Source organism: Cibotium barometz, chromosome 7, assembly GCF_041138505.1.
Source record: "Cibotium barometz isolate CiBa-2024 chromosome 7, ASM4113850v1, whole genome shotgun sequence".
In the NCBI taxonomy this organism is placed as follows: domain Eukaryota; kingdom Viridiplantae; phylum Streptophyta; class Polypodiopsida; order Cyatheales; family Cibotiaceae; genus Cibotium; species Cibotium barometz.
Window position 1 is genome coordinate 24,244,914 of NC_141052.1, and position 60,948 is coordinate 24,305,861.

The 60,948-nt window shown below is 42.4% G+C and overlaps 1 protein-coding gene across 1 annotated transcript; it reads left to right on the plus strand.

Moving 5' to 3' along the window:
- Positions 1-11,515: 11,515 nt before the first annotated feature.
- On the plus strand, positions 11,516-56,471 carry LOC147636805 (AT-hook motif nuclear-localized protein 7-like). The gene is made up of 5 exons (XM_086800363.1): positions 11,516-12,221; positions 12,478-12,530; positions 52,280-52,411; positions 55,389-55,550; positions 55,628-56,471. Exons 1-5 carry the CDS (start codon positions 11,675-11,677, stop codon positions 55,934-55,936), a joined length of 1,203 nt encoding a protein of 400 aa, XP_086656489.1. The 5' UTR covers positions 11,516-11,674; the 3' UTR covers positions 55,937-56,471.
- The last annotated feature ends 4,477 nt before the right edge of the window (positions 56,472-60,948 follow it).

Genomic DNA, 60,948 nt, shown 5'->3' on the forward strand with positions numbered 1-60,948 from the left:
TTGATCATGCATCATTATGTTGGAATGTTCTTTGTAATAGCCACCATGACAAACCAAGTAATTGGGCAGATTCCAACATAAAGTGAAGTCAAGCTTTTTGCCACCTCAATTTACTCTCAAAGGTCATTATGCTTGAGACACTTTGACTATGTCCGATCGTGAGACGATACCGCCCAAGTACTTGGGCAGTACTTGGAATCTACCCAAGTACTTGGGCTCTACCCAAGTACTTGGGCGAATTCCAACACAAAGTTAAGTCAAGGTTTTTTCCACCTCAATTTACTCTTAAAGCTCATCGTGCATGGGAAACTTTGACTATGTCCCAACTATGAGATGATACCCCATTACATGGAGAAATTTTGGCAAACTCTACTTCAACTCCGCATGCTTAAAGAAGTACTTGAAGACACAATTCAATAGCGTTACGAATCTAGACTCGAAGAAACTATTCAAGGTGGAGGTAAACATGTTCAAACCTACTTCACTTGATGAAGCTATTTCTTTAGTTTATGATGTAGAATGCAAAAGAGGTTTACACAAACCCCCTCATCAATTTAAAATTTCTTTATTAAATAATCTGCAAACCTCGAGCTTCAACAACAATCAACAAAAATTTTCTCATCAATATGGTGCTCCTCTTGGGCAACGTTCTTTTAACAATTTTAATGCAAATAGAAAGCCTTGGGTAGCACCTAGTAATGCACGCACAAATTCCAATCAAAATGTAAAGGCTATTAATGATCAAAGTAATGTAAATCAAACCAAGCCTATTGGTCACAACACTAATCTTGCAAAGAAACCTTGCCCTACATGCTACAAGTACAACCAACTAAGCCACTTTGCTTCTTGATGTTGGAAGACTTCCAAACCATCTATTGCTTAGCTTCACAACATCGAATAGGTACCTAACAAGGATGATAGTGACTACGCTCCAAATTGGTCCAAAGATACGCTACATGATAATGGCAACACCTCCATCAAGGCGATGTTTTGGTAACCCTATTTCATTTTATTCATTATTTAAAATGAAGGGTAAAATTAATGGTTATGATATTACTATGTTGCATGGTAGTACACATTATTTTATCTATGAGCGTGTTGTTAAGAAATTGCAATTAGAGACACATCCATCACTTTATAAGGTTAAATCTACATTCCAAGGTACACCTCACAATAGAAAAAAAAAATTAGGCAATTAGAAAAAAATTAGGCAATTAGAAAAAAAAATTGTTCCATATAAGGAGAAAAGAGATTCCTTGATTGCACCTCTCCACACTAGTGATATTGTTTTAGGCATGCCCTTTTGTCATCAATTCAATCCTCAAATTGACTATGACACACATAAAATGTGGATCATACACCAAAATGAAACTCTAACTCTTCGTAGAAGTGATGTCGCATGAACATTTTCCATTGTTATCACACACTCAAGCCAAATGTGCATTAAGAAAATGAGACAAAGCTTACATGATTTACTTGAATGAAATTGAAGCGACTGACCATAGTTTGTCACATAGTTAACAACTTTTTCTAGATCAATTCAAAGACTCTTTCACAGATGACCTATATCTCATCTAGAAGACCACATAATTAAGATTCTCCTTGGTATTAAACCACCTTATAAGCCCCCTTATAGATAAAATCAAATTCAACAAAAAGAAATACAACAATAAAAAGAAGAACTATTAGACCGTGAGCTCATACGACCTAGTAATTCTCCTTTTGGTACCCCAATACTCTTGGTTCAGAAAAAGAATCAAACCTATCGTATGTGCATTGATTATAGAGCTTTCAATAATAAGATAATTGTTAAAAACAGGTATCTTATCCCTCGTGTTAATGATTTGTTAGATAAGCTTCGTGGTGCATGTGTATTTAGTAAGATAGATTTGAAATCTGGGTATCATCAAGTTCATATGCATACTTCTAAAATTTATAAGACTGATTTCTTTTACACTCTATTTATAAGACTGATTTCTATCAGGTCTCCATGAATTTCTTGTTATGCCTTTTGGTCTTACCAATGCACCTGCCACATTTAGTAGAATGATGAACCGCATTTTCTTGAAATACCAACACTTCGTCATTTTTTCTTTGATGACATTCTTATTTTGAGCCAAAACGAAGAATAGCACAAACAACATTTAGCATTTGTTTTGAAAATTCTAAAAGAAAATCAATTGTTTGCTTATCGAGAGAAAAGTTCTTTCTTTTTTTAAAAGAAAATCGAATATTTAGGTCACATTGTCTCAGATGAAGGTATTAGAGTAGATCCCAAAAAGATCCACACTATTAAGACTTGGCCTACTCCAAAGAATATTATTGAGGTTTGTTCTTTCCTAGGTCTTTATGATTATTATAGAAAATTTATTCACAAATTTTCTTTGATTGCATTGCCTTTGACTATGCTTCTTCAAAAGCAAACTGTTTTTCGTTAGGGTGAACATCAACAAAAATCCTTTTGACATGCTTAAGCATATTTTGATACATACCCCAACCCATAATTACTTGATTTTTCTAGACCTTTCTTTTTAGTCGTCATTGATGCCAGTGGATCTGGTATTGGTACAATCCTTATGTAGAATGGTCATCCTCTTGCATATGAAAGTTGTAGGCTCAAACCCTCTAAAACTAAATACAACACTTATGATAAAGAACTTCTTGTTGTTGTCCATGCACTTTGTATGTGGAAACATTATTTAATGGGTTTTGAATTTCTCATTAAAATAGACCAACAAAGTATACGACATCTTGTTGTGGGAGGTTAACTTGAACCCATAAATATGATTACAATAAAGAAAATATTGAAAAATAAATAGAACAAAACAATATACTCAATACTCAAGATTGGGTCCAATCTGCAAAGTGGCTTGCTTCAAAAATAGCTTTCATGAACGTACAAGCTAGGCTTCCTCTTAAAAATAGGTGTGAGACTTGAAACTTATAAAAGTGCACATACCATGAAAATTAAAATATGCATTAGGGAGCTTTCAGATGTCCCAATTAACATATATACATTGTCAATAAATATGAATAGCATCCAAATAAATTAATGGTGCTTGTTCTCACAAAATCAAATATTATTTGTTGATATTCAAAATTTATCATCTCAAAGTATATTTCCTGATCATCACTAGCTCCTCTCCATTATCCGGTCCAATGATCTGCACTTGCATCAACTAGCCAATCAATTAATAAATTAATTGATTAAAATAAACATCCATGTAAAATTTTATATCAACAAGATGATGCAACCAATACTTTCCACACATGTACGGATTTACTCGTGTACGCGTAAAGTAAGCTACGAATTGCTTAGGTTAGAAAGGCATCCCAATCTAAACCCATTTAGGAGAACTCGTAACATAAAAACCTGGGAATATAAATATTCCATGAATTCTTTTAAGAATCCATAATTTACACAACATGGGAATATATAAAATATTTCATGAATTCATTCTCATAACACATCTACTTTCCCAACCTTTGATCTCTAATTGTCACATTAAATGGGCATCATTTATTCAAAGTTTTTATCTTCTCATTCAATATCAACCAGGAAAGGAAAATGTTGCTGATGCATTAAGTAGAGGACCTTCCATTGCAAATATTTCTATTCTTAGCATGCATTCCTTTGATAATATACCATGATGGATTCCTTTTCTTTGAAAAGTGTTTATGCATAACTCTTCCATTTAGACAACTGCTTCTAGAAGAATTGCATAATCCTCCTTACATTGGTCATAGTATAATAGATTGGTATAATTACTACTTTAAAAGTATTAATAGATCATTTTTATTGGGCTAACATAAAGAATGATGTTTCCAACTTTGTTTCTTAATGCCTTGTTTTTCAATGAGTCGTGACATCGTGGAAAACATCATACAACTTACTCATGCCATTGCCTATTCTTGATAGTCCTTAGGAAGAATATATATGGATTTTATTACTAGTTTACATATTACTTCTGTGCAAAATGATTTGCTTTGGATAATTCTCGATAGATTTAGTAAGCAAGTATATTTTATTGCATGCAAAAAGACACTAGCTACTTGAACACAAGCTGCACATCTTTTCATTAAACATGTCTTTATACATCATGGTCCACCTAAAGTTGTTGTTTTTTATCATGGATCTTATAATCATTTTTGGATTGCTTTATGTTCAAATCTTGGATCTAAAATTGATTTCACATCTGCTTTCCATCATGAAAGTAATGGCCAAACCGAAGTAACTAATTGTGTTGGTGGCAGGGGACTATGACCGCTTATTCCCATAGCAACCTACTGAGATTCATTGGTTATGCACGCAGCATACACCAGATAATTGCATATTCAATGCAAACAAACACAGCATATAGATTACTAAACACTACCGAGCTATCCACTTGATAAAGCAGTGATGAAACACAATACGCTAACATATAACTATAACGTATGCAGTAGAACTAAAAATATACAGAAACATAACAAGAAGATGAATGTACACGAGAGACAAAAAGGGATGATCTTGCTTATATCAATCCAAAACAAAAATGATACATTTGACAGCTAGCCTTTGCAAGCTCCGGATTCATCCTTTTATAGTGCCTTCTTACAGTATCTACCAGTACTCAGATGATAAGATGCGCCGACTGAGTGTTTAAGGAAGTGTCGTTTCCTGCAATAAATTAGGCAAGCCCTGACAGTTGGCGGTGCTGACATGCGGCAGTTTGGCTACTGTTGCTCCGGCACTGGTTAATGCTGGCCCACGGCTCAGGCTAGCCTACGGCTAACACTTGGCACACCCGGTGGGTCGGATTCCCAATCCAACGACTTGAACCCACAAAATTATCATCTTTTATTTGGGCGAGTTCTAATCAACGTTGGTGATGATATCTAGTTCGGCACTTGTAGAGGCTAGATCCTGAATACTGTGGTAGTAGGCACATCTTAGAGAAGTTGATCCGAAAGGCGAAGGATGACAAATGCTTTCCACGGGATGAATTCTGGAGTTTACTTCCAGAAGCAGACTTTCGGAAGAAAAATTTTGAGGTAGCACCTACTTCTTCCCAGCGTACTTGTCTTAAGTTCCTTGATGTGAGCGAGGATCTAGACGGTGTTGTGGTTGTAAGTTTGTTTATGGCCTTTGTCAGGAATTATCATGGTGATTAGCTGGTCATGCAACTAGTGGTAGTTCTTCTGGAGAGTAATGGAGTAATCCTTTAGCACTTCCAACAACTATAGCCTTCCTATATTGATAGGTGCCTGTGGATTTAGTGCTGGCAGGTTTTGTGGGGGTATCTCCACTCCCGCTCCTTTTGCCGTTTTGCTATCTTGACCACTTACTTTAGAGCGCAAGGTGATGCTCTAAGGTGAGGATGGCTCTGCCTCTTCTAGTGCTATTCCGATGATTGAGCGTGCCGAGAAGGAAAGTGCCGTCATAGAACTTTTCCACAATCTAGAATGGTCATGTCCACTAGAGCTTCAGTTTTCTGGGATGTGGACCCATCCGAGACTGAAATATTAGGACTGGATCTTCTTCTTTGAACATTCAAAATTTGGAGTGACGGTCGACCCATTACTTCCTTCTTTTCTGAATGATTGTGGTGACGTAGAAACTCTTAAGGCGAACTTCATCCAGTGTAAGGAGGTGTTCTAGGCGATGTTGAAGGGACTCTTCCGGGCTTAGCTTTTCTGCAATAGCAATGCGAAGAATTGGCACTAGGAATTCCATTGGTACGACTGCTTCAGTGCCATATACTAATTTGAATGGGGTCATTCCGGTGGAGATCTTATAGGCTATGCGGAATGCCCATAAAGTTGAATAAAGCTTTTCATCCCAGCCATTGTGATTTTGATTGACCAACTTTGTGAGGATTTTCTTGAGGATTTTGTTAGTTGATTCTGCTTGACCATTGGCTTGGGGATAGTATACACTATGGAGCGTTTATGATATGATGAGATGTTGGGTGACCAATTCTTTGATGACATCATTGACAAAGTGCTTGCCTTGGTTACTAATCAACTCGATCGGGCATCCGAAACGAGTGATTATCATCTCGTACAGGAATTTGGCAATTGATTGTACCGTGTTATCCCAGAGAGCACGGGCTTCTACCCATTTGGTGTTGCAATCTTGCTACTAAGATATACTTGTGACCAGTGAAATGGGATGGGGGCTTGAATGGGACAACAAAGCTGAGGCCCCATTTCTGGAATGGTTCTAGGGGAAGGATTGGGTTATGTGGCATCCTGTCTCTGTCTGTTGGCTGGTCGAGACATCGGCATATCTCACACTGTTTGGCCCATTTGCAGGCATCACCAAGTATTGTCATCCACGAGAGTCCTGCTAAGAGAATTTTCCTCCCAGTGATTTCTCCAGCAAATTGTCCTCCAATGATTCCTTGGTGAGCTTCTCTGAGAACAGCTTCCTGCTCATGTGGTGGGATACACCTCCAGAGGATTTGGTCAATCCCCTTCTTGTACATCTGGCCAGCTATGACTTGAAAGTACCGGCTACGGATTGCAATTCGCTTCCGCTGATCTCTAAACACATTATCCTCCATCAGACCTCTGACAACAAATGTTAGCATTGTATCATACCATGTCTGGGGGATGGGAGTGACTGTGTGAGTTGTGAATAGTTCAACATCCGGTAGGTCATCTGCCACTCCGGTTGGGGCTTCTCCATACTCAAGCTGGGATAAATAATCTGCCACTATATGATTGGCACCTGGGGTGTGCACTATTTTGAACTCAAATTCTTTGAGTATTAATATCAATCTAGCTACCTTTCCTGCTAGACTCTGCCTATCTACCAAATACAGCAAGGCGGAGTGATCTACATGAAAGGTAAATTTATTACCCAATAGGTAGTGCCGAAACTTGGTTACTGAGTAGATCATGCCAAGGGCTTCTCTGTGTGTGGTTGAGTAGTTCCGCTCAACTTTACAGAGCCTTCGACTAGCATAGTAGACAGGCGGGAACCATTTCTTCTCGGCCTCTTGCATCAACACACTGCCAATTGCGACATCAGAGGCATCTACAAAGACATGAAAGGGTAGGTCCCAATTTGGAGGTTGGACCACCGGTGCTCCTGACAGCATGAGCTTAAGATTCTGGAATGCAATGTCACATTTCTCCGTCCAATTAAAATTTGCCTACCTTAACTGCTTGGTCAGAGGTTTTTAATCTATACCATTCTTTGATTCAAAGGGGATGCTACATGGGCAAGGTATCTAAGCATTCGGATGTGCCATTTGACTTGTCCCAAAAATCTTCTCAGATCTTTCTCATTTGTTGGAGGTGGGGCTTTCCGAATTACCTCGACCTTGGCTGGGTCAACTACTATTCCTTCTTTGGAAATGATGTGGCCTAGTAGCATTCCGCTTTGGACAACAAAGGCACATTTGGCTGGGTTTAGACTTAATCTAGAGAGGCTCCATTTGGCCAAGCACAATTGTAGATGCATCAAATGTTGAGATGTTTTACCAAAAACACTGAAGTCATCAATGAATACTCGCACAGAGGTCAGGAAATCATCAAAAATTTCCTAAACCATGCCTTGAAATGTGGCAGGAGCATTCTTGAGGCCAAAGGTCATGACGTTTGATGCAAAAGCTCCCCATTCTGTGATGAAAGTTGTTTTGCCGAACTTTTGAGGCCATTTGCACCTGATTATATCCAATGAATCCATCTAGAAATGAATACATTTCATGGCCTACTATAGCATCAAGCATGGAATCTGTGAATGGCGGGGAAAAGGATCTGAGATGGTTGTTGCATTTAGCCTCTGGTAATCTATACAGACCCTCAAATTTTGATTTTTCTTGGGCACTATTACGATTGGGGACAACTGTGTTGCCTAATTGATCGGATATATGAATCTGACTTGTAGCAGCTTATCTATTTTTTCCTTCACCCTTTTGGTATAATTTGGGTTCACCCGATATCTTTGTTACCGAATAGGGATGGCATCTTCCTTTAGATTGATCCGGTGTTGGTAAAAGCTGGGATCAATCCCTTTCATCTCGGTGTAGCTCCAAGAAAAGACATCTTTGAAATAAGTAAGCTACACCTAGACCTCTTCTCGAAACTCAATGTCTAGCTTTGCACTGACCCGGACCATTTTGGGGTCATTATCAGTTCTGAGGTTCATTTCCATGAGTTCATACTCTTTGACTCTCTTGGAGTGCCTTAGATCTTTGTCAAAAGCTTTTTCTGTTACAATGAGTTGCTATAGGCTTGGAGTAGTGCCTTGTAGCCCTACCTGTAGCTTGTATCTAAGCCTTGCTATACAAGCCCTCTTCTTAGTCTCTCTCATTGTGCGTGAACTATACCTCTGTGAGGTGGGTCATGGGCTAGCTCTTCATCCTAAAATCTTTGGACTTATGTAGCTCGTGATATTGGCCATTCGATTATAGCTTTGGCCATTTACAAGCAGCAACAACATGCCCACATTACCTTTGGTGGCTTTTATTGTCAGTACTTCTATTCCCCTCGATGCTTCACAATGATGCTTGCCATCTCATCCCCTCTATTAAAAAACAAACAAGCTTTCACATTTTTGAATATTTTTTTATTAACATAGTTATACATTTCCAATGCCTTTGGTGATATAGAACATGATACAGAGCACTCCTTGGTGATATAGAACATGATACAGAGCACTCCTTGGTGATATAAAATACCTCAATGCCATATGGATTTGCAAGTGATCTCTAATTCACATGTATTCAAACTTTTGGTCATTTTTTTGAATATAATTAATGAGTTCAAATCCTCTTTGTCTTAATGGTATTTTTTGAGATAGGGTATAAAAGCCTCTACATTGACCTTCTTGCTATGGTGAATGTGTTGATTGACTTAATCTTTGTTGGTTTGACCATTTTATACTAATATTTTAAGATCATTCTTGATGTGAGCTTTTGGTGCCTTGTGAGCCTTATGATTTGGGGTTCTTTATGTCTAATAACTCATGCTTACATGCTTTTGATCTAGGTTTCTCTATGATATAATTGACTTTATGTGAAAATTTGGTTTATTTTGATCATGACTCTAGTATGTCACATCAACCGTTCAAAATTGTAAAAAGCATGCCATGTATTGGCTCCTCCCCTTTAGTTTTTTTAGAATTTAAAAAACACACTTTTTTGGGCTAGATCTTTGTACTAGTGAGGTATTGCATAATTAATTATGATGCATCACTTTTATATAAAAAGATAAGCAATATGAATAATATTAATGCCTCTCGAAATATAAGTTAGGTGTTGAACTCACATTAGCATGATTAGCATTCGCATGATTAAAAAGATAATCATCTCTTGCATTAGTCATTTTTTAACCTATCGGTATTGCCCAAGCACAAGTTTCAAAGATCTCGATTTCAATGTGGAAAGTGTGAACCTTTGTACTTGAATGATGAAAAATGAGAATAAATATGTAATCACTACTCTAGTTATAAAAAGAAAATGCACATTAATTTGGAATTCTTCTCTCATTATTTATTGGTATACACATGCTTGCTTATGAATAAAAACAAAATGCACACTAATGTGGAAGTCTCCTCTCATCAATACACATTGATCTCTCATAAACCTTACACATGCTTGCTTATGAATAAATACAGAAGGCTTGAATGCTTTTGTGCCTACATGATTTTCTATTGTTGTAAGCACATTAGACTTACATCTTATATTATTGTAAGCACATTAGACTTGCATCTTATATTGTTAACATTAGTTGTAACCTTGTAAATCCTAAATAAAAAGTTTCAATGTGTTCTTTGTACTCTCATGTTACCATGGTAAGAAATCATGAAACATAAGTTTTAAAAAAAGAAAGATGAGTTCCTTCATCACATTGGCTAAAGTACTAAAACAATGTCAACAAAGAAAGAGACTAAAAACAAAGTGATGAGCCATGCTCTAGGTTGCGATAGCAAAATTAAGATAAAACACTCTCTTACATAAGTACCAAAGGAAGCTCTTGATCTTATAACTATTGATTACTTTTAAAGTTTCCATTTAAGCACGCTAAGAGATGGGCTAGCTCAGGAAACTTTGTTCACATGGCAAAGAGGAAATTCCAAACACATAACTTTTTATGTATCCAAGGGGATGCCTTGATTAGTAAAATTGATGTGTAGATTGAGTGATTCTCTATATTTAATGATTGAAATTGAAGAAATGCATACATATAGATAAACATTAAATTTCACACAAAAAGGATAAGTATGGGAAATTTCCTTTATTGAAGGTACCTTGGGGAGTGTGATTTTTAGACATTATCAAAGCCTTGGATTGATACGTTATTTAAAATGCTTTCGGTTGATACATTATTTAAAAAGTGTAATATTTTCTTTAAAATCCATTTTACATAACATAGCTTGTTTCTAACCCCCCCACTCCCCGACATCCTTTTCCCAAATAGGGGACATATCATAATGTAGCATTATTTCAATCAAGCCAGATTTACATCAACATCGCTTGAATTGCTTTTGGAACATGCAGACATCAAGAAACAACACTCGTATGGTAATACTTAAACCTTAATTCATGACATCACCTTCTAAGGAAATTGTGAGCAATATTGATAAACAATGTGACTTAAGGAATGGCACGGGTATATTGATTCAATCATGACCTCACTTCAGTAAAAGTGTAAGACAATGATTGGCATTATAAAGACTACCATTTATGAATCTAAATTGCAAGAAGTCACCTCATAGGTTGTTAACTAAACTCACCCCAAACTTTGTGGAGGACGATGATGTGGCGAACTTTATTGGAATCACCATGGTAACACTAGAATCTTGTTTATTAATCTTGTCCCATTTACACATGATCTCATCTTTTATCCACTTGTTGATGGTTAGAGACACATACACGAACAATGCATATCAAGATACTACTCTAATATGAGGAATAGATATCTCCGAATATTATTTAATACCAATTATATTTGAAGAAGAGATCTTGGAATACTATCAATACTTGAACATAACATCTCAAAGTACTACCAGTACAGTATTTGGATAATTGTAATGCTCGAACATGACATCACTATTAATATACTATTTGGATACCGATAATTCTACTTGAACATGACATCTCTATAGTATATTGTTTGTAAATTGGTAGTACTTGATCTATGGATGTATTGGAACTTGATATCTTGAGATAATATTTTCTGTATGAGGATACAAGGATAGTATTAGGGGGTTTACACACTTGTTAGGCACCAGTCTTTTGAGTTGACATGTCTAAGTGTCTCTCTCTCTCTCTCTCTCTCTCTCTCTCTCTCAGTTTATAAAAGGTTCCTCGGCCCACCCACCTTTTCGACTGGCGCCCCAAGATAATGGGAAAGAGAGGTGTGGAAAGCCCCTTTGGATATACACCAAGTATATATTTGAAGAGGGGTTAGGGTACTTGGGTTCCCCCCAAAAAAAAAGGGGAAAAAAAGAGTGTGTTGAGGGCTAAGGGTACAAGGGTAATACCGGTGGTTATATAAAGGACAACAACATTCTCCACCCATCATCCAAAGCACACAACAAACAACTGCCTCGCCCTTCCTGTCCGACGAGCACAAATATCGCGCCCACCCACACACCCATCCATACATATTCTTGGCCTCCTGTCTCATGACCGCCGCTGCATTCCCCTGTTGATCTTCAATTTCCAAAAGCCTATGCATGGAGGCGAGGGAACCCCCCCGCCCCCCCGGGCTGCAGATTCAGATGCAGACGCAGGCCCGGTCTGCCGCCCCACAGCCGGGCTCCTTCGGCGCCTACTACCACCATCTTCGAGGCGGAGCAGGAGCCTTCTCTCAGCAGCAACCGCCACCACCACCGCTGCAACAACAACAACAACAACAACGGCAACAGACTGGCAGCAGAAACCCCCTCATGCCATCCATCATCCACACTCCTGCCGCATTGCGGCATCCCTCCTCTAACCCTAACCCTAGCATCTCTGCTAGTTACCTTCCCGAGACCCCCCCACACATGATCCCGCATCAGTTGCACGCGGCCTCAAGCCCCCCTTCCGGCATGGGCATGGGCACGGGCATGAGCACGGCCGTGGTGCTCTCTCGATCTGATCCCGTGAAGAGGAAGAGAGGAAGGCCGAGGAAGTATGCCACGGATGCCAACGGCGCTCCCTTGGCGTTGAGCGCTGCCTCCCCACGGGAGAAGAAAGGAGGACGAGGCTCTGGCAAGAAAGCGCAGCTGTCTTCCCTGGGTTGGTCTTTCTTCACATCAGCCTGCATTTCTTGTTGCTTTTTTTTAACAGCTATCTGTCTTGCGTTTTTGACTCCAATGAGACGATTTGGTAGAATCAATGTGCCTACCAATCCTACTTTGGATTAAAAAAAAAAAACATATTGAGTCCAACGTTGCATTGTGCTGAGCATTGTGTATGTATGCCTTCTGTGTTCTTATCACGAAGCAGTTCTTGCTTGGTTTGCAATGTGACCAGAGGTGCAATCATTTTACAGGTGCAACCGGTCAAGGTTTCACGCCTCATGTTCTGACAATAGGTGCTGGAGAGGTATGGATTTATTAAGCAAATAGCTACCATATTAACAAGGAAAAAATGTTCTGATGCATAAAGTTTACTCACGTGCACGTTTGCATGCCTGCTTGTATTCAAAATGAAATTTTGATTTGTGAGTGAAGTGCACAAGAATCGTTTATTTAATTGTCCTTTCATTGAGATTCAATATGTTTCTTTGGAGATTCAACTGTTAGCGCATCGTTACGTGTACTGATACAAGATAGTGTGTTCCTTTTAAAGTGTTGAATGCATGTGTTCACCTATGCTTTGTGGGATTTGTGCATGTTGATTCAATAGTGATATCTGTAATAGGGAGCATGCATATGAACAATTGAATTGAAGAATTTTGTGTGCAAGCTATATTGACAAGTACATGATCATGACAAAGATGGATTGATGAGTGTATCTTGTAAAGTGTTTTCAGGCTGTGCCAAAGCATCTGGCACCAAAACCATCACTTCGTAACATGAATTTCTTAGGGCTGTGTAAATAGTTGAATAAATAGTTGTACCATGAAGTTAAAATGTAATTTAAAGCATAGTGAATGCATGAACCTACACCTACCTTGGGCACTAATGATGTGAGTGGGGACCCCATAGCTCAAAGTCTATCCTTTTATTTTGAGAGGGGTTTTCACCATGGGCTATTTACCCCGTCACTTTATTCAATGTGTCGTCCTAGCTTCAGCTAGTGGGGGTCGAACCCACGACCTCTGGGTTGGGACCTAGATTCATTCAGCTACATGGTAGGGGACAGCACATGATGGAGTTGAAGATTTGAAACTTCGTGAGTAAATTTGTGAAATAACGTGAACTTCCCTTCGGAATTTGTAATTTAAAGCAATACATTCTCAATGTGGTGCACATGCAAGATTAATCAAAACGGCTATCATAGAAGAAATTGACTGAATACTATTTGACTAACACGGAGTGGTGTCCCTAATAAAGTTGTTAGGCTTTTACCTACAAGTATTGTGAAGCGTATGACACCAAGTGTCACCATGTCCTAACCTGAATTACTCTTGGACTTGGACTTGGACTTGCAGTTGGATTTGGATTTGGATTTATTGGACTTGGATTTGGATACTAGATTTAATACTAGCCTGGTGAGAGATACTTGTGGGTCATCCCCGTGGTGTGCTGGGCATGAGAGATCTTGTGTCTCGACATCAACATCGACTTGGGTATCCTACATCGGCATATCTGTTTGTTTTGTATTCATTGTGTAACTCGCGGCGGGTGCCCGGGGGACTAGGGCCTTTGACACACTTGTTGATACCATCAATGCATATTAAAACATTAAAACATGGCCACAGTCTTAACACATATCCATCATCACCTTGCATAAAACATAAAGCTGGACAAAACATCCACAAATGCTGAAAATGGAGCTTGCACGTGTGACACCGCATAGAGGCCGGAATGGGCCGACCCCCCCCTTGGAGTATTTTATTACCCAAGGAGAATAATATCATGTACAAGCTTTGAGGGCCTTACTCTCCCCACGGGAGATGCCGGATTATCCATATACAAATGCCATAACACAGCCCAACACGAGGCAACCAAGCCGGAACATAGGCTGTAGAAATGCCGAGCCAACAATATAATCCATATACCTCCGTGTGGGTACTGATTCTTCCCCAAAAACCACGGGTCTTCATGCAATAGAGAGGGTACAGCAAGTACAACTCTCCATTCAGCCGGTACAGCAAGTACAATGGTTGGTACAGTCGGTACAGTGGCTGGAACAGCAGGTATAGTGGTTGGTACAGTCGGTACGGTGGCTGGTACAGCAAGTACAGAAGTTGGTACAGTCGGTATAATGGGTGGTACAGCAAGTACAGAAGTTGGTACAACCAGACAAGGGTTGGTACAGCAGGTACAGTGGTTGGTACAGCCGGTATGGTGGTTGGTACAGCAGGTACAGCAAGTACAGAAGCTTCAGTATTTCTTCGCGATGGAAGCCTCCAAAACAGTCCCCAACAGTCGGTATTCTTCATGGGCAGCCTTCAAGTGAGAGAGAAAGAGAGTAGCCATCATTAGGGCAACCTGTAACGGTGGTAGAGGCTAGTGTGGAGCAAGAGAGCCTCTATTAATGAAGAGAGAGGGCTCCAATTTATAGATTTGGGCCTCCCATGAGCTAAAATGGCAAGAGAAGGCTACAATGACAAGTGGAGAGCCACACAACAGCTGAAGTGACAAGTGTGAGGCCACTTGTCTCACTTTGGTCCACCTCCTTGCCACATGTCCCAATCTAAGAGATGGGTCCTTCCATAAACTTTATCTCTAAAAATATCCCAACTGGTAGACATTCTGTCATAGGCACTTTGCCAACTCTTGGTATCTGCTCAATTCCAGATGTAATGACGCGAACATAATTTCCATCAGAGTCGGGCCAAAACTAGCAACTCTCCTAAATTTTAGGAGCGTGTCCTTTGTATTCTAGGATAATCCCCCATTCCCAAAGCTTGTACTTTCCAAATATTTAAACATCCTGGAGTCCACCAGACCCCTTTCAGACTGGGAAATGTCCAGGCTGGTGACATCCTCCCCAGCTTCTTAAAAGTTGTCCGCAACTTTAAGCTTCAAGCCATATATGCAAGATATAATCATGTCCCATTGATTGGGCGAGACGAGACAGTCTCAAAAATCCAATATAAGTGAAGAATCCATGTCCCAAAGAAATGGGCGAGACTAAATAAGTCTCCATAAGACCAATATCAAAATCATGTCCCAAGATAAATGGGTGAGACAAAAACAGTCCCATAAGTCCAAATATCATAATCATGTTCCAAGTAAATGGGCGAGACAAATCAGTCCCATAAGTCGAGATATCATAATCCATGTCCCAAGTAAATGGGCGAGGCAAAACAGTCCCATAAGTCCAGATATCATAATCCATGTCCCAAGTAAATGGGCGAGGCAAAACAGTCCCATAAGTCCAGATATCATAATCCATGTCCCAAGTAAATGGGTGAGACAAATCAGTCCCATAAGCCAGATATCATAATCCATGTCCCAAGTAAATGGGCGAGACAAAATAAGTCTCCTGTCAACAAGACATCGGTCCACATGACCCTTGGCATAGACATAAGTCCCATCATGTCCACTTTACCACTTGCACTCCGTGTTGGTACTATGACCACACACCTTGGATGAGAGGTGGGCTCAAGTAACAAGATAAAACAATCACTCGCAGGCATAGATAACCTGGTGTTCCATAAGCATTTCTGCTACACATAGTTTATAGGCATTTCGGCCACCAATAGTTTGTAGGCATTTCGGCCACCAACTCACACTACCCTCTCAAGTGCCCATGTTCCCTTCCATTTGCTCTCTATTGTTCCACCCACACATGGTAGAAACAATCTTCAAGAGAGCACGTAGGACAAGAGAACACTACACAGGATATGTTGTGCTTGTCACTACCTGTGAAGTGCCCACGTTCCCTTCCATCTGCTCTCTATTGTTCCACCCTCACATGGTAGAAACAATCTTCAAGAGAGCATGTAGGACAAGAGAACAGTACACAAGGTATGTGAACCATGAGTTCCATAAGTCCAATGCATCCCAAATAAAGGGAGCCAAAAAGAATAATCCATAAACCACCTATCATCATTCTTGTACTTGAAAATATTCCGCCTGCCATCATAACACACCATGTGTGCATGGCCGGAATCCACACAGGCACCGCCCGAAGATCCACAAATGTCCTGCCATGTCCTTGGACTCATATGCATCCACTCATATGATCCATACACATGCCCAGGTATAATACATACATGCATCCGCATGTTTCTAGGCCTGACACGCATCCGCATGTCCCTAGAATATAGGGGTTTGATACTTTGAGTTTGCAAAGTTGGTCATGAAGCCAAAAGAAATATCTCGTCACCATATCCTTAACATATCCTGAGATATATCTCCATATAGCTTGCCTGTAAGCTTGATAATATAATCCACAATATCCATATGGAAAGAGTGCTAAATGTGTGCACATAAAGCCAACTCCATACTTCCAAGATAAATTTTGTGCATTCATAAATCCTTAGACCAAGCTGTCTATTGCTCATGCTCTTGCTTCATAGGCTCTGAAGTGGCTGGCCATGCTTAATAGCAATGATGGTAAGTGTGGTCCCCACTTGAGATCTTTTCTCTTCCTTATTGATAGAAAGAAGCCTCTGCTTCCAAGAAAGCCTATGCTTTGATACCAATGTAACTCGCGGCGGGTGCCCGCGGGACTAGGGCCTTTGACACACTTGTTGATACCATCAATGCATATTAAAACATTAAAACATGGCCACAGCCTTAACACATATCCATCATCACCTTGCATAAAACATAAAGTTGGACAAAACATCCACAAATGCTGAAAATGGAGCTTGCACGTGTGACACCGCATAGAGGCCGGAATGGGCCGACCCCCCCTTGGAGTATTTTATTACCCAAGGAGAATAATATCATGTACAAGCTTTGAGGGCCTTACTCTCCCCACGGGAGATGCCGGATTATCCATATACAAATGCCATAACACAGCCCAACACGAGGCAACCAAGCCGGAACATAGGCTGTAGAAATGCCGAGCCAACAATATAATCCATATACCTCCGTGTGCGTGTGGGTACTGATTTTTCCCCAAAAACCACGGGTCTTCATGCAATAGAGAGGGTACAGCAAGTACAACTCTCCATTCAGCCGGCACAGCAAGTACAATGGCTGGTACAGCCGGTACAGTGGCTGGAACAGCAGGTACAGTGGCTGGTACAGCCGGTACGGTGGTTGGTACAGCAGGTATAACAAGTACAGAAGTTGGTACAGTCGGTATAATGGGTGGTACAGCAAGTACAGAAGCTGGACAACCAGACAAGGGTTGGTACAGCAGGTATAGTGGTTGGTACAGCCGGTATGGTGGTTGGTACAGCAGGTACAGCAAGTACAGAAGCTTCAGTATTTCTTCGCGATGGAAGCCTCCAAAACAGTCCCCAACAGTCGGTATTCTTCATGGGCAGCCTTCAAGTGAGAGAGAAAGAGAGTAGCCATCATTAGGGCAACCTGTAACGGTGGTAGAGGCTAGTGTGGAGCAAGAGAGCCTCCATTAATGAAGAGAGAGGGCTCCAATTTATAGATTTGGGCCTCCCATGAGCTAAAATGGCAAGAGAAGGCTACAATGACAAGTGGAGAGCCACACAATAGCTGAAGTGACAAGTGTGAGGCCACTTGTCTCACTTTGGTCCACCTCCTTGCCACATGTCCCAATCTAAGAGATGGGTCCTTCCATAAACTTTATCTCTAAAAATATCCCAACTGGTAGACATTCTGTCATAGGCACTTTGCCAACTCTTGGTATCTGCTCAATTCCAGATGTAATGACGCGAACATAATTTCCATCAGAGTCGGGCCAAAAATAGCAACTCTCCTAAATTTTAGGAGCGTGTCCTTTGTATTCTAGGATAATCCCCCATTCCCAAAGCTTGTACTTTAAACATCCTGGAGTCCACCAGACCCCTTTCAGATTGGGAAATGTCCAGGCTGGTGACACATTGATTGTATTGATCCTGGCCAGTGTGCCCGTGGATTGTTCCTAAATAAATTCTTGAAAGGGGGCGGAGCCTATTCCCCGCTCAATGTGGTGTACTGTGCAAAATCCCTATTCCCTTTTATCTCTCCCCTCTCTCTCTATATCTCTATCTCTTGGACACGTGGTTGAGTCTGTCACACGGCATGTCCCGTTGGGCTTACAGAAGCTATGCAATGTAACATTGGTATGGACAATCCTTCACGAGACTAAACCAAAATAGACGTGTTCCAGGTAAGGCATTTACGGGTTTCTCTCTCCCCTCTCTCTCTATATCTCTATCTCTTGGACACGTGGTTGAGTCTGTCACGGCATGTCCCGCTGGGCTTACAGAAGCTATGCAATGCAACATTGGTATGGACAATCCTTCACGAGACTAAACCAAAATAGACGTGTTCCAGGTAAGTACACGAGGTACCAGACTCACTAGAACACCAATCCTCCAGGCATTTACGGGCATGTACATAGGCACAAGTTCTAGTAAAAAGCCAAATCCACAGTATCACATGACTGGCATCAATCTCTTGCATAACAACCATGGACGCTAGTCCAATGTACACACATAATGATAAAGCAAGGGTGGACTATTTGGGTGGCCAAATGGTGACAACATGAGTAGGGACTAGGTGCCTAGGTGAACATGGGTTGCTTGCGCAGCCACATGTTGGGCACTAGGTCATCGTGGTGGAGAGAGCTTCGTAACAAGCCTACCACACCCAAGAAGAGCATGACTTTGTGTGGTCTCACGAAACTAGTCCTTGTTCAACAAGATAGAGTGGGAAGAACACGAGCTCAATTGGGTCCACATCGTCAACTATGTAAGTGTCACGTGCATCCCGCACTTGGATGCCACAGACATATCTAAACAAGAAGGTGCAGGACTTGGAGTGGAAAATTGGTCCCATGTGAGCCCAGTCCAGGACGAGTCAGCCAGGGTTTCACTCTATGCGTTTGAGGTCAGGTGTGCATTGTCCTACACATGAGGCAATGTCAGTAGTGAAGGAACTCCAAAGGGCACCACTCTAATGGGTCTAAATTACAAAGTGACGGACTGGAAAAGTAGGTGACGTAAGGACTGAGGACTTCAATCTCCTGGCTAACTAGGGCTAGAGAAGGGTATAAAAGCCCAGCCAAGAAAATGATGGAGTTATCTCATTATTCACAAGGGATGGATGGTTCCAAGGGCCAGGACAACCAAGTGGATAGCTCCAATCAAGGTGAACATTGTAGGTTAAGATTCAGTCTTTATTTTTTGATTGTGCATCATTCTAATAAAGCAAATACACCATTCGTGGTGGGGGCTCTACAGAGGGTATTTGGGACCCAACATTGTGTCCTCTTCTCCCTCCCTCTCTCTCTCTCTCTCTCTCTCTCTCTCTCTCTATTTTCTGCACCTCTATTTTAGTTTTGTGTGTCGTATTTGTCGTGAAAGTTTGTTGAATTCTGAGCATTGAAGTTACCGCACACAACATGGATCGTCTACCCACACTCCCGGAGGACCAATTTCTCTCACAAGAAGTTGTTTCTCCAAACTCTGATTTGGACGACATAAGAAATGGGACTTCTTACTCGGTGGAGAGTCCCGTTCAAGGTCTTACTTTGGGAGACGATCAACCCATGTACATCCACTCATCCTCACCACCTTTGCCATCAGGATCGTCGTCTCTGACTTTATCAGATTTTGTTTGCAGAGGGGAATACATTGCTTCTGCCAGTGTGTCAGTGTGGGACCTTGGCATCCATCATCTTCTCTCATGGTTCCCTTTTTGGCTTGAGAGGGGGTGTGAGAAAACAGTATTTTTCCCAGCCCTAAAAAGAGTTTTTTTTTTGGTTTATTTTATGTTTTATCTAGGGTTTTTTGTCTTGGCTGCTGGCCTACACCTTTAAAGCTGACTGACCAGCAACCCCCCCTTAGTATATATAGCCTTGCCTATCATTCATCATTCATGTACCACTTCATTGTCATATCCGGTACCATCTGGCCACTACCCGGGACAGCAGCCCCCTCTGCTACAGGCCACCGTGGGACAGCAGCCCTCTCTGCTATCAGCGTTTTTCTTCTGCTATCATCAGCGTTTCACATCCTTTATATCAGCGTTTTATATCTGCCTGTCATCTGGTGTCATCAGCGTTTACTTCAGCCTGTCATCAGGCTTACCTTAGTGTTTACATCTGGGCTGACATCAACCTTACTTCAGCGCTTACATCTGGGCTGACATCAGCGTTTATCTTCAGCCTTACATCAGCCTTACTTCAGTGCTTACATCAGGGCTCACATCAGTGCTTACATCAGCATATCAGCGTTTTATATCTGCCTATCATCTGCTGTCATCAGCGTTTCATCATCAGCAGACATCAGCACCTCATCTGCTGTCATCTGCGTTACACATCAGCACTTACTTCAGCCTGTCATCAGGCTTACCTCAGCGTTTACATGTGAGCTGACATCAGCCTTACTTCAGCCTGTCTTCAGTGCTTACATCTGGGTTGACATCAGCATTTATCTTCAGCCTTACATCAGGCTTACTTCTGCACTTACATCAGGGCTCACATCAGTGCTTACATCAGCATCTCTCCACCTAGATAAAGGCAAATAGATATGGGTCTCTCTCACACAAAGCAAGGGAAGATGAAGAAGCTAATGCCTGAATCCAATCCACCCCTTAGGTACGCAGCACCCTTGTCACCAGAGCTTGCATCCTTCAGGTACGCAGCACCAGTGTCGCCAAAGATCGCACCACTGGGGACGGCAGCCCTCACTGCTCTTCATCACCATTGAGGTACCGCAGCGCTCTTGTCGCCAGAGTCTGCATCGTCATCGACATCATCACCTCATCTTCTGCTTCCACTACCACCTTGGAGTGCCTTTGCATCCACCGACGTGAGCCTTTGACACCGACCACCTCTGGGAGTGCTTTACCTCACATCGACACGAGCCGTTGTCATCGACCGTGCTTCAGCTCTGACATCATCTCTGCTTCTGCATTGGTCTTTCTTCTCAGAGTCACCTCATATCAGAGGGCTCGTACATATTTGCAGTCACCATTATATATATTCACTCACAGATTTCATGTTGTGTGGTTTTGCTTTGATCTCTCGTATATTTGGTCCTTTCGTTCTTTTGCCCTCACATAATTTTAGGCATTCAGTGGTTTCACAAGTTCTAGCTAGATATCAAGTGGGACATGTACACTTTCGAGATTAATCGGAATGTGTCTAAGGTCCCAATGACCATTAAGTGTGAGCCAAGAATCTCAAACTTTCCTCTCATAAGCAATCTACAGGCTAAAAGAGAAATCAAGAAAGGTGCATAGTGTTTGATGATTTATATCTAGACTACCAGACGGTGGCCAGGGCTTCAAAGAAGTACCAGGTTCTCCATGACAAGTTTCAGAAGATTTTTTTTCGGGACAATCTTTCTCCCAAGCTCCCTCTGTCTAGACTGGAGGATCACAGAATAGACCTTCTCTTAGACTTGGATTCTCCGAGCAAGTTTTCATATTGCCGTTCCAAGGCCATGGAATCGGAGTTGGACCGCCAACTCCAAGAACTGTTTCAATCTGGCTTCTTACGTCCCAGTGTGTCAGCATTTGTAGCTCCGATCTTGTTTGTCAAGAAGGATAGGTCTTCTTGATTGTGCGTGGATTATCGTGCACTCAATAAGTTGACTATCAAGAGTAAGTTCCCGATGTCTCGAATAGAGTATATTTTCGAGAGGCTGAATGGAGCTAAGGTGTTCTCGAAATTGGACTTGAAGAGTGGGTACCACCAGGTGAGGATTGTTGAGGGGTTCATCCCCAAGACCGCCTTCTATACGGAACGGGCCCATTATGAATTTGTGGTCATGCCTTTTCGCTTGACGAATGCCCCAGCCACATTCAACCGCATGATGATGCGCGTGTTCAGGGATTTAATAGGAAAGTGTGTTCATATTTCTGGACGACATAGTAGTATTTTTAGCTACCTTTGAGCAGCATGACATTGATGTGGAGAAAGTCTTGAAGTTGTTGGAAAGCAACGAGCTCTACGTCAATGAGAAGAAGTCGGAATTTTATTTGTTTGAGGTTCACTATCTTGGATACATTATCAGTGTCGAGGGCATCCGGCTTGATCGGCCAAGGTGGTCGAGGTTGTCAATTGGGAAGTGCCATAGATTAGTTATGACATCAGATCCTTTGTGGGTATATGCCAGGCATACTCCACCTACATAGACAAGTTTTCTAACCTCTCGGCGGATCTCACCGATCTGGATCTGCTAAAGAGTGTCAAGACTAGAAGGCAATGGATTCGAAATGACTCCACGGGCATTGGAGGCATTCAAGAATCTCAAAGTGGCTTTGTCAGAAGCGCCTTGTCTAGCGCTTGCCTTGTGGAACGAGTCGTTCCAAGTGATCATCGATGGGAGTAACATCACAATTGGAGGTGTATTATAACATAATGGTCACCAGCCTAGACATTTTCCAGTATGAAAGGGGTATGGTGGACTCTAGGATGTCTAAATATTTGGAAAGTACAAGCTTTGGGAATGGGGGATTATCCTAGAATACAAAGGACCACACTCCTAAAATTTAGGAGAGTTGCTATTTTTGGCCCGACTCCGATGGAAATTCTGTTTGCGTCATTACATCTGGAATTGAGCAGATACCAAGAGTTGGCAAAGTGCCTATGATAGAATGTCTACCAGTTGGGATATTTTTAGAGATAAAGTTTATGGAAGGACCCATCTCTTAGATTGGGACATGTGGCAAGAAAGTGGACCAAAGTGAGACAAGTGGCCTGACACTTGTTAGAAAGTGTTACAAAGTGTTACAAAGTGAGACAAGTGGCCTCACACTTGTCACTTTAGCTATTGTGTGGCTCTCCACTTGTCATTGTAGCCTTCTCTTGCCATTTTAGCTCATGGGAGGCCCAAATCTATAAATTTGAGCCCTCTCTCTTCATTAATGGAGGCTCTCTTGTTACACACTAGCCTCTACCACCGTTACAGGCTGCCCTAATGATGGCTACTCTCTTTCTCTCTCTTTAAGGCTGCCCATGAAGAATACCGGCTATTGGGAACTGTTTTGGAGGCTTCTATCGCGAAGAAATATTGAAGGCAAGGGTATTTAATCATTTATTATGATTTCTAGCCATTGTACTTGTTGTACCAGCCTTTGTACTTGTTGCACCAGCCATTGTATTGGTTGTACCAGTCCTTGTACTTATACTTGTTGTACCATCCATTGTACCGACTGTACTAGCTTTTGTACAAGTCATTGTACCTGCTGTACTAGTCACTATTTATACTGTACCAGCATTTGTACTTACTGTACCAGCCATTGTATCGATTGTACCAGCCACTGGACCTAATGTACCAGCCACTATCGGCTGTATTGGTTGAATGGAGAGCTGTACTTGCTGTACCAACTCTATTGCATGAAGACCGGTGGTTTTTGGGGAAGAATCAGTACCCACACGGAGGTATATGGATTATGTTGTTGGCTCGACATTTCTACAGCCTATGTTCCGGCTTGGTTGCCTCATGTTGGGTTGTGTTATGGCATTTGTATATGGATAATCCGGCATCTCCCGTGGGGAGAGTAAGGCCCTCAAAGCTTGTACATGATATTATTCTCCTTGGGTAATAAAATACTCCAAGGGAGGGGGGTCGGCCTATTCCTGCCTCTATGCGGTATCGCACGTGCAAGCTTCATTTTCAGTATTTGTGGATGTTTTGTCCAGCTTTTATGTTTTATGCGAAGTGATGATGGATATGTGTTAAAGTTGTGGCCATGTTTAAATGTTTTAATATGCATTGATGGTATCAACAAGTGTGTCAAAGGCCCTAGTCCCCGGGCAGTGCCACGAGTTTCATTGGTATCAGAGCATAGGCTTTCTTGGAAGCGGAGGCTTCCTTCTATCAATAAGGAAGAGAAAAGATCTCAAGTGGGGACCACACTTACCATCATTGCTGTTAAGCATGGCCAGCCGCGTCATAGCTTATGAAGCAAGAGCATGAGCAATAGACAGCTTGTTGATCTAAGGATTTATGAATTTACAAAATTTTATCTTGGAAGTGTGAAGTTGCCTTTATGTGCACACGTTTAGCACTCTTTCCATATGGATATTGTGGATTATATTATCAAGCTTACAAGCAAGCTATATGGAGATATATCTCAGGATACCTTAAGGATATTGAAACCGGCCTCTGGTAGAAACCAAAGTGCGGTGGACTAGCAGTCACCCTTCCACTTGTAGTCTAGATATGAAAACAAAATAGATTGGAGCTAGAGTGCCCAAATCTGAAAACAAAGCGACACCTGTTGGCCCCAAAGCTTGGCGCCCCTTGCGGTATTTCTTTATTCAATTTCAGAAGTGTGTAAGGCTGAGTACAACAAAATCAGCCAAGAGAGTACACCTGTACGTCCAATCTGACAGCCCACAATACCTCTTAGCACAGAGGATTCACACACACAGATCTGTGTCTCAAAGCAACACTCTGTGCCTCCCTCTAATCAGCCAAGACCATTTAGCAGGGCAGCCATGAGCATACATCTGGCATATCTCATGCATATGATTCAACTTCTCAGCACAAACAAACATTCACTGTTCAATCTCTGTCTCCACCCTTTTCAATCTGCCATACCCCTCCTCTCACAAGGGGCCAGATAGCTCAAATCTGCAACAGACATAAGGCAACGGAAAGAGAGATAGATGAACAAACTCAGAGCTTACCAAAATCAGCTCGTGGATCTGCACCGGAGGAAGTGGTTGTACCAGTATGTACTTGCACACTTGTTTCAACAACTCTGCTTCACATGTGTGGATGTACCTCTCTGTACCTTCCTCTCTGCATCCACTTCCGTGCTGTATCTGCAACCCTTTGATGCTGCACCGACTGCACCACGAAAAACTCCGCCTGTACCAAGGAGAGCGCCGCCTGCAGCTGTACGGCTCTGTCTTCTGTACCAGAAAGTATGCCGCCTGCAGCTGTACTGATGCGCCTGCTCCGGCTGTACCCGACTGTACCTGATGGTACAGTTTTGTACCTACTGTACAGCAGCCTGTCAGCAGTCGTACAGGTAACTGTACCTGCTGTACGGCTTCTGTCAGAACCCACAATTCAGCTTGTATCTGCTCAGCTTGTCAGCGCCGGCTGTACCAGCACTGAAATCCACAGCAGGGAGAGACAGCCGTACTGTACTTGCAGTCGTACAGGGCTGTACGGGCTGCACACGTGGACTGTACGGCTGGTTTGCATAGAAAAACAGCAGCCAGAACAGTATTCAGCAATCCCACGCTTCTTCTCCTCTCCTCCTCGCCTAAACTTGCACGATCCCCAAAAGCTAGAGAGAGAGTCAAGAGAGAGAGGCATGCACTCCAAAAGTGGAGTTGCCCCCTCTCCATATTAATCCTAGGGCCCCAACTTTAATAATAATTAAAGTTCCCTAGGGGCCACTAAGGCCTAGGGGCAACCATTCATAAAACATTAAAATACTAATGTTCTAGTTCCCCCCTTCACACCTAGGGATGACCACACATCATTATCTCTGTCCGGGCACCCCACATGTGAATCATTTGATATTTTGACTCAGCAACCACCATGTCCACACCTGTGCTGTTCCATTTTCACAGGGCCATGACATACCCCCCTCTTGAAAAATGGCAAGCGTCCTCGATTGCATTCTGGTGATACAGCAAAATATCCAAAGTGAAATATACAATATGGCAAGATCAGCGTCCCAATCTCTCTAAGCCATGCACATGTATCAACGTTCACTGCAAACCAATGGCGTAGTAGTAGTCCAAGTTGTATACCACTGTGAACCATACACAACCACAATATCCCATGTGACTAGTACACATATATCATAGAAGTCCCATAAACAGATGTACTGTCAGCCTCAGTACCTTCGGGTGAGATAAAAACTGCACCAAGCGACCTCTAGATGTCATCTGAGCCTGTCTGTATTAAGGAAGTGGAGGTGCTACCCCCCCTCTTGAGCATCAGGTAATGCTCCAGACCCATGCTCTGCTAAACCTGAATGAGCCATAACAAGAGTCGGCTCTAACTCAAAGGCATCGAGATAAAGTTGCAAAACCTGAGGTGAATCTGTTAAGTCGCCTTCCTCCATCCACTTCGCATCCATCGGTGAATAGTTCTTGAACTTCACAAGGTAGCGACGGGAAACTTTACCTCGTACCTTCCTTTCTTTATGTGCCAGTATCTGCTCTGGAATCAGAACCTCATCAAGTTCCTCAACTTCCGGCTGAGCCTCATCTGATACATCCTCAGGCACATCCCCACGGAAAGGTCGAAGGAGACTCACGTGAAAAGCATTGTGAATCTTCCAGTGATCTGGTAGCTTCAAGCGATAGGCTACATCACCAATCTTTTCCAATACCTGAAAAGGCCCATAATAACGCATGCTCAACTTAGGGAATAAGCGCTCTTTACCCTTCATCTTCTTGAGTCTAGCCTTTTCAAAGCGCAAAAGAACCCAATCACCCAATGCAAACTCTAAATCACGTCTGTGACGGTCTGCGGCTTTCTTTTGCTTCTGCTGAGTTTTCTGGAGTGCCAACTTAACTCTCTGATAAGCTTCATCCAAACTCTCCACATACTGATCAGCCTCAAAGATCTTATCCTTTGTATGCAAAATGGGTGGTACCTGTAACCTTCTTCCCTCCTTCCACAATCTCAAAAGGCGTCTTGCCTGTCGAGGTATGTACAGTGTTGTTATATGCAAACTCCACCAAAGGAAGATACTTTTCCCATTGTTGCTTATGCTCTGACACATAACACTTGAGAAGATCCAACACTGTAGAGTTAGCCTCTTCTGACTGACCATCTGTTTGTGGATGAAATGACGATGAAAACTTGAGAGTTGTACCCATGTTGTCAAACAACCCTCTCCAGAACAAACTCGTCATCCGTGGATCACGGTCACTAATGATAGACGTAGGCAAGCCATGATACTTGAAGATGTTCGCCATGAACAACTTCACCATATGATCCACTTTGATCGTCTTATGCACGGGAATGAAATGAGCCTGCTTACTGAACCTGCATATGATAGTCCAAATGCCATCATTGCCCGTTTGTGTCCGTGGAAGATCAAATATAAAATCCATGGCAATGCTCTCCCAAGGTCTATCGGGAATAGGTTAAGGCTGTAATAACCCTGGTGTCTTTTGATGGTCAAACTTTACCTTCTGATATACGATGCATTGCCTTACAAAGGCATCAACATCTCTTCTCAAGGTTGGCCAATAAAAGAAAGTCTCCACTGCTTTTACCGTGGCGTCAATACCTCTATGACCTGCATACGGTGGAGCATGACTTTCAATCATAACCTTGAGTCGCAATGGCATGGTAACACACAGTCTGCCATGCATCAATAAAAACCCATCTCTGAGAGTGTAGTGCTCATGCCGCTGACCCTCAGACATCTGATCATACACCTTGCCAAAGTTCTCATCATGGGCATATTGCTCTTTCATTTCATCAAGCTCATGATGATGAGCAAGTGAAACTGTAGAGACCTGTGGCTTGCGTGACAAAGCATCTTTTTGCCTTCCACATGCACAATCTGGAAGTGAAACATAGACAAAAAGTTTGCCCAACTCATATGCTTCTTTGAAAGCTTTGTTTGCGTGAGGAAATAACGCAAGGTCTGATGATCTGTCTGCACAGTGAAATGAGCTGCAAGCAAGTAGTGTTTCCATGTAGAAAGAGCGTGAATTACAGCCAACGTCTCTTTCTCATAAACCTGTAAATGCTTCTCGGCATCTTGCAATATTCTACTCTCATAGGCTATCACATGTCCCTCTTGCATGAGAACTGCACCAATGCTACTTCCGCATGCATCACACTCGACAACAAAAGCCTTTCGGAGGTCCGGTAACACCAATACTGGATCCGAAGTAAGCTTTTCTTTGAGCTTTTTGAATGCTGTAGTTTTCCGATCAGCCCATCTAAACGGAGTTGCCTTCTTTGTCAAGGCATGAAGAGACGAAGCAATTTCAGCAAAGTACCGTATGTAACGCCTGTAATAGGAACACAATCCTAGAAAGCTGCGTACATCATACACACGGTCCTCAAATCTGGCCAATTAAGAATTGCTTCCACCTTTGCTGGATCCATACGGACTCCATGCTTAGACACAATATGCCCCAAGAAATGTATCTCTTGCAAAAAGAACTCACTCTTTTTGCCATTAACAACCAGCCTATGGTTTCTGAGTTCTGCAAACACAATGGCCAAATGCCTTCTATGCTCGTCCTCCGTTTGTGAATGCACAATCATATCATCAAAGAATGTGCCCACAAACGCTCTATGAGGCCTGAAAATCCTGTCCATCATTCTGTTAAATGTGGCAGGCGCATTTGTCAAACCAAAGGGCATAACCAAGAACTCATACAACCCGAACGTGGTTCGGAATGCTGTCTTATGCACATCCTCGGGTCTAATACGTATCTGATGATACCCGCTTTTCAAGTCAATGCGACTAAAGACTGTGGAGCCCTGTAAGCAATCCAAAATGTCATCGATCCTCAGTATGGGGAATCGATTCTTGATGGTATTCTTGTTCAGCGCCCTGTAGTCAATACACATGCGCCAAGAACCATCCTTCTTTTGCACTAAGAGTACAGGTGAGCAAAAGGGTGATGAGCTAGGTTGTATCAACCCTTTATTCAAAAGCTCTTGCACCTGACTCATAATCTCTTCCTGTTGGGCTGCACTAACACGGTACGGCGGTCTATTTGGTGGAGTACTACCAGGAATTAGATCAATATTATGATCTTCTGGCCTCTCAGGAGGAAGTTCTCCTGGCAATGACTCCGAAAAACAATCTTGGAACCCACATAAGAAATCAGTCCTGTCCTTATCTAACATAGACAAATTAGACTTAGACTCATCATCTTGTGCATCCTTTACACAAATCAAGTACGCAAAAAGATGCTTTTTCATTACTGATGAAATTGCCGAAGCAGATACAATAGGAACAGATTCCCCTTTGAGTTTTACATCCAATACACATTCTTTCCCTCTATGAGTCAGAGTGATTTTCCTATTATATGTATCCACCACCGCATGTACTCTGTGGCACCATGGCATCCCCAACAAAACATCACAGCCATCCACAGGCATAATGAAGAACTCTTCGCTGTCCACATAACCCTGCAAATGAAGCCGAAGCTTCCCAATGATAGGAGTAACGGGTTCTGCATACCCTGGACAAGCCATGTTAGCCTCATGTAACGACCCCATCTCCTCTGCACGAATCCCCAATCGGCCAGCCAAATTTGGTGAAATGAAGTTGGCTCTAGCACCTGTGTCAAAGAATATCAAGGCATTCTGATCTCTCACTTTGCCCCATGCCGTGCACAACTCTGTCTCTTCACCACCTTGCTGTTCCCCCACAAGATCAGGAACTAACCCAGCAAAAGGCTTTGGTTTCTTTGACTTGGGCTCTCCTTTATTGTCAGAGTCCTTTTGGGACTTTCTCTTGGGACAATTAAATGACATGTGTCCCTCTTCAGTACAGTAAAAACATTTACGAGCATCTCTCAAAGCCTGTCTTTCCTCAGAAGTTCTCTTGGGCATTGGCAACTTCTTATACTTCGTCTCTGAAGACCCTTTAGCATCACGAGAAGCATGCCCAAATTTTTCAGCTTTCTTGCTCATGTTCTTACTTCCTTTAAACCCAGATGATCCTCCAGTGAGTAACGCATTAGCTGTCATAGCATTTTCAATCATCTGTGACATGTTCGTTACTCTCGTCTTGATACAATAAGCTCGCACTTCTTTGGGCAGCCCACAACAATACTTCTCTACCTGCTCAGACAATGGCACTGCACGGTAAGAAGTCACTGGGAGTAAAGCTTCCCAAAACTTCTTGTTATAATCCTCCAAATTCTCACACTTTGAAGCATCCAACTTGTGCCATGCAGTCATAACATCCACCTCAAATGTAGATGTGAGCCATACGGAAGAGAAAACCTGTTTAAATTGTATCCAAGTAGTGGGTGCTATGCCCTGCAAAAGAAGAGTAGACCACCACTGCAAAGCATTGCCCTTGAGAAAAGTGGCAGCTTTCCTCACCTTAGAGGACTCTGTGTAATTCCCACCAGAAAAAGCAGCATCAAACTGGTGTAAAAAGGTAAGTGCTTTCAATTTATCTTTGGCTCCACTGAATGTATCAAACTTCACCGCAGCTCCCCCTTCCTTATAATCTTTCGCCTTTCCCATAGGCATTAGATTATCATATGGAAGTGGCTTCGCAAGATTGCTGCCCCCAACATTCATGCCCATCATTGGGTCAACATTACCCATTCCCACACCTGGCATGCCATACATTCTAGCCATGTTTCCAAACATTCCGTTATGCATACGTGGCTGCATACCACCAAACATATTGCCTTGCATTCCAGGTTGCATGCCTCCAAACATACTTCCTTGCATACCGGACTGCATACCACCATACATATTCCCCTGCATACCAGGCTGAAAATTAGCTCCAAAAGGCCCGTGCATACCCATGCCTCCCTGAGGATAACCCCCAGTCATAGATTGGAACATCGAGCCACCACCAAAATAACCTGGATGCATATTCTGCTGAGGAATTGATGGCTGTCCAAAGAAGGAACTCTGTGAGTTTGCACCATAAGCATGCTGCATGTTCGGAAACTGGCCAAAAGATGGATCCTTTGGGATGGCACCACTATGACCCTGAGGAAGGTTCTTAGAACGAACCTCCTCCTTCTTTTTCTCGGGCTCTGTACGGGATCTCATAAATTCAGCAAACCTCTCACTCTGAGTGAGCTGCATAAATACATCCATAACACCAGCCAAACGATCTTTAAACCGAGCATCATCATCCTCTTTACCAAGTACATCTTCTGGCTGTGTTACATCCTCATAATGCTCAACATTTGTAGCCTGTTCTCCTGCAAGATTATCCTCAGATACATCTCTCTCAGTTGAGGTCTCTTGCTCTTCCTCTTCATGATAAAAGTACTCATCCTCTGTATCAGACATGTTGCTGAATTTTTCAGCAATGGCTTTCGTCAAGGCAACCACGAGCTCACCCCCTTAGAAAGTTGATGATTGGTCCCGGCAAACGGAACCTTGAAACCGGCCTCTGGTAGAAACCAAAGTGCGGTGGACTAGCAGTCACCCTTCCACTTGTAGTCTAGATATGAAAACAAAATAGATTGGAGCTAGAGTGCCCAAATCTGAAAACAAAGCGACACCTGTTGGCCCCAAAACTTGGCGCCCCTTGCGGTATTTCTTTATTCAATTTCAAAAGTATGTAAGGCTGAGTACAACAAAATCATCCAAGAGAGTACACCTGTATGTCCAATCTGACAGCCCACAATACCTCTTAGCACAGAGGATTCACACACACAGATCTGTGTCTCAAAGCAACACTCTGTGCCTCCCTCTGATCAGCCAAGACCATTTAGCAGGGCAGCCATGAGCATACATCTGGCATATCTCATGCATATGATTCAACTTCTCAGCACAAACATACATTCACTGTTCAATCTCTGTCTCCACCCTTTTCAATCTGCCATACCCCTCCTCTCACAAGGGGCCAGATAGCTCAAATCTGCAACAGACATAAGGCAACGGAAAGAGAGATAGATGAACAAACTCAGAGCTTACCAAAATCAGCTCGTGGATCTGCACCGGAGGAAGTGGTTGTACCAGTCTGTACTTGCACACTTGTTTCAACAACTTTGCTTCACACGTGTGGATGTACCTCTCTGTACCTTCCTCTCTGCATCCACTTCCGTGCTGTATCTGCAACCCTTTGATGCTGCACCGACTGCACCACGAAAAACTCCGCCTGTACCAAGGAGAGCGCCGCCTGCAGCTGTACGGCTCTGTCTTCTGTACCAGAAAGTATGCCGCCTGCAGCTGTACTGATGCGCCTGCTCCGGCTGTACCCGACTGTACCTGATGGTACAGTTTTGTACCTACTGTACAGCCGCCTGTCAGCAGTCGTACAGGTAACTGTACCTGCTGTACGGCTTCTGTCAGAACCCACAGTTCAGCCTGTATCTGCTCAGCTTGTCAGCGCCGGTTGTACCAGCACTGAAATCCATAGCAGGGAGAGACAGCCGTACTGTACTTGCAATCGTACAGGGCTGTACGGGCTGCACACGTGGACTGTACGGGCTGGTTTGCACAGAAAAACAGCAGCCAGAACAGTATTCAGGCTGCTTCTCCTCTCCTCCACGCCTAGACTTGCACAATCCCCAAAAGCTAGAGAGAGAGTCAAGAGAGAGAGGCATGCACTCCAAAAGTGGAGTTGCCCCCTCTCCATATTAATCCTAGGGCCCCAACCTTAATAATAATTAAAGTTCCCTAGGGGCCACTAAGGCCTAGGGGCAACCATTCATAAAACATTAAAATACTAATGTTCTAGTTCCCCCCTTCACACCTAGGGATGACCACACATCATTATCTCTGTCCGGGCACCCCACATGTGAATCATTTGATATTTTGACTCAGCGACCACCATGTCCACACTTGTGCTGTTCCATTTTCACAGGGCCATGACAGATATGGTGACGAGATATTTCTTTTGGCTTCATGACCAACCCGGCAAAGAAAAGCTAAGTATACTTCGAGTTTGCAAAGTTGGTGCTTTTGCTATTTACTATGAAGTGTTTTTGATGTTCACTAACCCTTGTATAGCCATGCAAGGAGAAAGGTGGTGTTGTTTGCCTTGACATGGTTTCAAGGAAACATTGTTTATGGCTCCCTTTATTGGGATGGATTATATCTATGGAGATTTCTTTCTTGGACGAGATTTATATAGATATTGGGCTTCACAAGCAATTTCTATGGACGAATCTGTCCGAGTTTATAGAGAAGACATCTTTGGATATCTCATGGATATGATGCTTTTATGGATAAAGTCGACCTCTACTCCAAGGTGTGTGGTAACTAGTTAGCACGGAGTATGTGGTAAGGGGTATGGTATACAGGTCTATGGATTCCTGGACTTCTTTTCTAGGGATTTGGATCTATCCTAGGTTTATGGATTATTCTTTATAGCTCCCTTTATTTGGGATGCATTGGACTTGTGGAACTCATGGTTCACATACCTTGTGTAGTGTTCTCTTGTCCTACGTGCTCTCCTGAAGATTGTTTCTACCATGTGAGGGTGGAACGATAGAGAGCAGATGGAAGGGAACATGGGCACTTCAGAGGGTAGTGTCAAGCACAACATACCCTGTGTAGTGTTCTCTTGTCCTATGTGTTCTCTTGTCCTATGTGTTCTCTTGAAGATTGTTTCTACCTTGTATGGGTGGAACAGTAGAGAGCAGATGGAAGGGAACATGGGCACTTAAGAGGGTAGAGTGAGTTGGTGGCCGAAATGTCTATAAACTATGTGCAGTAGAAATGCTTATGGAACACCAGGCTATTTATGCCTGCGAGTGATTGTTTTATCTTGTTACTTGAGCCCACCTCTCATTCAAGGTGTGTGGTCAGAGTACCAACACGGAGTGCAAGTGGTAAAGTGGACATGATACCTGGTTGGCAAGGGACTTATGTGTACGCCAAGGGTCATGTGGATTGGCACATGTTTGTGTGCTTTGAGCTTGGATTATGATATCTCGACTTATGGGACTGTTTTGTCTCGCCCGTTTATTTGGGACATGGATTTATTTATCTTTATGCCATATTAGAATCACTATCTCCCCATACAGCGGCCAAGAGGTTCATTGTTCATCTCACCATGCATGTGGATTCATGTTGGGATTGTGAGAGGGCAATTCAATGAACACTCCACCATACATGTGGATTCGTATTGCGATTGTGGAGTGAATGTTTCATTTTTTCCACACCATGCTTGTCGATCAGAGTTGGGATTGTATGGGAGAACATGGAAACTGTTGGGGGATTGGGAGAAAGGATTGCCAGAACTATGGAGAACCAGCTTTTCTGTCACCATGGTTTGTACTCTTGAATGGCACCAGTTTGTGTGCATAGCACATGTTTCTGTGCGAGCACTAGTTTCTTGTGCATGGCACTTATTTAAGTGTCTTAGCACCTGGTTGGTGATTTTCATTGGCATATGATTATCTCATTGATATTGGTAATTGAGACACAATTGGCTCTTGTACCTGTGTCTAGCATATCTTCCATGGAATTCTCGCCCATTTATTTTGGGACATGATTTTGATATTGGTATTATGGAGACTTATTTTGTCTCATCCATTTCTTTGGGACATGGATTTTTCAGTTATATTGGATTTATGAGACTGTCTCGTCTCGCCCACTCGATGGGACATAATTATATCTTGAATATATGGCTTGAAGCTTAAAGTTGTGGACAACTTTTAAGAAGCTTGGGAGGATGTCACCGGCTTGGACATTTCCCAGTATGAAAGGGGTCCGGTGGACTGTAGGATGTCTAAATATTTGGAAAGTACAAGCTTTGGGAATGGGGGATTATCCTAGAATACAAAGAACCACACTCCTAAAATTTAGGAGAGTTGCTATTTTTAGCCCGACTCCGATGGAAATTTTGTTTGCGTCATTACATCCGGAATTGAGTAGATACCAAGAGTTAGCAAAGTACCTATGACAGAATGTCTACCAGTTGGGATATTTTTAGAGATAAAGTTTATGGAAGGACCCATCTCTTAGATTGGGACATGTGGCAAGATAGTGGAGCAAAGTGAGACAAGTGGCCTGACACTTGTTAGAAAGTGGATCAAAGTGAGACAAGTGGCCTCACACTTGTCACTTCAGCTATTGTGTGGCTCTCTACTTGTCATTGTAGCCTTCTCTTGCCATTTTAGCTCATGGGAGGTCCAAATCTAGAAATTGGAGTCCTCTCTCTTCATTAATGGAGGCTCTCTTGTTACACACTAGCCTCTACCACCGTTACAGGCTGCCCTAATGATGGCTACTCTCTTTCTCTCTCTCTCTTGGGCTGCCCATGAAGAATACCGGTTGTTGGGGACTGTTTTGGAGGCTTCTATTGCGAAGAAATACTGAAGGCAAGGGTATTTAATCATTTATTATGATTTCTAGCCATTGTACTTGTTGTACCAGCCTTTGTACCTACTGTATCAGCCATTGTATTGGTTGTACCAGTCCTTGTACTTGTTGTACTTAATGTACCATCCATTGTACCAGTTATACTAGCTTTTGTACTTGTTGTACCAGCCATTGTACCTACTGTACTAGTCAATGTACATGTTGTATTAGCATTTGTACTTGTTGTACTTGCTGTACTAGCATTTGTACTTATTGTACTTGTTGTACCAGCCACAGTACCGGATGTACAACCATTGTATCTGTTGCACTAGTCATTGTACCGGCTGTACCAGCCATGTACCTGTTGTACCGGCTGAATGGAGAGTTGTACTTGTTGTACCAACTCTATTGCATGAAGACCCGTGGTTTTTGGGGAAGAATCAGTACCCACACGGAGGTATATGGATTATGTTGTTGGCTCAGCATTTCTACAGCCTATGTTCCGGCTTGGTTGCCTCATGTTGGGCTGTGTTATGGCATTTGTATATGGATAATCTGGCATCTCCCGTGGGGAGAGTAAGGCCCTCAAAGCTTGTACATGATATTATTCTCCTTGGGTAATAAAATACTCCAAGGGGGGGGGGAGGGGGGGGGGGGGGGGGCGGCCCATTCTAGCCTCTATGCGGTGTCACACGTGCAAGCTTCATTTTCAGTATTTGTGGATGTTTTGTCTAGTTTTTATGTTTTATGCAAAGTGATGATGGATATGTGTTAAAGTTGTGGCCATGTTTAAATGTTTTAATATGCATTGATGGTATCAACAAGTGTGTCAAAGGCCCTAGTCCCACGGGCACCGCCACGAGTTTCAGAATGGCCATCCAGTAGCTTACATGTCTTGTAAGTTACTGCCTGCAAAAAAGAATTACTTGGTCTACAATCGGGAACTCCTAGCAGTTATTTAGGTCTTGAAACATTGGAAACATTTTCTCTATGGCCGAGAATTTGAGGTTCGTATTGACCATAAGGCATTACGTTGGATTCAGACAATGCCTAGTGCACAGTGCAGTGATTGACAGCACCGTTGGAGCCAGATTTTTCAGCAATTTGGTGGTATGATCGAGTACCTTCGAGGAAAGGCCAACCAAGTGGCCTACTCAGCCTCGTTAGTATAGGACTAGATGACAAGGTTTCATTCTCGAAACCATGTATGGAGCAATGTATGGGTTGTTGGGAATCTTCTTGACTTCCCTCATGAATGCGGAAGTACATTTGTGTTGCAACTCCAAAAGTGCCTCACACAAAAGAACTCCACATAGAGCTGTCCACTTATTTGATGCACTTATGGACTGCTCTCTATGATATATCCATAAGTCCACGGAGTCTTGTTGAGCATTGATTGATGAGTGGTGAAGTATACCAATGACCATGGCTTACATAGTACCAATGACCATGGCTGTCCATAGAGTAAATTTACAACAATGGCATCCTTCATATCATCATCCAAATCCATGCAAATAGCTGTCCAAAAACACCAACAGCTGTACTTATTTCATGAAGACTCAAGCATAAGGTAATAGGTGACCCACACCAAGTCCCCATCAAGAAGGTTGACTCCCAAAAATGCCCGATTCAAAAGGAAACCCATTCACTTCAAATGGCAATGCATATATGGTACCCACCTAGGTCATATGGAAATCCATCCGCTTCAAGTGGCAATGCATGTTGTCCACCCGGATCATATGGAAATGAATCCACATCAAGCATCTTTCGATGTATACCAGGATCAAATGGGTGAGAAACATCATGGTTGGAAGTGTCATCACCAACCAATGATCCACCATCAAAGTCCACCCGTGAATCACTTCCATAAACCAAAGCACCCATGAATCACTTCCATAAACCAAAGCATCATCATTATCATTAGCCAAAGCATTTTCCTCATAAATGTTATCATAAGGATCACAATCAACCACATTATTGCTTTCATCCACACCATCATTTTGTGAATCCACATCATGTGCCACATCTTCATGGTCGGCAACCAGAAATCCCTCATGCAATGCAACACCATGAAGATCTTCGTAAGAGTTGTCTCCTTCATCAAGAAGAGTCTCATTTTTTATCCATACAATTCTCTCCAGGAAGAGATCCATGCATTGCTCTTTATCTTTCCCATCAACACTTGCATCTTCTTGGCTGTCCACTGGTTCATTTTCAGCCATTCATACATGCATTGAAGCCACTTGACATAGATAATTAGCATCGCCTTCATCACTTGAAGTATTCCCATAGCAACGGCTTCCAATAAGAGATGTGGACTGAAGTGAACTCCTGGTAGAAATCCCATGTATAGACGGGGTAGGTTTGTAGAGAAGAGCTCCACTAACAAAATGATCTCATTAAGAGCAATGTCATTGTAAATATCCATGATGCATTGGACCACTTGCATGAACTCCTTGCCTAATTTTTGTACAAATCCACCTATGAACTCCTTCTCCTCAATGTTAGGCACAAAGAAGGAAAGATATCAATATTCCTCATCATACTTAGGCAATGAATCCACACGTAATAATGTGTAACATGCGGAAGCTTCGGGGGAGATCGGTAACTTCAATGCTCAGAAATCAGCACACTTTTCGCGACAGGATTAACGCACAAATTGAATGAAGATGTGCAGAAAATAGAGAGAGAGAGGGAGAGAGGAGAGGACAGAGTATTGGGTCCCAAATACCCTCTGTAGGGCCCCCACCACGGATGGTGTATTTGCTTTATTAGAATGATGTAAATCTGAAAAGAAAATACAGAAATCTTGACCTTTCTTGGCTGAGGAATCTCTGTCCTTGACCTGCAGTCCTTCACCCCTTTGCTTTAGCAACTCCTTGGCTTTTTTGGCCCTTGTTTGCCTTGGCTCTTGGCGAATTATGAGATAACACAAATGGTTTATGGCTCTCCTATTTATACTACTTCTAATAAGTAGTCGGCTAGCATTATATCTAGGCGGCCAGCTATATTTTGTCCCACGATTGGATATTCAGCTTTAAATGCTGAATTAATTCAAGTAAAATCTGCGCTTTTCTTCCCTTGAGGGCTGGACACTAGGCGCCTGAAAACAGAGGGCTGAGCACTGTTTCGCATGCAATTTGGGGGTTGGGCAGCTTGTATGGGCTGCCCCATACTTGCCCTACAGCCATCAGAATACTTGATGTGCAGTCGGCTGCCCCTTGCATGCCCCTAGAGCTGTCCTACATTCCCTCCATGGTTGGTGGGTTCAGCCAGAGCCTTCCTAGCCCACATGGGGGTGGTTTCACACTATCCCCATGCCCACACAAAGACTTGGGGTAGCCCTATGGGCTGACCCCTTTTTCTAAAAGCAAACCCTAACTACCCAATGATCTGGCATCCAGTACCATACCAGATACACAGAATCACTGACATCATTCCAGAGGGAGACTCAGAGCACAGACTAGCACTGTTTCATGTGCAGGATAGTGCACACCTGACCTTGGACTCCTGTGCAAGACAATGCACACCTAACCTCGGACTACGGGGATGGATCCCTGGTTGACTCGTCCCGGACTGGGCTCACATGGGACCAATTCACCATCCCAGGTCCTGCACCTTCTGTACGGATATGTCTACGTGGCATCCAAGTGGGGGATGCACGTGACATAATGGCATGCATTTTTCCCTAAAGCTCCATTGCTCTTGAGTAGCCACAAAGTTTTGTACCACTTCATAGGCTAAATTTCCCCAATCCCATTTGTATTGTCTAGCTTTGCCTCCAAAAGAGAGCAAAGCTTGAACCATCAACACATGGATGGATAACCTCAGCTTCTATAAATGGATAACCTCGGCTTTTCCCATCAAAAGAGAGCAAAGCTTCTACAAATGATTCACCATGCTTGAACCATAAGCTTCCAATAGAAGTAGAAATCATACGATCCACAAATTCATCCTTTGTCAAGGACTTGATAACTTGGAGTGTATGACCTCATCATACAACCGTGCATACCTATCTTTGTCATCTTCATTGGAAATTATGGCTATTTCCTTTTGTTTTGACTCCATCAAATCTTGCCTATTCTTTTCTTCCTTTCCATAGGGCTTTGACAATGGTGATTCAATATGAGAAACATCTTGTGGGTTCTCTTGAAGTGTTGTCTTCCTTCATAGTTAAGACAGATCATTAGGCACTTAAATGGTTGCAAACCATATCTAGTGTTCGTGTGGAGTGACAGACAAGCTAGGTGGAGTCAGATTTTCCAATAATTTGGAGATATGATTGAATATATCCCTGGCAAGAATAACCTCGTTGTTGATGTTCTAAGTCACAAAGGTACCATTTAGACTATGTAGAAGTCCACTGTGCTCGAAATATAGGAAAAGGATTTAGACAATATGAAGGCACAATACGAGGATTCTTTGGAATTTGAGACTTAGTATAGATTGGTCCTTTAGTCAGAACCAGGTCACTATACCATCCAAGATGCTTGGTTGTTTTACAAGAATGGACTATGCATACTAAGGGAAAAGCGACATGCACTTCTTCATGATGCCCATGACTCTCTTGTCGGAGGTCACCATGGTATCAATAGTACATTGGAGAAGTAAGAGCGTTCAGTTTATTGGCCAAAAATGGGAAGGGATGTCTATCAACATGTCTAATCATGTCGGATATGTCAAAAGGTTAAGGTTCCTCATACAAAGCAGGCAGGGTTGCTAGAGTCTTTGCCAGGACCTTTTTAGGATATCAAAATGGTATTTGTAGGACCCCTTATTGTAGCATTTGGATCTGATAGTTACTGGAATCCAAGGGGTCTCCTGTTTTATGGACGAACAATATTGTGGGTTGTCCAAGATGGAGGAAATTCCTCACAGTGAGCCCTATTGAAGATGTAAGCTAGGATAGGAGCCGAGGTTATCCGTCCATGCAGAGTTCCTCATGATGCTTAGCTCTACCTTTGTGTAGGGCATTTGTGAGAATGGATGTGGACAGAGGGTGGCCGATGGAGGCTTGGGATGTGTGATGTATCGGGTAAAGGCTAATCTAGGTCATCATATAGCTAGTGTGTGTGTGCTTCCCACCTAGCAGGATCAGTGGTGGTGTCACATGCACCTTGCACTATGGTGCTATGTGACACACTGGCTCAGCATTCAGTATAATATTTTACATCATTAGTACCCTTTTGTAGGAATATTTGTCATATGCTGTGGCCCCATTGCAAGCCCCAGTCCTGGACATGTCAGGCATGACCTAGGTCTTTCTCAGCCTTATAGAGTCTCCATGTGTTTGTCCTCTTAACCCACTTGGAGAATTCATCATACAGAAGCATGTAATGTCAGCCTTAGATTAGGTATTGCATTAGAAAAGCATTATAAGAAAGCATTTGCACTTGGTCCTGCCCATACGGCTCCCCACCTTGGGGGATGCTTTGTGTAGTGTTCACACACCATACAACCCCCTAAACATTAGGTCGGCAACCTAACCAAGCATGGCAGCTCCTTATGACCAGTCAGCAGCATATATACAGTTCGGGCAGCAGCCATGGACCCACACGTATGAAGCGCTCAGCGTTAAATGCGACATAAAGCAGGCCAATAGGGTTTATGTCAGCCCTTGTATTCATATATAATGGGCAAGCATAAGGCATAAATCATCAATCATTCAAGCGAGTCTTCAAGCATTCAGAGAAGATGTGTGCCTAGAAGCCTCCGGCTCTCGTGCATACAAAGCATTCAGCACTTCAGTGCTTCAGCCCAAGGCATTCAGTGAAGATCTTTCTTCAGCATTCAGCCAGGATATGTGTATCCCTCAGCGGATTTGGATTTGCATAAGCATCTTGGTTAAGCATATGTTCACCTAATGTCCGGTCTACTATGTCCTTGCGTTAGCCTGTTCTCAGTCAGTCTTGTAAGTAGTTCTTGAAAGATAATAAAGCAAATACTCCTGTATGTGCCGTGCCTGCCGCCCGCCGCGGGGGGGGGGGGGGGGGGGGGGGGGGGGTAAACTGGGACCCAATACTATGTCGACTCTGTCAGAATATGCAGCGGAGATGAAGACAAAATCTGAAAACTCAAGAGCAAGTGCACGGCAGAAAAACACAGCAATAGAGAAGGAGAGAGAGAGGCGTGTAACTCTGCTATATATACAAGAAAACCCGGAATGCCCAATACAAAGTGTGGGGGGCCATGTGGCCATTTTATATGGCCCCATCAACCAGTCGGCCTGCTCAAAAGACAGCTGACAGGACCATAAATGTCCATGACTTGCCCAGTCCTCCAGTCGGCCAGCACACAGGACAAGTCGGGGACCAGTAGAATCAGTTGGCCAGTGTCTGGACCAGCCAAGAGCCATAGGACAGCCTCCCACACCTGGTAAAAATAGGGAAAAATATGGAGAGTGGGGAAAAATGAGAAAACACCTAAATCGGGCGGGCACACTCACAACAGAGGCCTTGGTGTAAACATACAGACAGGAGATGACTGCTAACAAACTCTTCCTTACACTTATCTCTACTCTCTTTATTTAAAGTGAATGGATTGCACAGACTCATGGGTCTAAAGAAGGCTTTGTTGTGTGTTACATCGGTCGACCTAATGCATGCAACATTGGTATTAGAGTATTTAGGCTCAGCCATCTAAGCTATCCTAGGAAGGTGCACAAAATCCATAGCAAAATACAACAAAGGTAGCAGTATTTTGTTCTGCAGTAGGCAAAGCATTATTAGGTGGTCTATAGTAGGCAAAGCCAGAGGAAAGTATTCTCTAGGAGTGTGTGCTCAAAGGAGTTATGGCTTATACCCAAGCATGGCAGCCGCTTATGGCCAGGCGGCAGCATATATACAGGTCGGGCAGCAGTCGTGGACCCACACTTGTGAAGCACTCAACGTTAAATGCTGATTTTGCTCAGTCGTGGACATATAAAGCAGGCCAACAAGGTTTATGTCAACCGACCAGCCCCTTCAACCCAAGGCATTCAGTGAAGATTTCTCTTCAGCATTCAGCCAACATATGTGCATGGCCCAGCTGATTTGGATTTGCATAAGTGGTTATCGAAGAGGTATTCAAAGCGTCTTGGTTCAGCATATGTTCAGCCGAGGTCCGGTCTACTACATCCTTGCATTTGGTTGTTCTTAGTGAGTCTTGTAAGCAGTTCTCCAAAGATAATAAAGCGAATACTCCTATATGTTTTTTTTTTTTTGGGGGGGGGGGGGTTGTCAATGCATAATTGGGACCCAATACTGTGTGGACTCTTCCTTACTCTCATCTCGTCTCTCTATATTTAAAGTGAATGGATTGGGTAGACACACGAGTTTAAAGAAGACTTTGTTGCATGTTACAACGGTCAACCTACTGCATGTTACATTAACGCTGCATGTGCGGAAGCCTTGCTTATTTGATCTTGAGCCTGATAAAGAACAATGATGCAAACTTTGATGATGATTAGACAAAGAGAGAAGAGAGAAAGATGAACTGTGTGTTTGATGTATCATATGGTACACAAAGAGATGATGTCTCTACAACTTCCAAGGCCTTTGGCCTAACCGAAAGGTTGACTTTAGACCTCCTACTGACTCCCTATGACTTGATCCCAAAGGGGGATTAGATGATATGTACAAATGAGAGCTTGGCTATTTATAGGGAGAAGAAGAAAATTCGTAATCCAATCGGTTTTGCCTTTTCGGCCCACAGAACTTCCTCCGAAAAGTCATCTTTTGTTTCCAAATTGTGCCCAAAACGTGTCCCGTATATGGGTGCATGTCTTGGGCACTTTGGAAGCCTATTGGGCTGCAAAATCGACTCTAGATCTACCCCTAAATCTCCCGTAAAACATTGCCGAATCTAGGACTAATGATGAGGTTATTCATGTCCGCAGTTGTACATGTGATAGCCCCTCCTAAACTTGATGATGATTTGGAAACCTGTCATCCTTCCTCCCTGCTCTACTAACTTTGACTTCGACTTTGATTGCCTGAACACCTTGCCACTTCTCAGATTCCACTCCAAGTCTGGTTGAAGAATTGTGCATCCCTTTCCCATGTGTGCATCCCTTTCCCATGCCTGCAATCCCTTTCCCTTAACACTGCTATAGTCTCCTACGAAGAATGATCATGCCTATTGCTTTGCCTCTCGAGAACTGATCCGAGAGTTAATTGGTGCCCAGGCTGCCAAACTGATGTTTAGGGGGTGTACGGTGTGTAAACACCATCACACACCATACACAAGGCATCCCTCAAGGTGGGGAGCTGTATGGGCTGGCCAAGTGCAAATGCTTTCTAATAATGCTTTTCTAATGCAATACCTAATTTAGGGTAGACATTACATGCTTCTCTATATGATGAATTCTCCAAGTGGGTTAAGAGGATTGACAAATGTACTCTCTCTAAGGCCGAGAAAGATCTACGGAGCTTGTGCTTGACGTGTCCGAGACTGGGCTTACAATGGGGCCACAACATACGACAAATATTTCTACAAAAGGGTACTAATTATGTAACATATTATATTGAATGTTGAGCGAACATAGCACCATAGTGCAAGGTGCATGTGACATTCCCTCTTGCTTAGCTTGGCAATAGGTTCATGGCTTCCAAGTAGTTCGACAATATTTGCGGGTACACCTGAAAGAACTCTTCGTCAAGCCATACGAGTGAAGGCTTTCAGCTGTTAGGGTTAGGGTTTGGAGGTGCTGCAAATACAAACGTGGGGAAGCAGAGAGAGAACATGACTGTTGTTGTGTATTCAGTTGATAATGTGAAGTACAATAGCCACATAATAAAGTGACCTAAAAGATGTGTTCACATGTCCGGCCATAAAATGTGCCGGGTGGACCAAAACACTTATAAACTGTTTATAAGTGTAACTAAGCTAAACTAGGGGAAAAAACCTCCACTAACTGAAGTAAAAAGTGCCCCAGTAATCTAGTGATGATCACTAGCACTCCTCTGGGTGCATACACAGCATAAAACCCAACAAACCCCCCTGGAGTGATATGTGATCACTGTACATCATCCACCAAAAGGAAACAAATTCAAAGCAGTGCGGAATGCTTCGAATTTCGGACGTGGTAATGCCTTGGTGAAGATGTCTGCCACATTCTGATCTGTAGGACAGTAGATCAGACTGATATCACCTGCCTGGAGTCTCTCCCGAACAAAATGATAGTGAATCTCAATGTGTTTCGTGCGAGCATGAAACACAGGATTCCTGGCCACAGCAATGGCACTCTGACTATCAGTATAGATAGGTGTAGGCTCCTCCACTGAAATATCCATATCAGTCATGAGACGACGCAGCCAAACACACTCAACAGTAGTAGTGTAGGCTGCTCTGTACTCTCCTCACAAGACGAAGTGGCCACTGTGGTCTGTTTCTTGCTTGGCCAACAAATGCATGAAGAGCCAAGAAAGAAACAATTTCCACTAGTGGAATGTCTGGTATCAAAATCACCAGTCCAATCTGAATCACTGTAAGCGTATAACTGCATGTCACCCCCCTCAGGATAAAGCAATCCAAGAGACAAGGTACCCTGCAAATACCGGAATACACGCTTCACAGCTTGCCAATGTGACAATCGCGGGCTGTGCATGAATCTGCTCAACTGAGATACGGTATACTGAATATCTGGCCGTGTAGTACACAAGTAAATAAGGCACCCAACAGCATGAGCATATGTAGTGGCATCAAATAAAGTACTGTCATCTTGTAGTGACAGTTTCATCCCAGGCTCCATAGGAGTGCTGATAGGCTTGCAATCCTGAAATTTGAACTTCTCCAGAAGTTTAACAACATACCGAGATTGCAACAACCCAATGCCTCTGTTATCCTGCACAAACTGTATGCCCAAATAGTAGTGTACGAGTCCCAAATCAGACATGGCAAATGTCTGTTGGCAGTATCTCTTTAAAAGCTGCAATTTTGTCATCATTTGATCCCATGAGCAAAAGATCATCTACATAAAGACTAATGACCAGCAGATCTTTCTCTTCTTTCTTTACATACAAAGTGGCTTCTGATGGACTGTTCACAAAGCCTTGAGTGAGCAGGAAAGCATCTATCTTTGCATACCAAGCTCGTGGAGCTTGTTTCAATCCATACAAGGCCTTTTTCAGCTTGCATACTTTCCCTTCATGACCATGTTCTACAAAACCTATGGGCTGATGTACATAAACTTCCTCCTCGAGGTCCCCATGTAGGAAAGCAGTCTTGATGTCCAACTGGTGAACAACCCAACCACGATGTGCAGCCAATGCAATGACACACCTAAGTGTCGACATACGGGATGTAGGAGCAAATGTCTCCTCATAATCAATGCCCTTCTTTTGTGCATAGCCCTTTGCAACTAGACGGGCTTTGTACCTGTCAATGGATCCATCTGCATGCCTTTTCAACTTATAGACCCACTTAGTACCAATTGCTTTCTTGCCTTTGGGCAGATCAACCAAATCCCATGTTTGATTCCTTTTAATAGAATCAAGCTCATCCTGCATGGCTTTGTTCCAATGCACATTATCTCGTGCATCCACCAATGAATCAGGCTCATCATCATCCTGTAAACTGGCTGCCATAACCATATTCAAATCCATGATGTGTGCATGCTCATTGGTCCGTGTCTCCCTACGAGTACGACCAGCAAGAGGACCCTCTAGATGGCTGTCCTGTAATGTCCTCAAATACCATCTAGGTATGTGTCTAACATGTGGTGCTTGCTGCCCCATATTTGGTTCAGCTTCTGGCTCAATTTGCTGCTGAATTTCTGCACCACCTTCATGATTTGCTGGCTGTCCTGTACCCTCATGAGTTGGATCACCAACTGTGGAATGAAACTCCATAGGTAGTAGACCTTCAAACACATCATTTTCAGCCTGATTTGCATCATAACCAGCCATGGATATTTTTGATTTTTCATTAAAAATCATATCTTCTTGGATAGTGGGTCATATAACCGGTAGCCCTTGCTCTCACGGCTATACGCAACAAAAATGCATTTTGTGGCTTTATCATCCAACTTCCTCCTCAACTCTTTGGGTATGTGTGCATATGCAAGACACCCAAAGATACGAAAATTTGATACCGAAGGCTTGCGGCCATGCCAAGCCTCAAAAGGAGTAATGGAAACCAATGCCTTTGTGGGACATCGATTCAAAATATGACAAGCACACATGACAGCTTCCACCCAAAAGATATGTGGTAGCCTTTTTGCCTTTAGCATACATCTGGCCATCTCCATGAGTGACCGATTCTTCCTTTCTGCAACCCCATTCTGCTGTGGAGTATAAGGAGTAGTATACTGATGTTTTATACCTCTACTCTCAAGAAAGGAAGTCAACATGTGTGACATATATTCCCCCCCTCGGTCGGAACGGAGAGTCTTAACCTTGCATCCTGACTCTGTTTCAGCAAGTGCTACAAAGGCCAAAAATGCATCATATACCTGTGATTTCTGTGTCAAAGGATAGGCCCAGTATATACGAGAGAAGTCATCAATAAATGTTGCAAAATAGAAGCAACCTCCCAATGACTTCGACTGCATGGGACCACAAAGATCACTGTGTATAAGCTGTAACTTTGCAGTTGCTCGTAGAGCCTGATCACGTGGGAAGGAGAACCTATGCATTTTTCCCCAAATACATCCTTCACAAATGTGATTTGGAGGCTTCTCCATGAGAGGTAGGTCTGTAAACATGTTATGTCGCTGCATAAGCATAAGACTACCAAAATTTACATGCCCCATGCGAGAGCATGCCATAACTCCGCATCAACCATAGCTGGAGTAAGAGTGAATGCATTATAAGCAGACTGATCCACTGGCTGAAATGCATCCAACTGATAAAGTCCATGACATAATGTACCAGTAAGCATCAAGGTCAAAGCATTAGCTTTGTCTCTGACCATGCATTTGTCATCATCAAAGTGAACTTGCATACCACAATGTGCTAAAGAAGAAATGGACAACAAATTCTTCTTTATCCCTGGTACATATAAGGCATCTGTAAGGCGAAGAATGGAGCCATCAATGGCTGTGAGCTGAATCTCCCCAATGCCACGAACTGGATATGAAGCATTGTTGGCACACTGAACAATTTTGCCAACAGGGGCAGGGCCTACATGACAAAACAAATCCCTGCGAGATGTGATATACTGTGAGGCACCACTATCAAAATACCAAGTACATGCATGCTCTGTCATACTGAGTGCCTGTGAAGACCAAGAGGCATCATAGCTGCATGTATAGAAACAGTAATCCCTGTCCTCAACAAAAGAAGCAGTCTCTGGAGGAGCTTTAGAGGCATCATTTACAGACATCCCAGATTCCTTTGCCTTCTCTTTGGCAATCCTCTTTCTACACTCTGTGATGTAGTGACCTGGCTTCTTACAGTAATGGCATTTGCCCTTCTTCTTGGGCTGTCCATCACCTTTCTTGGTATCCTGAGATGAACCACCATCACCTGAATTTTGATTTGAACTCTTTGGCTGAGATTTTCCTTTCCCCTTTTGACCTGTAGTAAATGCTTGTTCAGCACTTGTGTTCATATTCATATTCTTCCTCATTTGCTCTTCTTGTAGCAAGAGAGCAACAAGTTCCTGATACTTAAGGGGTTCAGCAGCATTCCTCATGGTGAGGTTCAAAGAGGTATGAAAAGCCAAGTAAGACCTTGGCAAAGAGTGCAAGATGGTGGACACAAGCTGTGTCTCAGGAATAATCTCATCCACATTGATGAGTTGCTCTCTCAAATCTTGCCACTTGTTTAAGTGGCTAGACATATCATCTCCTTTATGCATTTTCTGATTTTCAAGCTCTCTTCAAAAACGAGATCCGAGCCTCATTACGAGCAGCATACATCTGCTCCAAAGTCACCCATGCATTCTGTGAAGAGCCAGCTGAACGAATATGAGGTATAATAGACCTCTATACTGACAATGCAATGAGTGACAAGGCTTGTGCATCTATGGCATCCCATGTCTTCTGAGCATTTGTTCTTTGAACAGGCAATGGCTGACCTGGAGCCTGTACCTGTTGTCCTCGTCCACGAGCACCCCCTTGGGGAGGAGTCTCTGGAGCCAATGGACCTAGACGTGGTTCATCACCACTAACAAAGTCCCAAAGACCTTTTGCCACGAGCACATTTTTCAGCATAAAACTCCACAAGGAGTAATTCGTGCCGTCCAATTTGTCTTCCTTAGACAAATACGTGAATACATCACTCTGCTGTTGATTTGCCATTATGCCAATGCACAATGTTGTACTTGTGTATCAAAAAACCCAATAGCAAGAACCCTGAAAGCAACTGTACTCCACTGAATACAGTTTACCCAAATATGCCTGCACTCTCAATCCTCTGAATGTGCAACACAATGCACCCACTGACTGAGTAGAGCAGCAAAAATGGCTTACACAGTGCCAAAATGCCCAAAAATGCCCAAAATTACTGCACCCAAAACCTTGCAAGAAACCTGTAGAGTTTTCTTTGCAAGAAAGTCTGCTTGTATCTGCCTGTAGATTTTCACAGAGAAAATAAAAATGCCCAAAATTCAAAACTTGTAATGCTTACCACAGTTGTACTGAGTAGGTTGTGGTAGTTGTAATGAACAAGTACAGTTGACTGTAGTGTGCAGGTACAGTCGATTGGTACTGTGCAGAAGCAGGTACGGAAGCAGTACGGAAGCTGTGCGAGCAGGTACAGTACGGAAGCAGGAGGCAAAACTGCAGCCGAATGCACAGCAGGTACTGTTGACTGGTACTGAACAGGTACGGAACACTGAATGCTGCTGGTCGCCTGTACTGACAGCTGTACGGCTGTCTGTGCAGGTGTGTAAGATGCGTTGTCTGTGTACGGAGCAGGCACAGGTGTACGGAACAGTACTGTAGCTGCTGTAGGCGAACTCGTACGGAAGGCTGCAATGTACGGGCTGTTGCAGGCGAGGCTGTACGGTCAGTGGAGTACGGAAGGGTGCAGTGTACGGGCAGGGCAAGGGCAGGCTGACCTGGAGGCTCTGATACCAAATGAAGGCTTTCAGCTGTTAGGGTTAGGGTTTGGAGGTGCTGCAAATACAAACGTGGGGAAGCAGAGAGAGAACACGACTCTTGTTGTATATTCAATTGATAATGTGAAGTACAATAGCCACATAATAAAGTGACCTAAAAGATGTGTTCACATGTCCGGCCATAAAATGTGCCGGGTGGACCAAAACACTTATAAACTGTTTATAAGTGTAACTAAGCTAAACTGGGGGAAAAAACCTCCACTAACTGAAGTAAAAAGTGCCCCAGTAATCTACTGATGATCACTAGCACTCCTCTGGGTGCATACACAGCATAAAACCCAACAACGAGTTCATGAGTGCCTTGGTCCTTGAACTTCATGTAGAACTATCTTTGTTTGCGATCGGAACTATGATTCCATCTGTGGAGGAGAATCTACACAGGCTCGATGACTTCCGCTTTTTCAACCATCTCAAGCTGTTGGTCGTCTGAGACCACTTGCAATGCTGGTCTAACATACGGCTTCAACCAAGACACATGGAAGACATTATGCATAGTCCAACTCTATGGTAGCTTTAGCTTTATGGAGACATTAATGATCTTTTTGATAATCAAAAAAGGGCCAAAGCTTCGAAACAAGAGCTTGGGACAACGCTTGCCCACTTGCTTTGATCTCTGCTTCATGATCCTAAGATGCCACCAAGCCCTTTCTTTGTAGTTGTTGTCTCTTCTAGACTACTTGGCTTGTCTAGTATATGCCTCCCGAGCTTTGGCGAGCCGCTCCTTTACTGACTCAATGATTTCTGACAATGCCTTTGTGGTCTTGTTTGCTTCCAAGAAAGGTGATACCATCTTCGTAAGAAGTGACGAGAAACGGGGGCCAAATGCTACCTCATAAGGAGTCCGACCAATATTGGATGAGTGAGTATCATTTAGGATTACCTGTACCAAAGGAAGATACTGCTCCCACTTTGACTGTTGATCATGGCAATATGACATCAAATGCCAGGTATTTATATATTTTTGTCTGGCCATCTGTTTGAGGATGGAATGCGCTAGACAACTCTAACTTGGTCCCAAAGTTATCGAACAATGCTTTCCAAAAATGTGATGTAAACTCAGTACTATCAAGGTCAAACAGGGTTGTCCATCCTCCTTTCCTTTTGTTGTATACATTTATGAGACTTTAGATTTCATTGATAGGCTTGGTGGTGTATAATTAGGGCTTGCCCAAGCGGTGATACCTATTCTATTGTATGTAGATGACACTAATAAACTCAACCGAGGGACTACAGTGACATTTGGATACACTTTAGGCATTTTGGGAGGAGACCTTATAATGCATCCTGGTAAGACCAAATTTACTTTTTCAACATCTGGTTGCAGCAGCTAGATATGCTTTCTCACACAGAGGAGGACCACTTCTTGCTCGGATGGCCATATTGTTTAGAAGCACTAATAGCAGGTTAACAAGATTTAGGATTGTCTTCCACACCAAAGGTGGGAGATCCTAGGCTCGGTTACCAATGAAATCCCTCATCCAACCGGTTGAGCGCAATCTTATGACACTTTAACTATTAATACCAATAAACAAAGATGGCATATGGCACAACACAATGCAAAAAAACACGATTGAAAAATGATGACAGTCGTCTTCTCTTCTTGGGCACCTTGTGACTGGACAAAGTTCTCGAACAGGATGATCTAGAAGAATCTCTCCTCCCTGTCAGTGGCAGGATTACAGAATGAGCTCCAAGAAGGTGGTACAGTCATCATGTGTGAACACAGCAGCATGGCCAGCAGGCATTGATAATGTCAGCAGGCCAGCTTCAGCAAGTCCAGCGCAGAAGCAATGATGTCAGGCGTGGGTACAGCTGTATGGGCTTACAATAGCAGCAGAAGTGTACAGCCTGGCAATGATGTGGCGTCGGCAGGCTGTACAGCAGTACGGCTGCACACACTGGTGTACAAACAGCAGCAGCTTGTGATGATCTTCACGAGCAGTGTGGGCAGCAGCTGATGATGGCAAAGATGTCACTCACAAAGGCCCACTCAATAATATAAGGGGCACCCATTTTGCCTTGGCTGGCCACCATAAAGAATAAGCCTGGCCTCATTAACAAATGTCTCCCTAAATCTTGAATGAATGTGAATTGCAAATAAGTTACTACATATCAAAGGCTTGCATAAAAACTAAGTGCAGAAACCATGCTTTTAACATGTTACCACCTGTTCACGAGTCTTGTCGAGGATCTAGGCGTGGACTGAGTCACCAATCTCACAAATCCAATCAAGGCTGCCAGGCTCAAAACCTAAGTCCTAGACACAAACAAGCGCCAGTCCAGAGCCCGAGGGCTTGAGTCCAGAGCTCAAAGGCTCAAAGCACAGAGGTTGTTCAATGTAACTATTTGGGCACTCAAATAGTGACATTATCCATGCTGAAATAAAGTGCTTCTTTCCAGAAAGAGCTCTTTTTACCAAAGGACGTAAAAACCTTCAAATTTTCATTGCCGCATTTTAATTTGCCTGTCCATACTTTATGTTGCATAATTGCACCCTTTTAACAATGAGAGGTTGATTGAAATCCCAAGTCTAGCTCAGTAGTATAAAGGTTGTGAAGTCTTCTGCATCACAGTACTATGTGTAAAGTATAAAGGTTGTGAAGTCTTCTGCATCACAGTACTATGTGTAAATCTGGATTTTCATGCTTACTACACATTCATCAGAATAAAAAACGCTCCACTATCCTATTGAAAAAGGATTCTGCAATCATTTGCATACTCAAACACAGACCGAGTAATAGTAGTTCATGCTCTAGACCACCTGGATTCTGTTGCCCAAAATCATGACTGTATGGTTTAAGGATGAAATATGATGGAAAGCTATGCTAACTATGGTGTAAACAAATTCTCTCTATAAATCTGTCTTTGTAATCACACACCATGTGTTCTATTGAGATTACGTTCCACAGATAAATAGTGATTGAAGTGGACATGCTATGGTGAAATGGATGATCTAGAGTCTAGATGAAGGGAAAGTCCTTTTCAGACATATGAACATGAAACTTTTTTTTTGATGTTATTATGTGGGGATTATTAGTTTAATCTGGTGTCTTGACTAGCATATTGGATACACTTGAATATCACCTAAATAACCAAGCAAGTCATTTTCTCTAGTCAATCTGTGTTTTGATTGCAGGATGTAACTGCAAAAATCATGTCATTCTCACAGCATGGACCATGGGCTGTGTGTATACTATCCGCTAATGGTGCTATCTCAACTGCAAGTCTTCGGCATGCTGGCATATCAAGTGGCGCTGTGACATATGAGGTTATGATCAGTCTTTTTTGTTGTTGTTGTTGGATACCTTTTTCTTTCCTGCCCCTTAATTCTCAACTTTTGTTCTATATTGCATGTACGTTTGTAGGTTAGTCTCAGAAGGTTGTCATCTTGAGGAAAGTCTTTATATATCTACTTTTATGTCTTCTTTGAGTAATTTTTCTGTAGTTTTTTGTGCAATATATATATATATATTTTTTGTATTTTGCAACTTTTTGTGGAATAAGGTACATACTGTGTATCATGTATTGACTTAAGATTTTTGAAGGACACAGGGAAGGCGTCTAATTGTGGCCTTGTAACTTTATGAGCAATGTGTTGTAAGAGGTCCTTTTGGTGTGTGAGCTTCTTAAGCATTGAAATAACTTGATAAACTGAAGCCCAAGCTTGTATGAGTTATTTCTTAGTGAGCAGCTTGTAGGTAATGCATAGAAGGGGTCAGAAGAATTATCAGAGCAGAGTTTAGGGTTCAAAGCTTGGACTCAGTAGGTCTAGCGTTGGGTGGTGACAGTGTTCGTGTGGATTGATCCAGGACTAAGTTTATAAGGGGCTGTTTTACAGCTTCTTGTATTTTTGGGTTGCCTAATTTCTAGACATCTCATGATGTAAAAGGTAATTGCCTTTTCCGTGTTCAGGATGATGTGTCGTCATACAGCAGTGTGCATATTGAGGTTGACAGAGTGGAGTTACCACACACACACACACATCCCCCACCATATATGTATCATTTACAAGATGCCTCATTTGAAGTAAACACACACATTTTTTTTATAGTAATGATATATTACTAGTGGGAAACCTCAGTGTGAAGTGAAAACCCACAAAGGAATATGCACTGTACAATGGCGAGTCGCAAAAGGACCCATACTAGGGTTCCTCAGAAACAGTCAAAGAAAAGTGAAAGTCTGCAAATCAACATCTTGGCTCGTATAACATTAGTGTAGTGTCTGTTGCAAGGAGAGGCTAAAGGAGGAAAAGGTGTCTGACATATGCTATCTGAACATGAATCGGTTCCGGCAGTTTCTAATTGTCCACATAGCCCAGAACCGTACCCAGGAGAAGAATGCAGCATAAGGCCGGAGCGCAATTGAAAGAACGCCTGTTCCCCTGGAGATGTGTGCTTGGAGTTCTCCCCGTGGGCGTGATCCTGCATCTGGTCTGGCGGCCGTTACCCCGCCGAGACTCCTCCCCAGGTTCTCAGGTTCCAGTGAGGCCAGCTGGCCCCACTGAGCCCCCGGCGAGCCCCTCCCCACACCCTCTCTCTCCGGTGGATCACTCCCAACCGCTTCCATCTCTTCCTTGCCCCCTGCCCTACCTTTGCCTCCCCCAACTGCGACACCATCTCAGTCTTCACACCACAGCGGTAGCATGACGAGGCACGGATACACCGTGAGTTCCAGACTGCTCTTGGACAGGGTTTCAGCTTGCTTGCGCATTAGATTTCCCTCACACTCTTTTGGGATATAGTTGTGGATATTTGGAGTGCTGATAGTAGTACTACACACACACACACACACCCCACCATATATATATCATTTGAAGTACGCACACGCACTATATATATATATATATATATATATATACTCTGTGTGTGTGTGTGTGTGTGTGTGTGTGTGTGTGTGTGTGACACATCATTTACAAGATGCCTCAACACAATGCTGCCAGCGGAGTTTGAACCTGCGACCTCTTGCTAGGAAACCAAGCACCCTTACCAACTGGGCTACCACTTGTTGTCATTTACCGGTTTAAGTTTCTATCATTCAGCTTGCATTCACCCTAGGTTGTCCAAGCTCTTAGCATTAATTATTTATCTGCCAGAAGTATTCTGAAGAGCATACCATTTTTGCAAGAGGGTATTATTTGTCTCTATTTTTGTTTCAAGTATCTAAAGACATTACTAGCAGCTTCGAAATGGAAGTTATCTCAGATTGTAGATGTTCAGGCCTTTGGAGCTGGCAGGCAAGGCTGCATGAGGAGGTACAGTTTGAGATTTGGTTAGCACATTAATAGCATTACGCAACAGTGTCTGAAAAACTGAGACTGACATCGATTGCCATGCCGTCTTGGAGTTGGCATCTGAGATCACAACTCTTCATTATTCTCTTTTTTTAATAAAAGATCATAGATGGAACTTCTATATCCTCTTTATTTTGTCTCACCTCACCTTTTACCCTCCTCTTCTTGAGCCTCTATTGTTTCTTTACTCTTTCTTGCCTTAAATGGTGGTTCAAATTTCAAACTTGCTTGTTCATGTTTGTGGTGTCTCATTCCACATTCTTAACAGATGCAGACCTTGCTTTATGTCGAAAAGACAATAAGTTGAAAAAAAAGTTTGTTAGGAATCCATTTGAAAAAGAAATGTGTAGATGCATTAAAAAAAAAAGAAAAAGTTAAGATTTTTCCAGATTTACAGATACAATTCAAAGAAGCTAAGGTGCAGATTTTCCTCCCTTTCCCACGCTGGTGGATATCAAATGATGGCCTATGCTTGCTTGGCTATAAACTGCACGTGCAAAGAAAAGAGACGTGCTGCTTACAGTCCAGTTATCGGCTTTGAGCTTCCTAAAAGTTCACGAACTGAATGTTCAGCTTCTTGTTTATTCTGGTTTCTTCACAAAGTAGCTCAGTGAGTAGATAGAGCCTTGACTCGGCAGTAGCAAAGCCCTCACCTGCCAGAGGTTTCTAGCTTTTTCTCCCTCTATGCCCAGTGGCTCTGCCCCTCTTCTCCTTATGCTTCATACCTGTGTGCTGTAATGCTGTTATGCTTCGTGCCTTAGAATGCAGCAGAAATGCATGACATCATTTTTTGGGCAGCTGAATTGAAGCCTTATCTTAATGAAAGTAAACAGGCAAAAGAATCTATTAAATCTATTTTGTGAAATGTCTTATGTATTTGATTGAGTGTACTCCTCTCCGTTAAGGCTTATGAGGTGCCAAGTTGTAATGCGCTTATTTTCTGTTTTTCCAGGGTCGTTTCGAAGTTCTTTCTTTATCGGGTTTATTCCTGCTGACTGAAAGTGGTGGCATGCGGAGCAGAACTGGAGGTCTAAGTGTGTCATTAGCTGGGCCAGATGGCAGAGTTATTGGAGGGAGAGTAGCAGGTCTTCTGATGGCAGCAACTCCAGTTCAGGTGACCAAGATTCCACCAGTTCCGTGCTTATGTTTCTGTAAATCAAGGTGATGCTGAAATTGAACTTTGCTATGCAGGTTATAGTCGGAACTTTTTTTTCTGAGAGCCGCAAAAGCCAGGCTCGAGCAGGAAATGTGGAAGGCACATCCTACATGCCCCCTGTTGGTGGCTCAGAACACCCGTCTGTCCCCATTCTAGAACAAACATGCATGGATGCTTCTGGACCAATGCAGGATCGTACTCCAGGGTCTGTTGCAGGGGTTGATAGAGAAGAACATGTGTCCCATGTGATGCCACTTCAGTCAGCCGATTGGGGAGGTAGTCACTTTGATATGGAAACAAGCAGCCACAGTGAACGAATTCACTCAACACATGGTGGGTTGTGAAAATTGGAACATCTGTGGCAGTTCAGTAATGTGCTGTCTGGTCGTGAGAGGCTTGATTGTGCACAGCACAAGCATATAAGAGCTCAAGTGTTCTCTTCTTGAAGTGCATTATTTTTTCTCAAAGAGGCTCTCTGTCTTGCAACCTGAGCTGCTCTTTAGTGCGACACGTGCGAGAGAATTATTAATTGTGCACTTGTTTGCTTGAGGGCATTAATGCGATTCAATTTCCCACTAACAGCTTAACATTTTCCCCCCCTTACCTTTACCTGCCCAGGTAGGTGAACTTACAGAAACTGCAACTTGAAGCAGGTGGGTTAACTCTTTCTCAGTCAAAAGGTAACGTATTCTGTGTGTGCATGTTGTATGGAGCTGTATGTGCACATTTTTTGGGGGGAGGGGAGGTGGGTTGGAAAGGAGCTTTAAGTGTACGATGCTCTATGTACAATATGCTCTAATCAGGTTTAGGATAGAACCATGTTGGCCCATTTCTATGATGGATGGTAGCCCATGGTCAATTCATATATCTGTTAGCCAAGTTGTGTGTGTTGTGTCATATTGTAGTTCCCATATTGCCAGCAGGCTTCTCCAAGGTACGCAGTCAATGAAAATGATTTTTTACTGCATAAATTAGTTGCTTAGCTATGAATGCAAATATCTGGGTTCAGGCTGATTGTCAATGCAAACTGCATAGAGTAAACAAAGGTTACAGTACACCGATGGAGATGCTTGCACTAGGTCACCTTATCCAAGTCATATGGCACAATAGTATCCTTGCTTTGCATGCTGTTTCTCTGGCTTTGGCAATTTCATTATAATGGAGCCCATTTCATCAATCATTACCAGTCAAAGGCTGACGGAAATTATGATGCAACTTATTAAGTGCATGTACCCTTACTCTTTTCTCAAAGCTCCTCCTTTTATATACTTCATCCCTTTCTCATATATTCATTACCTTTACTAACTACTTTGATATATAGTGTTTATTCTCATACCTTCTCTGTTTGAAAGTGGAAGCCACCCTTAAAATTTTGACTCCCCTAGCAATAACAGTTATTAGATGACCCAAAAATGCACCTCGGTTATGGGTTGTTTTTTCCCTGATCATATGTTCATGTTACATGGAGCATGAAAATACATAATGGAAGCACTGGAAACAATTGCAATGTTGAAAACGATAAAAATTAGAGCTGTCTATGAGGCCCTGCCTTCTTGACTACATATGTTATGGGAGGCTTGATTACATCTATTGTATACAAAAGGCCAAGTATTTTTTGAAGTAAGGCTTGTAATTAAGTGTCTTTTCTGTTGGCAGATTGTATACAAGAGGCCAAGTCTTTTTTGAAGTAAGACTTGTAATCTGGTACCTATCGATACTTCTCTTTGGGGTTTTAGGAAAAGTGGCTCTCTTTGACCTTCAACCCCCAATGCTTGACCCCTGATACCTATCAAAACTTCAACTGTCGACCTGCAATGCGCAAGCAGTCTTCCCGATAACCAGTTCTTGCTGTAACCGGCTTTCACACTGGTGTAATGCGTCCTACTATCGCCATGTAATGTATCTCCCACAACTGCCTGGTGCCCCTTGCAATCAGCCCTTATGAATCAACTCCTAAATCCGTCTTGTACTTGCAGCCAAGACTGACTCTCTAATGAATATATAATTGTCTAAGGTTTCATAAACTACTAGATGGTTTCGATATCCTTCAGATAGAGAAATAACTTGAAACTACACACGATGGGAGACATAACTCAGTAGTACCTGAACATTGTTACTTTTAAATTATTTTCGAAACATCATATCTATCCTTTTTAAGTGGTATACATATAGTATGGGTAAAAATGGCTCCACACTACATGTCATGATGAGACCATCCACACAAACATTAAATATAACATGAGGATCTTTTTGTAAGATCGTTACTGGTGTCTAGTAATGCCAATGGGAGTTGACCTAGGAATTAAAGTGGTGAATTGTACATATTATATTCTAGATTGTCTCGTTCAATTTGTGGTTTTAAGAGGCAATTTTTATTTTGGTTTAACAATCTTGCATTTGCGTATTTAGATTACCTTCTTGAAATAGGCCATTGTAGTGTTTGTAGGAAAGATACAATTGCATTCAAAATAGTTTAGATCTCTACAAATTACTTCAATATTTAATATGTTTTATCTCCTCACATATTTTAGCTTTGTATTGCATTTAATCATAGTAATTCTCAACAATTTTTGTGTAGCTGAAAAAAGAGGCACCTAAAGAAGAGCATATTTAACACATCAATTCAAAATCTATCAAAACACTTTGTCTAAAAAGTTAGAGGCCATTGAGGTTGTCTTATGTATTTTGAGCTTAATAAATCTCACATATGTAAGTTAACATGGTTTGGTGAGATGGAATGATCAAGCCATGGTGACTTGGTGCATAGACGTGGACAGGTGGGGGTTGCATAGCACAACAATGATTGTATTATATTATGGTAATACTACCACCATACACAATGCTTTTGGGGACATGGAATGATCAAGCCATGGTGACCTAGTGCATAGACGTGGACAGGTGGAAGAGAGAGAGAGAGAGCGAGAGTGGTTGCATAGCACAACAATGATTGTATTATATTATGGTAATACTACCACCATACACAATGCTTTTTTGGGGAGATGGAATGATCAAGCCATGGTGACTTGGTGCATAGATGCGGACGGGTGGAAGAGAGAGAGAGAGAGTGGTTGCATAGCACAACAATGATTGTATTATATTATGGTAATACTACCACCATATACAATGCTTTTTATAGGCACCTAGGTCGTAACTTATGTTGTCTTAATAAGAGGGTGTTCACACACGGGATGCTTATTAGACTTTGTAACATCCAACAAATCCCTCTTTGAAGTCGAGGAGCATCATCTTAGTATGATGATTTGGGCTCTAAACTGCAATCATATGTGGTATAGAAGAACAGAATGATTGTCGATCTTCTGAAAAAACACTTGTCTTTTGTATGTCCAAGATTTTTGCAATAGATACACTTGATGGGCTTTCTTTTCTGTTTGTCTTTCATTTTGAAGAGGAAGGCTTTCTCTAAAGCAAGTGTTGCTTCAGATAGCTCTCTAAGACGGCGGTCTTCATCAATAAGAATTGCTATTAGCTCATCATATTCCTACTCATGAGACATTCTTAGTCTTCATAGGATTTCATTGTACTTTGAAATCCCTTCTATGGTGGTGAATAGGATGGCTTTCGTATCATCTTCATCAACTTATGCTTTGATGGCAGCAAGTTATTGAATGATGGAGCCTAAATTGCTCAAATGTTCACCCAAAGTTTGATTCTCATTCATCCTTAAACTAAAAAACTTATGCTTAAGGATTATCTTTGAGTTGTTGATTTTGTTGCCGAATAGGTTCTCCAGCTTCTCCCATACCTCTTGGGCTATTTTGTAGAAGTCTACATGGTGGAAGAGGTTGTTGGCAAGTCCTAAGCCAATTAGTACCATTTCTTTGTCATTATTGTCCTCCCAGCTTATGTTTTTTTTGGGCATCTACTAAATGCTTCGTTTTCGATCTGTTACATACTCCTTGTCATATTAAGACAAATCAGAGAAGTCAGATTTTAGTCTACCATGTTAGTAAGGAAACAAAAGGTAATACAACATGTGCTACATGCATAGTGGTCACTTAATGCTTGTTTGAAAATGGTCTTGGCATGCTCCCTATAGGAATATCAAGCAAGTTGATAAGAAATGAGTAAGAAGCAGGACTAGATTATCATCATTTACATAAGTGTTAACACCATTTTGGACTTAACAAATACATTGTCTACTATAGACGGGGTAGCACAATAAGTATCATGAGAAGGCACTACAAACATTGTAAATATTATGAGAAAAGGTGGAAAATGACCAAGATTAGGAGTCTAGGATTTAAGTTTGGGCACCCAAGTGTGAATAAGGGCTAGGTGCATATAAGTTAATTTCTTATTATACAATGACACAATCGCCTTTTGTGCTAAGTGATCTCTAGTCTTCTCATGCTCTTGCTCTCACTCTTGTGTGTGTGTGTAAAACACTTGTTTTTTATGCCAATGTATTTAAGAACAAATTCACTACTAATGAAGTCTAACAATCTGTTTATAACATGTCATCTTAGAAATCTAAAATGATGAAATAATTTTGGCAAGCTTCTCTCAAGAAACGTAGGGTGATGAAAAACTCCAGTTTTTCACACCAAAATTGTTTAATCTTTTGATACCAAATTTACTTGTAATGAATTTAAGTGATTAGTTTAGATTATTTGGGCATTTTAACAACCTCCAAGAAATTTTTTTTTTGACGTGATTTCCTCAAGAAATTCATGACATGAGTATCCAGGAAATAGCCACACATAAAAAAAGTCGAGATAGTCATCATAACTGTGAAAAACTCTTTTTTTTCATGCCAAACATTTTTCAAGATAAGAGGATATGATTTAGGCAATGCAATCCTGCAAATCACGGCGTGATTTTACGGATTTTTTTATCGACGTGAATTTCTTTAGTTTTTCACAACTGCGAAAAATTTCCAGGTGTAAAAACCAGTAATTGACTATAATCTAAATTTTAAGGTCCAAATCTTGTTTTTACCTGCTCATAAGCTTCAGTGTGACTCTATTGACCATAGCTAAGGCAATGGAATCTTGAGTAAAGCTCAAACGATAATATATTTTATAATTTTTAATGATTTAAAAAAAATAAAAAACCTAACACTAGTTTCTCATGTGAAAAAAAGAGAATATTGCAAACTCAAAAAATCAAGCAAAAGCTAATTAGAATGCTTCCCTGTAGGTTTTGTAAGTACTACTCACAAACCAATCTTTTAACCAAAAATAACACAAAATCAAACATCTACCATACCTTTCACTTCTTTGTAGCAACCTTATCCACTCATGTCTTAACACAAAACCTCAACAGAATTGAAAATAAAGATTGTTATTATAATCATGCAAAGAAGGAGCGAAGTACTTTAAGAAGAAGGAAGAAG

Coding starts and splice junctions, on each gene's coding strand:
- LOC147636805 (XM_086800363.1), top strand. CDS start 11,675: ATGGAGGCGAGGGAACCCCCCCGCCCCCCCGGGCTGCAGATTCAGATG. Junction 12,531..52,279: donor TGACAATAGGTGCTGGAGAG/GTATGGATTTAT, acceptor TTTTGATTGCAG/GATGTAACTGCAAAAATCAT. Junction 52,412..55,388: donor GTGGCGCTGTGACATATGAG/GTTATGATCAGT, acceptor CTGTTTTTCCAG/GGTCGTTTCGAAGTTCTTTC.